At 40.3% G+C, this 72,089-nt stretch overlaps 2 protein-coding genes across 2 annotated transcripts; both read left to right on the top strand.

Moving 5' to 3' along the window:
• Positions 1-27,272: 27,272 nt before the first annotated feature.
• Positions 27,273-29,034, top strand: LOC147903327 (hydroxycinnamoyltransferase-like). The gene is made up of 2 exons (XM_087373084.1): positions 27,273-27,841; positions 27,989-29,034. The coding sequence occupies exons 1-2, from the start codon at positions 27,416-27,418 to the stop codon at positions 28,898-28,900; spliced, it is 1,338 nt and encodes a 445-aa protein (XP_087229210.1). The 5' UTR covers positions 27,273-27,415; the 3' UTR covers positions 28,901-29,034.
• A 19,012-nt stretch (positions 29,035-48,046) lies between these two features.
• Positions 48,047-51,167, top strand: LOC147903326 (uncharacterized). The gene is made up of 2 exons (XM_087371378.1): positions 48,047-48,182; positions 50,821-51,167. The coding sequence occupies exons 1-2, from the start codon at positions 48,047-48,049 to the stop codon at positions 51,165-51,167; spliced, it is 483 nt and encodes a 160-aa protein (XP_087227504.1).
• The last annotated feature ends 20,922 nt before the right edge of the window (positions 51,168-72,089 follow it).

Here is a 72,089-nt window from a genome sequence, read left to right as displayed (position 1 = left end):
AAGCCATTAAATGTCTTTTGATTATTTATGGTATGAGAATAGAGCACTCCTTAATACTTTCACTTATGACTCATTTAGCCTTATCAACTCGTCATCTACATTGAATCCCTCTCACACCTTGCCCAAACCACATTGAATCTAGATATGTTTACATGCAAATGAATTTGATAGCCATTATCAAAATTTAAATCAGAGTTCATGCCATGATAATGAGAATGAAGGAGCTTGCATGCAGAGAGGGGAACGGGAAGAGAAAAGTACTAGAAGAAGAAGGAAGACGTAATAGAATAGTGGGAAGGGAGACAAGGAGTATAAAATGGGATGGGAGGTCCAATTTAGGAGGGAGAGGGATGAAGAGGATAGAGGCACACGAGAAAGAATTTAAATGGATAAGCGGGGAAGAATTCATCAACCAAGAAAGGCCAAGGGGAATAAAAGACCAAAGGGGAAAATAAGGGTGAAAAAACTCGTGAACCTTGAAAAGAAACAGGGGAGGGACTGCAGGAGTGCTAGAGAGAGGAGAGCTTCCAGAATGAGGTGGATGGATGGGGATGTCTTCCATGACATGCAATGGGTGTCTTTCCCATCATCAAGAGTGGGGAAATGTGAATGTTGAGTTATTTAAGAGAGGAGGGGGATGTTGGGTGGGGAATTAATACATGAGAGAAGGTTCAAAAGAGATGTCAAGATAAAGTAATTGGGAAGAAAGACATGAGGAGGTTCTGAAGAAATGAGGTAAAGGTGAAATGAAGAGAGGAGGTGAGAGGAGATTCTCAAGACATGACAAAAGAGAATAAATAGGTGGAGGTGAAAATGACGATTGGAAAAGGAGTGAAGTACATGGAGGGTAAGTGAATTCATAGAGCAAATAAGGGTACTTGAATGGAGAAGAAAGTGGGAGGATGGGAATAAGAAGGAGAGGAAGAAATAGTGATCAATAAGTGGGGATAGTAGAGACCAATTAGGGGAGGTTGTAATGTAGTGAGTGAAGCATGGAATGGGAGGAGTGTGGTTTAAAAAGGATGAATAAGAGTGGGAGAGGAGGAAAATGAGGAAGAAAATGGGAGAAGAAATTAATCAAGGGAAGTAGGAGTGAAATAAACAATTTGAGGATTAAAACTGAGGGGATTATGAATATCCTAGGCAAGAGGTAAGAGGATTAGTTACCGCCTAGACAAAAAGTTAAAGAAGGAATCAATTTTTAACTTTTCTCCTCCTCTCTCTCAAATATGTCCATTGGGGGAAAGGTTGAAAAATAAGTAATGAGAAACCTAATAGAATTTATCCTTTCATAGAGGGCTTGTGGAGTATTTATTAATATGGTTTTATCAACCTCCAATCAGCCACACCACAAATGCAATGCATTCATGAGACACACCAAAACATAATCAATAATCCCTCTATGCATATCAGTTAGACATAAATCATGGGTGGTAAGGAGAGAGAAACTCAATTGGTTGGGAACCTTATTTCCTTTCTCATAAACTCTCTTTATTTCACAAATATTTACAAGAAATAGATTACAACATGTTCTTTCAAGGACCTTGCAAACACTTACAATTAAACTTACAAAAAAAAGATTGAATCTCGAAATGCTCCCCATCATGGAATACTTCTCTCTATTGATCAAGAACAAAAATAATTGACACATACTTCTGCTAGTAGTAGTAGGAGTTGGTTATGGCATTGTAATTTCCTTATTGTGTTTGCATTAGTGGGAATTTTGGTTTCCAACCCCTTCTCGGTTTATCGGGGTTTGTTAGATTTGTGTGTATGTGTGGTATGCATGGTAAACATCCAAGGGGTAGTGAGAAACATTAAGATTAATGGAGGGGTAGAAAGGCAAGTGCCATGTAGCATTATTCTATACCACACACTACATGGTGGCCTCTACCACCTTTTAGAGACACTATGGCATTTCTCAACTCAACTCTCCCATGAGAGTCAGAGCTCTTAGGCTTTTTATATGAGGCAATGTTGATGCATGGAAGGAGTACCACAACTTAGGATTGGCCATGGTTGCTGGCTATTTGTTTCACCTCTCCATGACCTCGAATCATTCTCGATCCATCTTTTTATAATCAGATCTGTTGACAGCATATCAAAGTGTGTGTGAGTTTTGTATGCTCCATGTGTTTGGAGCTTGTTGTGTCATCCTTGTTTCAAAATTTGTGGCTTGAGTGATAGGACATATTGTAAGTAGATGCAACAAGCCCCATAGGGATGCACATCTACTAGTGTGCAAGGTGAGAACTTGTGTAAGATATTTTCTAATTAAAAGTTCTTTGAATTGTGTGGTCTATCATTTTGAGTATTCTTTTCCATTAGATTAGTGCTCAATTGCATGTATTTGTATCTTGGTTTGCCGACATGAGGGGGTTGCTAACAGGTGGCATGCCTCTACATGCCAGGATTTGTTAGGAGGATAATAACCATGTGGCTCTTTTTTTTGCATGGATTGCATGGTAGTTTAGATATGGGAGAGACATCCTCTTTGAATTTGGTGGCCATTTCTTGGTTTCATCTAGTTCTATGGGCATATCTCCTCAAATTGTTCCTGCTATCATAGCATGATTGAAGGACTCATGGAATATGAAGTTGGCTATGTTCTATTGTGCCTATATTTAGATAACTCATTTCCAAGTTTAAGTAGTCGATCTTTCATTCTCTGATTGTCATTGTAAGAACTAAAGCATGTCTTAGCTGTATGATCCTCCAACAAGCCCATATGGATAAGGAGGATCTTTGATGGTTGTAATACTCATTTTCTTTGCATGCAACAATAGATTGTTAGTTGGATTTCATCTATCTTGCTCTTGGATCTATTTCTCCATAAATTTATTCATGTCTAGTTTATGAATTAATCACAAGACCCCCCATCAAGAAGATTCAAGTCCTCCCTCCATTTTTCTAGATTATAGTAATGATTCCACATGCTCAATTATGTTCTACAATTCTCCTTGATCCCACAAAAAGATGGGTGTAAGTGTAGTATATGGGGAGGATATGCAAATGGAGAACCCTCCAATTGCTTCATATTATGTTTGGTCTCAATGTGGGTGTACTAGAAGGCATGACATGTAGCATTAAAAAATAGTCCAGTACAAAAATTTGTTATCTAGTTTGGCTCAAAAATATGCCCTGTTCCTTTTTCTCAATCTAAACTCCCATAACATAATTCAAGAAACCAATATCATGCATTTCAAATCAACTACAAATATTAACCTTGACATTGACCTCCTGGATCATTATACATTTCAAATTTCCTATAGTGTTGGCCTTCTTTATCATCTTTACCTTTATATTGACCCTTGATCAGTATACATTTCTCATTTCCTATAATATTGACCTCCTTTATCATCTTATTGTTGTTGTTGTTAGTAGCTATAATGATATCATCTGTTACAAGCTATAATGAGATCATCTAGATAGAGTCCTATGATAGTGGGAGCATCTACATTCCTCTTCACATACACTTTGTAATCACTCATATTAACCATGAGTTGGATGAAGAGGTTTCTGACAATGCTGTAAATTGAACACATTGATATAAGGTTCATGGGACAAATGATAACCCTACCCTTAAGGGGTGAACATGTATAAATTTTAGTTTCATTGGAATAAGACTCATATTTCTTTGTCCCATGAACCCTAGCCTAAGGGGTGAGCAAATATGTATTTTAATTTCTTTGGAATAAGACTCATATTAACCATGAGTTGATGAGTGTAGAATGATGTGAATTCCACCATTGATATAGGGTTCATTGGACCATCATACCCTACCCTAAGGGTTGAATATATATGTATTTCAATTTCTTTGGAATATAGCTTAGTGTATAATTATGCATCTCCTATGCACTCCTCTCTCTCTCTCTCTTTCTCTCTTCCCCCCCCTAATTTTCCAACATGTATCAAATCTCATCATGCTCTATTCTTTGTAGTGAGAATGTAAGCCCTTACTCCATGAAGGCACATTCCCTCCTTCTAAGGCATCTTCATTATTTGCTAAGTTTATCTTGTATAGATCTATTTCTTCTTTAAAAAACTCTGAATTATGATGCATGGGTGAGAGTGATTGATAGTTTTGGGTCCATATAGACAGGGAAGGAATCTTCAGAGTGTGAGTAGGGTGTCAGTGAGGACTTGAGATCATAGAATGTGATCTAGGCTAAAGTGCACATGCACTTGTAGTTGACGGTTGGCACTTGTGAATATTGCAAGTAGCCAGTGAATGTCAATGAAAGTGGATGATTACTATGAATGATGAGTTTGGATGCAACAGATTGTTGGATTCTTGCACCCAAAATGTGTGAGAGACCTTGTCGATGGAAAGTCCATTAGGATCCCATATGTATGGCTTGTGGCCTAATAGATGTTGCTAGGTGTTCGTGGTTGGAGATGTGGCACGTATTGGGTGTAGGTATGGCAGAGTACAATTAGATCCCAACTTATTTGTAGTGGTTGAATTGGTGTCGGATGTGCCATTGGGCTCCCAATAGTGTTTGTATGAGTCAAGAACCGGCATCAAAAAGCCTTTTTCTTTTAGTGCCTTGTGGAGTTGGATCTTGGTTAGACCAGATTTGGGAGGAGTTCTATCGGATGCCATGTTTTTGATAGTACCTATTGCCAAAAGCTGCTTCCGAGGACTCTGTGGGCGGTCGGACTCCCTGTTATCATTAGATGCTATATTGTGATCAGATTGTGAGTTGTCTGGCTTGTAGGTCTTTTGTCGTGTGGATGGGGTGGTACATTTTACATATGAATGTGCATGGTCATGGATATCTTTTTGCATTGCTTCTGGAGTGTGCCTGTTAATTTGACTTTGTGAATGGACCGATCATTGCAGACCGGTTGTCAAAGCATTGCTACCCCATGTTAAGTGCATGGGGCTATGTTCCCATTTGTCTTGGTTGGGTTTTGGAGGTGTCAAGGTCGTTGGCAAAGTTCAGTTGCCTTTACGGGTGATTTGGGTATTGGTCAGAACATCTTTGATCTTCCTACTTGTTGGGTCAGATCGAGATTTGGAGAGTTGTCACCTGGTTGTCTACGAGAGGCAATTGGCATTGTCTTTTCCAAAATTTCACTATTCTCACTTGTGTTTCCATGTTGTCATCAGCCTCCGTTGCTAGAGTTGCTTCTCTGAATTCAGTCATCATCATTTGAAAAATAATATAAACTATTTTAAAAGGAAGCCCTAATGGGTCAACGTTTGCTTGGGTGTAGCCAATCGTAGAACTATTTTCGAGGTCATTTTGGGGCCGTGACACAATGTGCTTCTAGGTGAATATTTGAATTTTGTATAGACCCATGCTCTCATCGAAAATTATCCCGGTGTCATGAAGGCACACTAGCATAATAATGAGACGCATCTTATTATTTTTCTCCCATTCTATGCTGTTTTTGGAATTCTACACAAGAAACCTCTTTTTGAATCTTTATTTTGCTTGATGAGGTTGGCTTCCACAGTTTATAGTCCTCATTTAACTTTTCCCACACTCTTTATGTTGTGTATAAGGTTATGCATGCACCAAAGTCACAATTACACCAAAAGAGTGTGGTGCACTACGAGTTTAAGAGCATAAACCATAATGCAATAACAGTAAGGACTTGCTTTGCAAGAAAGTATAATCCTATAAAGATGCTTTGTCTAAGTGTCAAACTGTCATCAATTATGGTAAACTACTAGCCTACATGTAGCTTCCTAACATTTGTCCTTCCAACCAAATTTACATGGATTCTTCAAATTCATTAGAGGTCTTACTACCCTTAAAAATCTAGGAATGAATATTTTATAATAGCTACTCGTTCCAATAGACAAAATAAACTCACTACATGATAGGGAATGTTCTATTAACCATTAATGCAGCATACACATGTTGGTTCTTATGTTATCTTTTTATTCTTTTTCTTTTTTGATGTCTTTTGAAATTTCAAATTTGAACAAGAAACAAAATTTTAATGATTGACAACCTGTCTTTAGTTTATGTCTATTCACAAAATCAACTTCTCATATGAAATTTTAGAACCCTTGCAAAAATGGAATTGGCTTTTATGCTCGACACAAATCCAAATCAAACACAACAATAAAGAGCATCAAATCCTAAGTGTCTTCCCTTCTCAAACGAAAACATTTCTACTTATGCATCAAAATGTAGGATCCTTTATAGTTTAAATTAACCAAGTATATGTAAATGTCATAATCAAAGGACCCTAAGGTTCATCAACAAGCCAAATTGTTGAAGAGCCGAGGCCTTGTAGGGACGGTTTTGCATCCAATTTCTATGAAAACAATTAGTAGTTTGCTTTTAAAATTGCACATATAAGTACTAAATAATTTCTCATAGCCACTTGAAGTCAACTCAACAATTAAAATAGAAATTCTAATGCGCATGCCAAAATCAACATTATACACAGACTCTCGTGTCTAGTACATGATGGCCCTCAATCCACTACCCTTTTAACAGACTTTGGATCAATACACATAATAGTGTGTGACACCCACCTTATACAAAGAGGATAATAGAACATTGTAGTGTCTTGAGTCCTCAACCATCAATCACATAGCCTTGTGTCAAAGAGTGAACGTGTAAGAAAGAGAGCTAATCATTGGATAGGTCCTCTTTTTATAGGTATATTTGAATCATCTCATTGATCCCCATCATGACCATCTCCCATTCGTGTCCCTATCCCCTTCTATCTATGATAAGAACACAAGGTATTGAAGTTTCATGAAAGATAACTCTTTCCACCATCCAAGAGATTGAGTCATATGACTGAGTTGCTCCATCTGTGTCCTATGCATTCTAACTATGGTAAGAACACAAGGTATTGAAGTTTGGCAAAAGATAACTCTTTCCACCATCCAAGAGATCTCCAACATAGCCAATTTAGTGTAACAACCAACAATCATGTGCCATTCCCACATAATCTAAAGGACAACCAATAGGCAACCCTAGTGGTGATTGAAGTGACCAATCATGACAATAACAATATCATACCTGAGGTAAGATGAATCTACCTTGTGCCTCAGGGTGAAACCAAAGGTAATTTGATCCTTTGTAGGAACCCAACCAACCCAGGATAATTTGACCTTGCAAATTATAGAAACAAAAAATAGCCCTAACTTTTCACAAGTAACTCAGTTTTGAGTTATTTGCAACCCAAGAAATGATCAGCATAGCATCCTTCACAATATGTAATATTAAAACCAAAAGTGGATATTGGGACCTCCCAATACAAACCTTGAAGTCCCAAACTATGAATGGCAACACTAATCCATCTAATGATGATGAACATGAAAAATTGACTCATTTAGGTGAGCCAAGACCCTTGCAACACATGAGCATAGGATTGCCCAAAGCTCATGATTAATGCCACATAATCTTAATAGGAAAAACAAATAACAATACAAAATTTAAAATAATAGGATCATAACCTCTAAAAAAAATGCATGGGTGTAAGTGAAGAACCTTCATGGCTTATTACAAGTGAATGAAACAAAAAAATTAACCCATTTAGGCATGTTGGGACCGTCACAAGGAAATACCCATGGAAACAACCCAAATCATAACAAGCATTCACTAAAACATCCTAACTCCACTTCACATTAATCACAAACATGATCTCCACATTATTTCCCTTAGGTCCACTATGACAAAAAAAAAAACCATTTATTGAGATTAGTGACAACCTTAGCATAAGAACCAAAACATATAACTCAAGGAAACATGTGCCATAGTGCCCAATCTTAAACAAAAATTTGCATAACACCTATATTGGCACCAGTGAAAAGGATAATGGAGTTTGCGAAGTTCATGTCACAAGTGATAGGATAAAGTAAGTATATGTGGACATTATTCCCCCGTCATAAAAGTCACCATCCCCAATGAATGCATATCACACAACCGGATAACCACAAAAGAAAACCATTTTGAGTATTTTTCTTAAGAGCATCTAATAGGAGTTCAACAATTGCTAGCTTGTAAAACTAGCTAACTCATTTCAAACTGTCTTCTACTAAAGCACAACCATAAAGGAAAGAGTACAAAACAAATCAAAGTCTCAACACTTCAATGAGTGTTTAGACTAGTTAGACAATTTGGTTGAGACTAGTTGGACCATTGGTCAAAACTAGCTGAACCATTTGGTCGAGACTAGTTGGAACATTCCAACCAAGTTGAACCAAATGCATTGGGTTTGACAATATTAACATCCCATGCATCATTGACATTAAAGATATCATCATGGTTGGAAACTATAGAAGCCAAGCCACAAACAAGAAGTACAACAATACCATTATTGAGGCCTTGGATAGGTTTTTGAATAGTCAAAATTTTCATATGCATAGAATGATACTATCGAAGGAAATTTAAACTCTTCATCCAATTATACCAAATAGGATCCAAAAGAGACACCACCAATTCCATCTAAGAAAAACACACAAGAAAATTGCATGCTTGAGACAATTCCATGGCCAAGTCATCACATTACTACTAAGGTGTTGTCTTTATGTCCCAATACTTGTACTCAAGTCTAGAATTTTATGTTTGAGGGTCCACAAACTAAGACTTTAGGGTTGCCAAATTTGAAGTCTTCTACGAAAGTTTCATCTATGCACTCTAGTGGTTCTCCCCCTGACCCTTGCTTTGATTATCTAAATCACCCTCTATAGCTTTAAATGTTTGGATACTTTTCCTCCTTGATGTCCAACCAACATCCTAGATTCAAGTGAGTCAATCCAAGACACATGAGCTGTGCACCTCCTTCTTTTATTCATCTTGGTACTCTTTCAAAGCCATCCTCATGTCCGTTAGTACATCATTGTCCCACTCCAAACTCTGATGTAGTGGTGGTAAGGAGTTCTCTTTTCACATATGAAATTCCAATCCTCTATAGAATATCCTATCATAATATTAGACATTTGCATAAGCACCTAGGCTATAGTTGGGCTCCCTAAAGGTGGAGACATCACTACTTGGTGACTTATTAGCCTTCATTTTTTTTTGAAGCGTATTTTAAGTCAATCAAGTTTGTTTTATTCTTTGCCTTCTTCAAAACAATGTCATGTCCCAACATGCCTCCCCAAGTCTCCCTTGCCTTCTCTTCATTTAATCCCTTAATACACCTAAACATAGATGAAATAATTTTTATAATGCATGGAGATTGTGGAAAATTTCCATAGTTCTCATGCTCTGACATTATCTCCTTCATTTTTTGATCACCCACATAGAGGTGTTGGGGGTAAAGGGTAGTGTGCCCACCCACTTGTACATGGCCCATGTATACTCATATATATACCAGAGAGAAATAAGCTGGAGTAGCTTTTGCTCCACCATATACAGTGTCTCTTATCCCTTCCAGAGTGCTCCCTCTTCCCCCACAACTAGTATCAAAGCCAAGGAGAGCTTGGTGAGAGCATGGTGAGAGCTCGCTAAGTGTGGCTAGCAAGGTCAGAGAGGAGCAACCCAGTGGGAGCTTTATGAAAAACCAAGAGAACCGATAGGCATTTGGCTTGTCGAGTCACTATTTGCTCATTGCTATGCTCATGGTTGAAGTTCATGGTGTTGAAGTCATTGAAGGCATTTGGACATGCCTTAGAGTTGGTCACCATTGAGCTGGACATTGCTAGCCAGCATTGTGTCAATGGAGTGGTGCTTTGGCATGTGCAGCTTGCTATGTATGACATCGGCTAACTGAGTCTTTCTCGAAGTGGAAGTTGAATCGCAGGGATTGTCGGTCATTGCGGAGCCTCTTTGCCTTCTGTGTCAATGGAGGAGCCAAGAGCTACTGCATATATGTTGGAGCAGGAGTTCATCTTGCATGTAGCTTTGGTTAAGAGTTCGATTGCTAGAGGCACTTGCAGGCGGTGAGATATCATTGTTAGAGTGCTGTGTTATAGCGTGTGGGAAACTATCCGTGCATATGAAGTGCCTATGGACCATTGCTGCAGTCTGATGGACTCTGTGAAGTAGTATAGAAGAGGTAACATAATCCCATTAAATGCGAAGGTATCAAGCCCAATAGCATTAAACAGAGTGATTGGGATGACATGGATGAGTAGGCACATTCTATCATTCAGTTATCACTCTCAAAGTCAGTCTACTTGTAGGTACAAGATCGTGTATAGGGTGTAGACTACCATGCATATGAGTCCTATACTCATATATGTCGGATGTATGACCATGATAGTGTTATGTTACAGCATGATGAGCTGAACTTACAAGTTGTTGATGGGCTGAAATATAGCCATGATATGCACTCCAGAGGCAGATCAACTGGTAGAAATAGGTCATGTTCCACCAGGGGGAATTTCAAGAGCAAGTCTAGCTCGACAGACTTGTGTTAAATGTTTCTACTGTGGAAAGGATGGCCACATGATATAGTATTGCTGGAAATGGCTGAGAAAATGCAAGAAGAAGAGCACGGTAAGAATGACAGGAAGGAGAAGAAGTAGGTTGAGCTTCAGGGTGCGAATGCCAGGGTTTCCACTGACAGTAGCAGTGATGAAGGCACCTTTGACACCTCCTTCTTGGCCCCACTGATGTACCCATTCTTGGTGATTGGATATTAGATCCATGTGCTTCATGTCATATGACCCCTCATAGGTCATGGTTCAATGCATATCAAGAATGCATTGTGGGGAGTAGTTTAATGGGTAGCGATCATTCTATGGATGTCTATGGTTATGGTTATCTCCACCTTGTTATGCCTAGTGGCTTTATTCTTGTTGTGCAAAGAGTTAGAGATATACTAGTACTTGCTATGAGCAAGATCAGTATTGGACAGTTTGTTGAGGCAGGTTATCATGTCTCTCTGGGTGATCATGCATGGAAGATTTCTAGAGGCAATTTGGTTATGGCTAGGGGATCACGGGTTGGATTCTCCTATGCATTGCAAGTATCAGGTGTTCAGGATCAGATACTAATGATTAGAGGGCAGCCATCAATTAGTTTATGGCATGCCAAACTTGGACACATGTTTGTTGTAGGTATGGAAGTCCTTATAGCATTGAGATACATTCTTGTTATGGATGTATCTCAGATTTTATGTCATGATTGTCATGATGGTCAGTAGTCAAAATCCTATTTTGAGAGGAAGACAATCAGTGAGAGGTATGTTGAGCCATTGCAATTGGTTCATGTGGAAGTTTATGGGCCTATGCCTACAGTTTCATTGGGTGGTAACTCTTACTTTATGACATTTATTGATGCTGCTACACACTACATATGGGTATATCTAATTCATCAGAAGCATGATGTATATGGTACATTTTAGTGCTTCTTGGGTAATGCTGAAAATCAGTCAAGAAAGAAGCTATTGAGCTTGATGACTGATGGTGATAGAGAGTTTAACTCTCCTAGATTTTAGCATCTATGTGATACACATGGTATCAGGAGGGATTTGACCACCCCTCATCATTCTGCTCATGATGACTTGGCAGAAGCCATACATTGGATTTTATTGGATAGGATTGGTAGCATGCTATGATATGCAAGTCTTATCGAATGCTCTTGGGCTGAGGCATCTAAGGCAGCTGCATACTTTCTTAATAGGTCACTCAGGAGATCTCTGGATGGTAGAGTGCTATTTGAGTTCTTGATAGGCAGGGCACCATGTTATGAGCATTTACATGTGCTTGGCTACGAGGCTTATGCTCATGGTTCCAGAGATATGCACACACAGTTTGGATCCAAATTGAGGAGGTGTATCTTCCTTGGATACAGTGAGTCCAGTAGGGACTACAGGTTATGGGATCCTTCAGCTAGAGAGCTGATATGTAGCCATGATATCTATTTCAGAGAGGATGCTATGCTTAGATAGCCCAGGACTATGGATAGAAGGAGAGTGGTGTTCTAGGAGGGTGTAAGTGCAAAGTTACCTCCAAATTCTTTGCAGGGGTAGTCCATATCCCTTGGAGTGGGAGGGTTTTCCCATGGTGAGCAGGTTATAAAGTTGGGAAACCCACAATTACTTCCTAATTTTAGTCAGAGATGGTCAGATTTCTCAAGTATTCCACATGTTTATACTCCTATGGAGATTACTGATGCATCTTCCATGGACAGTTATAGTTTGCTCCCAGGATGCGGAGTACCTCTTTTGCAGATGATGATGAGGCTATGCATGGTGAGCATGATACCTTGGCTAATGATGGTCGGTATGATCCATTGGTTGGTTTTGCCAGGACAGATGTGGTTTCTGTAGTTATTGACTCAGGCCATATTGCACATGGGAAGGAATCATTAATATGTTTGCTTCGTAAGTGCCTCCATGGCCAGAAGCGATCCCCTCGAGATTGGCTTCATAGGTTTGATATCGTTATGAGAGCTCAAGATGTGATGCGCAGTGAGACATGTTATGGTAACATTATTCAGAAGGTTGCTATTCTTCTGAGGTTACTTGTCATATGGTCCTTTATGGACAGGGATGCTTTGCAGTGGGACTTGATGATTTTTGTCTTCAGATACTTGGTTGTTTTAGTATGGAGAGGGGGAAGTTACTAAGTACTCCATTGCCTGCATTGGCTCCATACTTGAAACACAGTAAGTTTGACGATCACATATTAGTTGAGCAGTAGGTTATGGCTGATATGGCAGCCATAGTACTTCATGCATCCATGATTGGGTTGAGACTTGGTTCTCACATGTTTGTCATTGGGGTTACACTTTTGGTTCTTGCTTCCGTTGCAGTTGGAGTTGGTAGCACGATTATAGTAGATTTTGGTAGTAGGGAAGCGGTTGTGGACATCAAGTCCTTATGCTTCCAGGAGCTACATGCAGGTGATGCAGATTGGGTAGACCAGCAGAGGTCTACTATAGGACATGTGCTTATGGTCACAGGTGGTACAGAGACATCTTCTTGACACAAGCAATAGTTTGGGTGCTATGGACTTAGCACAGGAGCACATGGTGGTGAGAGTTCACTCTCCCAAGGAGATCTGGTATGAGATCTTGGTTGACAAGCATCTACAGCTTGTCATTTTCTATCCTACAGTCGTAATGTCTGCTAGCAGCTTATCCTCTATGCATTTTACACATTGTAGAGTGCCAATGGGCATAGGATGATGTTTTGGTCATCTTGTTTTTTAGCCTATGCCTGATTGTATTGTATGTGTATTATAGTCCCTTAAAGGCACACTGCTTATAAGTGGGAGGTTGTTAGGGGTAAAGGAGAGTGTGCCTGCCCACTTGTATGGGGCGCATGTATACTCATATATATACTAGAGAGGAATAAGCTGGAGTAGCTTTTGCTCCACCATATATGGTGTCTCTTATCCCTTCTTGAGTGCTCCCTCTTCCCCCACAAGAGGCTCTAATTTTCCCAACAAATTTGGGAGTCTTCCTTTGATGTATATATTCCCATGATAAAGTGGGGAGTGAGTGAGAGAGAGAGAGAGAGAGAGAGAGAGAGAGAGAGAGAGAGATTGCACTGGGTAAGTAGAGGGTGCATGTCCAAGATTTTTTTGGATTTTTTTTGGTGCATATGATAGCATCCGAAACTAAAAAAAGAAATTCAAAGAAATCAGAGTAGTATGTGCATGTGTGAGCACAATGACTACATAGAAAAGAATCAGAGTAGTATGTGCATGTGTGAGCATAGTGACTACATAGCAAAAGCCTAAAAAATGAGTAAAGCTTATGATCCTATACATAGATGTGCATTTCCCCCTCTTAAGTTGTGGTTCATCCTTTGCCTTTGGGAACAAAACCCAAAAGATAGGCCAGAGGGAAGGGAAAGGAAATGTTCATAAAGTAAAGTCCACCTAGATCAAAGACTAGTCTTGATCAAAAGATGATTATGTACATGACTACATGTATGGTTGCATGCTGAACATGTCATAAGTCACCACTGTGGACTATCCAAAATGCTCTATAGAAGAGGCATTTGCAAGTGAAGCTAGTTGATGTAGCAATGGAGAAAGAATATAGTGGGTTGTGACAAACAAGGGTGTCACCAACCCAAAAGAGCTGTGACATCAATGTTGGCTGCAAGAAAGCTAAGGCCAAGGTGCAGGTATAATACACTACTCTGTTGATGAGGAACCCCATAAAATTAACAAGGTACAAAAACCTGTCAAACTTGTATGCTCAACTATCATGAGCTAAAAGTCGTCTAGTGTGTGCATGTCTAAAATCCATTGACATGGGATGTAGCATATGTCATAGGCTCATCAAGCAGGAGTTGATAGTATAAAGGCCTAGAAATCTGAAATACAACTAAGAAATCATACGATATCTCTTAGGCATATGCGGTGCTGAATGTTGATGTGGGAATAGATCTATAGTCCTAGATCCACCAGTCACTAATTTGCATCAAGTATGGACTATATACGACAAATACATTAGGGGAGAAATGGGGTCTCAAAAGGGCCTCCAATTAGTGTTTCCTAATTTCAAGGGGTTAGAGAGAGATTTGAAGTGTACTAATGAGAGTGCTCCTTTGTGTGGGGAAATGGTATGTTGATGTGTACAAAAGGCTATGTTGAGCATTTATGGGTGGGTAGACATCTCACCCATGGTTTAGACCTTGATCTTCACTCCTAAGCATTGATCTCATCTACAATCTAAGGGATACATTCAAATTTGGGGTAGAACACTTCTAGCCCATTAAATCAAGGTCTAGATCCAAGGGATACCATCAACAGATAAAGAGATTAAATCTAGACGCTTGAAAAAGGGAAGGATCTAATGGGGGTGAGATCAAAATACAAGTCTGGTCATTTTTAGCCACCCATCAAGAAATAGATCCATGGAGATGCAATAAAAAGGTGCTAGAATCTAGGTGCTTGATTCCATCAAGATCTAGTGGAGGAGGTGGATGCAAAAGGAACTGAAATCCAGACTGTCCAATATGCTCTTCAATCTCATCCCTTGATCTCATCTCCATCAATCGCTTCATCTCCACCTCCAAAATAATGCACCTAGATCTCAGCCCTTGATTTGATCTCTACATCTCCACATTTGATTTATCCAAGATCCAATGGTCGATAGCATATGGCAACTTCTCCCTCTTTATTAGACCCCCCTTTTGTCAACTCTTACTAGTTTGGAGCCCACCAATAATGCATCCCACCATTTTGAGCATCCTAGGCCTTTGATCCATCCACCATCCACCTCCATCCAAAGGCCAAGGTTGATCAATTTCAAAATAAAGGTAACCATGTCAGTTGAGTAAATGTTAGGGGACCGTTAGCTCATGGATTACCATAGTGGGCTCACTTGGTATTAAATTAATCCTTTTCTTGATCCATTCCTTATGAGGCCCTTTTGAGACCCCAATTTTCCCCTAATGTAAGTGCATGCTGAAACACTGAGGTTTCCTAAGTTACACCATGGCTGAACCTAATGATGTCCATTACACTGGGGCAAGACTACAATGGATTCACTTGGTCTTAACTTAATCCATTTCTTAATCCATTCCTTAAGAGGCCCTTTTGAGACCCCAATTCTCCCCTAATGTAAGTGCTGTGAAGATAGTGGGAGAGAGGTAAGGAGTCTCACTTGCAGCTTTCTCACATACACAATGGGGGAATACACACAAAGGTGGAGGCTGAAAACACTTTTCCTCTTCTTAGTTGTGAAAGCCAAAAAACTCTCTCTTTTACAAAAAGGAATAGATGAACCCTATATGTGGGTCTCAATCCAAACTCAACTAACCTAGGTGGCATACTAACTGAGCCACTAACTAGAATACATAAAGATAGCTATCATCAAGCTATTATTCATGGGCGGTGTACCAACCGCATCTGCAGTTAACAAGTCAGTGACATAAATGCACAACGATCACCCTGGCATATCACGAGTAGAGCTCGATATCTCAACTCTCCCCCTCGAGCTCAATCCCAATTCCTACACACCAAGCAGGTCTCTAAACTCTCATAAAATATTCCATACTGCAATGTGGACTTCACATACCTCAGTATGCATCTAGCTGCATCCAAATGCGGTTTCCTTGGAGCCTGCATAAGCTGACTTACCAACCCAATAGCATAGCTCAAATCTGGCCTGGTAATAGTCATATAAATCAATAAATCATACTTCCTACTATGCATTTGTACATAGTAGGATCTTCCAAAAACTCACCTGCATTTGCACTTAGCTTCACATTTTGCTCCAAAGGAGCTGAAATAGGCTTACAAACTGTCATCCCATATTTGGACAACATGTCCAATCCATATTGCCTCTGCAAGAGCCATATCCCACTTGTGGATCTAATCACCTCAATGCCCAAGAAGTAACGCAGCTCTCCCAAATCCGTTCATCTCAAATTTCTGCTTCAATAGCATTTTCACATAAAGGATATCTTCATCACTATCACCTGTGATGATTAAATCATCAACATAAATGACAAGCAACATAATACCTTTCTCTGTTTTTCTCACATAAAGTGAGAAATCTGCCGTGGAAATCTAAAAGCCAACAGTGACAAGATACTGTCCTATCTTGTCAGACCATGCTCTGGGTGCTTGCTTCAAGCCGTACAAGGCTTTCTTCAACCTGCAAACAAACTCAAGATGAACAACATGCACATAACCTGGTGGCTGCTCCATATAGACCTCTTCTTGCAAATCACCATGCAAGAAGGCATTCTTTACATCCATTTGATGTAAAGACCATCCCTTCGATGCAGCCATAGCAATGACTGCTCTCACAGTTGCCATCCTTGCAACCAGACTGAATGTTTCTTCATAATCAATGCCATATGTCTGTGCATACCCCTTGACAACTAATCTTGCCTTGTATCTGCTCACAGAACCATCTGCATTGTGCTTCACCTTATAGACCCACTTGCAACCAATTGCATTCTTGTCTTTAGGCAAAGGCACCAATTCCCATGTAGCATTTGCTTCCAAGGCATCCATTTCTTCATCCATGGCTTTCTCCAATTTTTATTTTCCCATGGCTTGCTCAAAAGAAGTGGGTTCTGGTTCTTGTATCACTTTGACCATATAGGCATAGTGAATGGCTATAAATCCATCATATTTCAGCCTATCCATAGGATACTAGACTCTGGTAGACCTGCGTAAAATAGGCTCACTACCAGGTGCTCTCAAAACATCCCTGGTCTTCCTTACTCCAGGTGTAACAATAGAAGGAATACCCAACTCATCATCAATGCTATGTTCTAAGCCAGTGGATTCACCATCCACATAAGAGTGACCTGCATTCACATCAACCATGGGCTGATCTACTTTCTCTTTTCCTTTTCGTGATACCTGCATACCACTATCTACATTGCTTTGAGGAGATATTCCTGATCTCAATCTGCCTGTCCATGGCAACGTATGTGAACCACTGCTAGAGGACACTACAGGTCCACTAATTTTTGTGATTGCTGTTGTGAATTTTGTGTAGCATTACCATTTTGTGCATCTACATCATCAACCACATTTACTGGTTTATGCTAGCTGCTCATCTCATCAAAAACAACATCTCTACTCACTATAAACTTATGAGTAGAAGGATTATAGCATCTATACCCTTTCTGTTGCAAAGAACAACCAATAAAGATGCACTTCTCAGCTTTTGGATCCAACTTGGGTCTCAACTCATCTGGCACATGAACATAGGCAATGCAACCAAAAACTTTCAAATGAGAAATATCTGGTTTCCTACCAGTATACCTCTCCACTGGCATCATGCCATGTGTTGCTGTAGTGGGAGTCCTGTTCATTATGTAGACTATTGTAGCAACTGCTTCAGCCCAATAAAAATCTGGTAGGTCTTTTTCATTGAGCATGGCGCGAGATACATCTCCAATATGCCTGTTTTTCCTTTTTGCAAGTCCATTTTACTGAGGGGTATGACTGCATGAATATTGTTGCTTTATGCCATGCTCATGCAGGAACCTTGCAAACTCATTTGAGAGGTACTCTCCCCCTCCATTTGACCTTAGGCATTTTATTTGCAAGCCTGTTTCTTTTTCAACCATAGCTTTTAAAGCTTTGAAATGCCCAAGCACTTCACTTTTCTTTTTCATAAAATACACCCAAAATTTTCTACTGTAGTCATCAATAAAAGTGACAAAATAATGATAGCCTCCAATAGATGCAGCTTTAGTAGTCCACACATTAGAGTGGGTTAATTCCAATGGCCTCTTACTCTCTTGAACATGTCTAGGAAATGGTTTCCTTGCCTATTTTCCAAATTGACAGGCTTCACATATCTTATGCATTTCTGCAACCTTGAACTTGGGCAATCCTGCAACAATATTTTGGGCCTGCATTAATTTAAGTCACTGTACATTAGCATGCCCAATGCATTTATGCCAAATATCAATATTTACAATTACGCTGGTCCCATGTGCAAACATTGCTGCACTCAATTCAGGCATGTCTGCATCCAACGTAAACATCCTACCCTTCTTCTTCCCTTTTGCTATCAAGCGACCTTTATTTTTCATATCCTCAACAAAGCATCCATGAGGATTAAATCTGACCTGCAAGCCCTGCTCAACCATTTGACCAATAGAAACTAGGTTCTTGGTGATGTTCAGAACATGAAATACATCAGATAGGTATTTCTTTTTCCCATCCTGCATAGACAAAGGAATTTTACCAATCTGCACAATAGGATGTGCAGTATCATCACCAGTCTCCACAAATCCTGGTTTTTCCATTTTCCTTGCGTCTTGCATCCATTTTGCATGACCTGTCATGTGGTTTGATGCACCTAAGTCAACATACCACACATCATTGCTTTCTTTTGCACTTGTCACAGAATTGGTCATGTGCTGCACCATAAACAAATGCTCATTTCTATCATCACCCTGTCTACTAGAGGATGCATAATTGCTTTGCTGCAATTTTCCATTCATAATGTCATTCTGCTTTTTGTAGCATAAACAAATGCTCATTTCTGTCATCACCCTGTCTACTAGAGGATGCATAATTGCTTTGCTGCAATTTTCCATTCATAATGTCATTCTACTTTTGTAGCAGTCTTTAGCCATATGACCCATTTTACCACAATAGTAGCATTCAACATTGCTATTTGCATTTTTTGATTTTCACAAAAGCCCCAAAACGTAATTTTGACCAATCAACATTTTGATCACAAAACTATAAAAAATAGAGTCCAGTAATAGGCAAGGAATGGAGGGTGCAATTGAAGCTGAAGAGAAAAGCTTTGAGAGGGTTTTCAAAGGCAAATGGAATACTGAATACCACAAAGAATCCTCAACCAAGGAGAGGCACAATGTTGCATCAGGTTGCCTAGAACAATAGCACCAAACTCAACTGGTTTTTTCATGTTTTCTCCTCACTCCAGCAAGTATTGGTGCTCAAACTTCATCAGCAACTTGCTTTAATGTCGCCCAACTTGTGCTAAGAGAAATTGAAGTATGGTTGAGGAAATGGATAGAATTACATGAAAGATCAGCACATTGTATTCATGTTAGCATGCACAACAGAGATGAAATGTTGGGAAATGCTTTGAGCCAGAGGTGCGCCCCAAGGGGAGGAAACTTCAGCTTAGATGGCTCTGGAAATTGTCACGTGAGGGCGGAGAACAAAGCTAAGCCAATTTTGATGAGAAAGGGGAAAGAAATATGGAAGAAGGTGGAGGATGGAGAAGATGATGATGTGGCATCCTAGGAGTCTAAAAGACCAAGGAGAGTCATAGCTCTGATACCACATGTTGGAATGTGGGGAAGAATAGATGCATTGTGGCAAGAGGAGTGAGAACACAAAAGGTATTGCAATGGGTGTTCTATTGTTTTGAGAGGGAAGTCCCTCTTTTATAGAAATGGAGAGATGGTATCCTAAATTAGTGGCACCTCTCCTACATCAATGGAGGTAACTTCTAAATCATAGGAACTCCACAATCATAAGCACCACCCCATGTGGGGACCTTTGCATTACATCATCACCTATGTCATGGTCTATGGCACTAAGTGTGCCTCTTTTACACACACACACACAACCATATGACTGCTAGTGTATGCACACATACACCTAGCAAGCCCTTGATCATAGATATCCCAATAAATTGTGTGTTGGGAGTAGCCAGAGAGGCTATACAAGGCTAAGGGGTATGTGTAGGAACCAATGCCAAAAGTAAGTTAACAATGTGTGACTTTACATGGGTGGCATATGTGTGCAAGATGTGTGCAACAATATTGAGTCCGAGGAAGAGAACTCTTCCAAGTTTCACAGTGTGTGATGAACTGCCAAATGTCAGGAGACTGAGCTAGTGTTAGATGTGTGAATGTGTATACTAATGATAGATTCAATGCGATTGATGCCGTTGGGAAGTAATTGGGTAATATGGAAATGGATTACCTGGCTTAGTGGAGTTGAATCTCCTCTAAGTATGTGCTAGTCTCCAACTAGACTACATGTCGAAGCATCAAATGCAAAAAAAGGAATTTTAGTTCATTGATTTTATGTGTTGGATGGCTACAATGGATCCGGAGGTGGTTCTAATGATGCGGATTGGATTATGCTAACTTGTGAATAAGTCAAATCATAGATTTTGGATTTTCATCATGTAGAGCACAATCTACCGATCATTTTTGCTTTTTGGAGCACTAGGGAATTACCTCTGGATCAAAAGCTATGGCCATTTGAAAAATGTGCCAAAATTTATCTAAGGGAGTGCCAAAATGATGAGGTGACACATGTGATGATGTGGTAGTGTGAGGTCACATGCCAAATGCAATGTGGGCCAAGGGACTATGCCATGTTGCACTGATGAGGTGGTAGGATATTGCGGCTACCGACTAGGTAGCTAATTAGGCATAATGACATGGGAGATCAGATGGTGTGGCAGCTAAGAAGTAGCTATGATGACATGGTAGATAGTGTTTTGGGGTTCATATGGAATCTGCAAAAGTATTCTAGACTAACAGAAAAGGTGCAATGCACAACTCATATATGGAATGCAAAATATCATTATAGATAGTATAGAGAATACATCATCAGAACATCAATATGAAAATCACAACACTATTCATATTTGTAAAAAGAACATATCAATGAAAACGGAAGAAATACCATCCATTCCCAAAATGTAAAATGCTTACAACAATAGATTAAATCTCTTTCCAGACTCATAATATCAGAGCATCATGTTCTAGCTCTCATACATTTCCAAGCATGGATTGAAGAGGTACACTCGATAGGTGGCGATCCTTTCTCTAGGAATTTTGAAAAAAACCCTAGACATGAACCCACTCAAATTCTTCCATTAAAAAATATTAATTCTTTCCATATAAGCCCTCTTCATGATGTAAACATCACATCAATCCACGACTATGCTGGACATAGAGTGAAGAGCCTGGTGCAGTAGCAAGATTCAAACTATTCCTACACATAGGTGCTTACATGGTTTACAAGAAACTATTTTGAACCCCATATTATAGTATTCCATATTTACAAAATATTAACAAATCTTGTTTGTATGTATTTGTGTTTGAAAACACAACTAGTGGATGTTTGGTAAAACATAGTTGTGGTGACTGTTTTGAAAGAAGAAAATATATGTTAATCTTAAAAGATTGGTTTGGGTGAGTTCTTTGGTGCTCAACATGTGTCTGTAGCTTTCAACTATTTTTGCAAAGGAACTGTCCTAGCATCTTCCTTTCTTTCAAGCCTTCCAAGTGATTCCACTTGACCTATTGGATTCCTTTGTTCTGACATGTCACAAACTTTGTCCACTAGCTTTGAGAGCGTTTGTGCTACAAATGATTGCAAATCCAAACCATCCTGCTCATCATTAAACTGTGTATGCACTGTGATCTCATTCTGTGCATCCCCTTCCTCATCTTTTCCCTTTGCATTCTCTGTTTTTGCTCCCCTTTAACAGTTGGTGCACTAACTACCTCCTGTTCTTTAGACTCTTGTTTTGTAAACTTGTACTCTTAGAGGACTCTCCTTGCTTAGACATAGATGCTGCCAATATGATCTATTTGGATTTTTTCTCTTCATATAATTCCTTCTGCAAGACCTCCAACTTCTCTTGCAATATAGTTGCCCAAATTGACTCTACCATCTTGATGTGTTCTCCAAATGGTTGTTCAAGTGTAACCAATAGTTTCTCCTTGATGGTTAACCACATCTTGGTCATATAGTCATAGAGTCTTCTTTGCAAATCCTCCACACTCTTACTTCTCATAAACATACCCTCTATTTCAAGTGTATCCTCATCATTCATCACCTTAATCTGAGTTTGTACTTTCGTAAGTGCATCCACCCTTGCCTACAAGATTGTGTTCTCAATAGATAGCTTTTAATTTCCCTCCATCAAAACATTCAACTATTGAGTCAAGGTTCTTTTGGCATCTGCTAGCCACTTCTAGACATCCTCTACCATACTGGTCTTTGCCAATTAACAAGCTCTGCAAATTTTTTGTCTTCTCCATGATCTGTGCATTTTGTTGTTGTAGTTCTCCCCCAATTATCATACTAGCTACTTCCCTCCCCTGAGCCTCCTTTTGTTGTTGTAGCAATTGATTCTTCTCCTGATCCCACACTATTTTTTCATTTGTAAGCTATTTTATATGAGTCTATAATCTTGTTACCTTAATGTGCATATGCTTTGTAAACTTCTCATGACCTTCCCTATAGGTCTTATGCATCCATCATTCAGTTTCTAAGTCTTCCAGCAACACATGCTCATGCCAAGATTTCAACCTTTGCTGTTGTTGTTATGTATTCAAAATATTAAAAGAAGAAGCCATTTTCCTGACTGCCAAATCCACTTGCTCTTTAGAAATTTCTCCTATTACTTCTGACCTTGAAGGTATGTGTTGAAAATTTATATTGGGAAGATTCAAAATTTGTATTTGCTACTATTGCACTTCCTCTTTATTTGGTGAATGGAATAAAGTGAACTCTTGATACTTCACTGCCTGATCTTTTCCCACTATTCCCACAAGCTTTGCTTCAACTAGATTAGCATTCTCCTTCTCATTCTCTTGCTCTAAAAATAAGGCCTACTTCTGTTTAGGTGTGGTGATTCTAGTATTTCCAAATTCCCCTTATCTTCCTTGGTCATTGATTTGACAATTCCTTGCTTTGAACCTCAGCTTCATCAGCTTTCTGGTGGGGTTAGTAGTGTGGGGTGGAGATGGCAAGACAACTTCAATAATTTTCAATATCTTATATGATTGCTCTATGTCTTGGTTTGTATACCCAATTTCTTTCATGGCTACCATTTCTTCGTCTATCGGTGGCACTCTATTTTGTCTACTTGCATCATCCCTTCCTTTCAAAGATCTTTTTGGATGTGTGACTATATCTGCACATTCAAAAATCCCTCCTAGCATCTATTTGAACTTAAACTATCACACTTCTTCTCTTTTCCTTACCAAGGACTTCCCCCATTATTCTTGCATGCAAAATCCTACCCAATTATACTTGCATCCACTCTCTGCTGAAAGAATAAGTGAGTAATTCCATTCTAACATGTAGTCATTCTTAGTAAGAAACATTATTCACTCTAGACACCATAAGAATTATTTCTATCTTACTATGCTTTAGCAATTTTTAATCATGTAATAAAATCTCGTTGTCTGAGGCATTTTGAACTCTGCAAACCATTTGTTATCAAGTGCATTTCATTTCCCACCTCATAGGTGCATCCGGATACCATTGTAAAATGAACACTTGAGAAACAAATCGCTCTGTCACCCAAACACCTAGTGCTGCATACCCCCTAGACTCTTGTGAATGAGAAAACTGTTTGTCATCCTGCATATTGAGCTACCACTTGCCCTCTCTCTCTCTCTCTCTCCCTCTCCCTAATTTTCCAACATGTATCAAATCTCATCATGCTCTATCCTTTGTAGTGAGAATGTAAAACCTTATTCCATGAAGGCGCAATCCCTCCTTCTAAGTCATCTTCATTATTTGTTAAAGTACCTTGTATAGATCTATTTCTTCTTAAAAAATCTCTGAATTTGGAGCTATGGAGCTATATTTTGCTGTCCTAAATGTCCCTCCTTTTGAATTCTTTGATAGATTCAACTCCTTCACAAAAACAAGAGAAGAAATTGTCTCTAAAAGTCACTACCAAAGATGAAGGAAAGACATGCAATAGCCATGCTGCAAAGTCCTACAAACTTCTCAGTGTGACTGTGTGAGCCAACTCTTGACTCTTCCTAGCCTCCTTCTTCTTCTTCTCAATGTCCCCACTATCTTTTTGTAGCAAAATTCCTCGTGATGGGCAAGTGTACCATAGTATCCACACTTTGGTTCGGAATGATTCTCCTTCTTTATTGATTTTCCTTTGCTAACTAAAACCTTTGAAATGTAAGCACACTCCGCATAATACCCTTTTTCCATTTGTTAATGTTCTTCTTCATTGAGCAAAGGTGCGATTAAGCCAACCAAGATTGAATCTCCATTCACACACAGTATCTTCACTATTTTGTCAAACACAAATGTCAAGCCTGCTTATAGAATTGATTTAATGTCATCGTCCTCAATGGGCACTCCCATGTCAAGAAATTTCCTTAGAGTAGCTCTCATCTTATTCAAGAGTTCTCTTAGAGTAATATCATTAGACATCTTGAGATTAATTAAATCTTGCTTTAACATCACCTTCGAGTTCTTTAGGCAAGACCCAAACAAAGTCTCTATTATGATACAGTTCTCAGTTGCAGATTTTGTAAAGTGATTAAACCTTGTGCCTGAGGCTCTTCCCAACAGTCTAAGATCTTTTTCATTTTTATTCTACCACTTTGTGACTTTAGCAAATGCTTCTTGTGCCTTTCCTTGATGGATTTTTCCAATTGTTGCAACAATTGCCCACACACCTTTCTCCATGAGTACAGGTATGACACTGACCTTCCTGATGGGGAAGTTTTCACTAGTGAATACCAACAGCTTTATCAAATATACTTTAGTCTCCATCTCCACATCAATCACTCTAATGCCAAGCAACTGGTGTGATTGTTTCATAAACTACATATGCATAAAATTATTGAGAAATGTATCCAAGAGCAAGATAGATGAAATCCAATTGACAATCTATTGCATGCAAAGAAAAGGAGGATTACACACATCAATGATCCTTTTCATGATAGTGGCTTAAGAACATATAGCTGAAAGGTGCATTTGCCTCTAAATACTCACATTTTAGAGTTATTTAGAAAGAGTAGAAGTAGCATTGCCACGATGGTATATGAAATCAAGCTTCCTAATTTGGACCTATGTTAGGGGTGGGCATAGACCAATTACTTACCGCCCATTAGCAAAGCCTATTGCTCCTATGTTAAGGGTGGGCATAGAGCAATTACTTATTGTTAGCAAAGCCTATTGCTCCAATGATTAAATTTTGTTGGACTTTATCAGAAGTTGACCGTAAAGCCTCCAATAATTTTTTCTAAATTATGTTCCTAATGGATTTCAAGGTTCAAAATCTCTCCTTGTTTAGGATCATAAACTACAAAGATTTGTGTGCATAACTCACGTGATGTGGTTTCTACATTTTTGAATGACAACACAAATTGAATAGTGAGGAATGTTGGTTATAATCGTTGTTGTTATTAAAATGTCATGAAGACTCTAACTCAAGCATAAACACAACCTAGGTTGTATATATAAAATATTTTTATCGCACCAGAGGCTCATGGATTAAGTATTCAATTTTAATGTTTTTCTAAATCATGTAGAGGAAGGAAATCTTTCCCTTCACAAGGTGGGTCACCATATAGAAGTATCCCATAGCATGTCTATACTTAGATATGGTTTTCAAAAATATTGCTACTAAAGTTTTTGAATTTAACATGTTAAAGTGAACAAATAAATTACTTGTATATAGCCTTTTTATTAAACATTGAATTATTAAAAACCCCTCTTATTGGTTGTGTATTTTAGGGTTACATAATTTTGGTTCTTGTGTCACTCGGTACTATATTGGATAGTTTTCATCAAAGTGCAAGTATGTGACTCATCTAATTTTAAACCTTTTTTAAATTACATGACCATTCTTATCATTGAATACTTATTTCATTGTTTGGAACAAACCCCAACATTGGACATGAGTTAAATTTAGACCTAAACATGATGCAAATGTTATGAGACAAAGGAAAGGTATGGTTGCAATTTTTGTAGAGAGAAAGCATGCCACTTCATCACCTCCTGTCTATGCTTGTATTTTTAATATATGTCAACATGATTTGGTTACCATTGATATGAGCTACTCGAATTCGAACCTATTTGAATTTGATTTATGTCCACTTTTTAGACGAAGTTGGATACCTCATTCCAATGCATATAGATGGAGATTGAAAGCATAAACTAGGGAAATGGAACACCAAGTTTTTATTATTACTTATCCCACTCAAATACCTTATATGTAACAAGAACATAGATGGAGATTTTATGTCCACTTTTTAGACGAAGTTGGATACCTCATTCCAATGCACTTATATGTAACACGGACATAGATGGAGATTGAAAGAATAAACTAGGGAAAGGGAACACTAAGTTTTAATTATCACTTGTCCCACTCAAATAAAAGAAGAGTAATAGAATAGACTAGATAGAGGGAACACCAAGTTTTAATCACCACTCATCCCATTCAATTCTCATATTAATGTGTCCCTAAGGATTTCATTGTCACACTTGTTAACATTTGGTATTAATTTAATATATAAGGGAGATTTCTTATTTTATATCTTAGATTTGCGTAGGCAGTGCCATTCAAATTTACACAAAAATAGAAAAAAAACGTTTACTAAGAATAAATTTAGTGCCTTGGAAATTGAGATCTCAAAATCATCCAATGTGTTCACTGGTTTGATTTTAAATTGTTGGTTGAATTAGCATCCGATATTATTCATTGGTGAGTTACCCTTGATGTAACATGCACTATTCACTACAATGGTGGGATTTATTTAAGTATTGACCCAGGATCGTCCATGTTGTAATCTATGTGGTCTTGAGGAGAAATCTATGGAAAGAAATAAAAAATGATAAGGACTTGAGGAGAAAAGGAAAAAATCTACGTGCATTCTTAAGAAAAAACTTGGGAAAAACAAAAAAGATGTGACACGTGATGATATCACGAATAATCAATGGAAAGAAATGTGTGTGGGTCTTGAAGAAAAAGCTTGAAATAATACAAAAGGACGTAACTTTTTGGGATATTTTGTTCATGCAATTGGCATTTATTTGGCATTATTATTCAGGAGGAGTCAGGACCCATGTGAAAGTATGCAAGGCCTTCTTTTGTGGAGGGCCCATGTGGGAAGGACCCATGTGAAATATGAAAGGTCTTATGGAGGGCCCATGTGGAAAACTGCACAAAATGTGATGGTTTTGTGAGGAGAAAGGAGAGCCACTCAAGGCGTCCTAATCCTATGAATAGTTCTCTCAGAGATGAGACTTGAGCAATCCTCAACTTCTTGAATCTTTTAGCAACCCCTTTGAGCTTCTATACCCACTTCTTAGTTTCTATTCCCCTTCAATATGACGAATCCCATGGTTACGCTCCTTGAGCCCTCCATGGTCGTCCCCTCTACGCCTACGCAAAGGCAAGATCTATACCTTTCCAGCCTCGACCTATTCTGGCGAGACATTCATTACAACTTAAGGCTCGTGTTCTACCGAATCGGACCCAAAGATTACCCGAACTTTGTCCGGACGTTGAAGGAAAGCTTGTCGGCCGTCCTGGTCCATTTCTTCCCGTTAGCAGGGAGATTGGGGAAAGGAGATGATGGGAGGATTGTGATCGACTGCAACGACGCAGGGGTGGAGTTCCTGGAGGCATCGATCGATGCTTCTTTCGAGGACATGGGCGAGAACTTCGATTTCCAGCCGTTCTTCGCTGAGCTGGCTCAGTGGGGGCATTTGCGCAGGTCGGATAGCTCCGAGGTGCCGCTATTATCGGTGCAGGTATGTGCAAATCTGATTGCTGTAAAAGTCTACTCTACTAACTGATATGTAAGTAGTTGACAGAGAAAGTTGATTACAGGTATGTTGCAAATCTGATTGTACTCCACGAAGTGAAAATACGTTATTGACAGAGAAATTTGTTCACAGGTGACTCGATTTGTGGACGGGGGGGTTGCGGTAGGGGTGAGCCACAGTCACGTAGCGATAGATGGGTATTCGCTATGGCATTTTATGGTGTCGTGGGGGGAATGCGCGAGGGGGGTGCCCATCTCCAAGCCACCCAACCACGATAGGACTGCCTTCAAGCCAGATGAGATCTCCGAGGAGACAGCCCAGTTCCTCCCTTACAAGCTAGTGCCTTTCTTCCCAAGAATAGAACCAAAACTGCTCGTCAACAAGGTGTTTCATGTCAGCTCGCACACCCTCCACAAGCTCAAGAAGATGGCCGTTCCTGTTCTTGTTCCCGGACACCGGGTCCGTGAACCTTCCACTTTCGTGGCTCTTGCGGCCCACTTCTGGCGCCACGTGACCTTGGCCAGACAGCTCCCCCCCGATGCCGATCTCAGCTTCGTTGTGCTTGCCAATCGGCGGTGGCCTCGGCCCTCCTTGCCATCACCTCCGCCTGTCTCAGATGCCTACTTTGGGAATGCCATCACCTGGACCAATGCTCAGGCTACCGTTGCGGAACTTCTCTCCGAGGACTTCCCTGCCACTGTATCTCGCATCATGGATGCTATTGATTCTTGTACCAGCATCGACTGTCTTTATGGTACCATCCATTGGCTCGAGCTCCATGACACTCGTTTAAGGCTTGACACCCATTGGTTTCCAGGCATCAGTATGAATGTTGCTAGCTCCAACCGCTTCCCTGTCTATGATGTTGACTTTGGGTGGGGCAGACCTAGTGCTGTGCGGCCTGTGCGTGCAGGTGCTGACGGTGAGATATGTCTTTATCCTGCCCACATGAAAGGAGATGGAGGCATTGACGTGTGCATCAAGCTCGATCCCCTATCGTTGGCCCATCTTCAAGAGGACCCTCATTTCTTGCCCTCTTCATAACAATTGGCTAAGGTAATTTTGGACATTGAGTGTATTAGTCAGCTAATGCATCTGCAAGTATTTTCAACTCGTGAACCACTTAGAGCTCATTTTAATATAAAATAAATATCAATGCTTTTAGAGAAAGAAACTCTCTCTTTAGGCCAAATGAGTAGTGTGTGCTTATTTGCCAATAATCGATAAACATGCAAATGGAATCCATTGTTCTTAAATAACATGGTGCACTGAGATGATACACAATTTCTAGTCAAATAATGCATAATTGTACTAAATCTAAATTTCAATCAACAAATTTGGAAGGATAATGAATTATTAGTTGTTCTCAAGATAATGAAGTAAGTATCTTCATAAAATTGCAAAGATTATGCTTGGCACAACCTAACATGTTATTTAATGCTAATAAATTTCCATCCATGATTAGTGAAATGTCCCTAGAATTAGAAAAGCTTTAGCATAAGCATGGTTTGCAATCTTATATTTGTCTTCTTATGAACTAGAAAAACTTACCATAGTGAAACTAAATCCAAATGTCTTCATTAAAAGCTCTTAACTTTCGAGTTACATGGAATGTTATAGGATGTGTGGTAGAGGCCCTTGATTGAAACGATACTCAAACTACCTTGGTACCTAGAAAGATATGATTTAAACCTTTAAATGATGTCCCTTTAAATGTTGACATGGAAAGACATGATTTAAAGCTTTAAATGATGACGTGGAAGACATGATTTAAAGCTTTAAATGATGTCATTGTCAATGTAGTCCCTTTCAAGGTATTCTCAATTTGGCAAAGTTTACCTTGGAGTGCCTCATCTACACCTACTCTTTGTAGTTAGCACCATTTGTATGATGTTGAAGAATGATTTCCTTTGGGAAAAGTTTTAAAAGGATCTAGAATGGTTCATTTGGGATCCTCCAAGGGTGTAGATTTGCTTCATTGTTTCAAAGTTGCAACAAGGATACAATGTAATTGAGATTACACAAGACATCTTGATTGATATGTCACAAAAGATGTGAATCAGTGGCCCCCTTCAACACTAGAAAAAGCATGGCAATTATTGATTTTTAATCCAATGTGCTACTCTCATTATAGAATCCCGTGGGATAGAATAGATGCATCTTCGAAGAGGAGTAAGAGCATAGGATGAAACCAAAATGTTGTTCACTCTATAGATTGTGAGAGAGGTGACTCTCTCTTATAGAAAGGGGGAGAAGGTAAAACCTTCCCTACATAAGTGGCAATCAGTCCCTACATCAGTGGGAATCAGTCCCTACATCAGTGGGATTGGCCTAAATCAAAGAAATCTCCCATGTGGGGGCCTTTGGCTTACATCATCACTTAGGTCACACACTAGACACATCATAGCACTTGATGTGCCTATACTACACACACAAACACACATGTGACTCCCCTAGATGCACACATGCACCATAGAGCAAGCCCTTGATCACACTTATCCCAACATACCCCCCTCAAGGGGTTGCCTCTTGCAATGTCAAGGATACATCTAGTCTCATAGTTTCTCATGCCATCTAATGGTGGTCAAGGGTAAATCTATGGCTAGGATCTCATGCTAGCAAGGGTTCCCAAGGGTGAGAGGTTTACAAAAATGGGATAGAGCCCCCCAAATGGTTCTCTCTCTTGCATGTACAAGGATTAATCATAGGCCTTTGTGTGGACCTAGTTTCTCATGTCTGCAAGAGGTACCATGGGATCAAACACACATCACATGGCCTACATCATATGGTGACTAGAGGTGATAAACATATAACATTCTTTTTGGAGTACTACTCCAGGCAGAGAACCTCAAAATTTGACGAAGTGATGATAAACAAAAAGACAAAGTGCTTAAAAAGCATAGTCTTTATTTTCAAAGTTTGATTCTTCATTTGTTGATGGAGTTCTTTCTTCAGCCAGATTTGCTTTGTTGTTGAAGTAGCCCTTCTTCACAAGAAATGCTTCATTCTCTTTGGAGTTCTTCTTCTTCATGGAATAACACATTCCCTTTTCCAATTGTAGGTAAAGGAACTTAATAAGCAAGATATATTTGAAGCATTTCCCTTGTGCACCAAATACTGTGAGAAGATGATCCCAAGCTTCATGTGAAGTTTCAAAGCCATCAATGTGGTGAATGTATTAATCCCAAAGCAATGATAGCAAGAGCGTTCTTGTCTTTGATCAACCAATTAGCTTCTTCTTTTGTAGACTTCTTTTCCTTTCCATTCACAACATTCCATATCCCCTTTTTCATAAGCATAAACTTAGCTTTTGTTTGCCAAATATGGACACTAGTTCCATCAAACTTCTCTATTTGCTTGGGCTTAGTCATCTTTACAATTCAAGTACTCATCAAAAGAGAATCACATAGTCATCATTCTAAATGCAAAGTATAGGGACACTTATGAGCTCCATGACTGAGTTCTACTACTCAAGTGCAATCAAAGCAATGAAAGTTTGCAGTAAATAATGGAAGCCCCTAACTTATAGTGATTACTCAACACCCTTTGTCCAAAATATGCAGAATTCTTTCAACAGAGACCAGGGTAGATTGGAGGGTGCAATTTGCATAGCTTGTAGCTCTATTCAAGGGGATTTTTATGTAGAAAGAAAGGCCTTATACCAGGGAAGGTCCTCAACCAAGGAAACACGCAATGTTGCGCCAGGTCGCCATAGCCGAGCTTGGTAAAGTCGACTGGTCTTTTGTCTATTGCACCTCCAAAACTTGACCAAATGGGCTCAGACTTCATTAGCAGCTTGCCTGGCCCAAATATGGCTACAAGCAATTGAAGATATTTCTTCTCTATCGATAGAATTGATCGATTGTTCATCAAGTGAAGTTTGTGTCGACATTGCACGTACAAGAAATATCTCTCTAATTGCTTGCAACTGGAAGGTTGCCCATACACGAGGAGTCTATAGCTCAGGGGATTTGAACAATGGTCGTGTGTAATGGGAGAACTGAGCTCTTCACAAATTTGGGGAAGAAAGACGAAAATGGAGATGATGAGGAAGCTTTGAAAAACTAGTAGTTCATGCTAGAGAGAGCATCTAATGCTAGGCTAGGTTAGATCTAGAACCTAAAGCTCTTTTACCAAGTGTAGAATCCCATGGGATAGAATAGATGCATCTTGGAAGAGGAGTGAGAGCACAAGATGAAACCAAAATGTTGTTCACTCTATAGATTGTGAGAGAGGTGACTCTATCTTATAGAAAGGGGGAGAAGGTAGCACCTTCCCTACATAAGTAGCAATCAGTCCCTACATCAGTGGGAATCAGCCCCTACATCAGTGGGATTGGCCTAAATCAAAGGAACCTCCCATGTGGGGGCCTTTGGCTTACATCATCACTTAGGTCACACACTAGACACATCATAGCACTTGATGTGCCTCTACAACACACACAAACACACATATGACTCCCCTAGATGCACACATGTGCCATAGAGCAAGCCCTTGATCACACTGATCCCAACACTCATAACATTAATATGTATCTTTTGGATTTATCGACTCCCCATTACAACAATAATGGGCCACTTGATGGGACAATCTTATGTTTTGTTTTGTTTTGAGAGCTGGCTTTGCTGTGTGAGGCACTTACATCCACCAGACATCTTATGGAGAACTCTTTCCCCCTGCCTTATTTATTCTGCACCACCTCAAGTGTGGACCCTTTGTTCAACATGGAAACTAAGAAAGAAAAGAAGATACCAGGGCCCTGAAGGACCTAGGCATGCGAGAAGAAGATACCAGGCCACTGAAGGACCCAGGCATGTGGGACTTATGATAAACAAATCACTTTGATCCAAGTCTTTTCAATGCATCAATTAAGTTTTGAAATAAAAGCTCTTAACAACAATCTTGTTCCTTTCCCACATTAGCAAAAAAAAGCCCTTTATTTGGTGTAAAAATGTCCAATTTTATTAAAAAGGATTAAAAGCTATTGAACTCCTTGATCTAAAGGTGCTACAAATTTTTAATACTCTCGAGAAAGTACTTCAATTGGAACCTTTGGGTACAAGCTTTTGTGGCACAAAAAGAATTTGTCCTAGGCCAATGCATAAGACAATATGAAGGCAAGGTCAATAGTAATGCAAGGAATGAAATGGTGCATGCACTAAAGATGCGAAAAGAAGCGAAGAAAGATCTTACAATGCCGTACCAATCCTCTACCAATCATAACTAGTGAGAAACGATTGTCAATGAAAAAGAGGAAAATATGTTGGTTCATACAAAACATCTAAGAGATTGTGATGACAATTGCATTAAGTAGAGAATATGTGACAATAATGAACTCATTTTAAGCACTTATAAACATTGTCGTTGATTTAAAAGAGTAGGAAGAGAAAAACCCTCTTCTACTCTAGGATATTAAATAGAGTTTTGATTGGCAACTCTCAAGAATAACATCAATTTCATTGCCTTGAAAAAAGAGTCTTTGACAAAAAACAAGATCAATTGATATAGATAATGATCAATAAGAAGAGAACGTCCCTCTATGAAATAGACACTTTCTTAAAACATGCCATATTTGAAACATTCTTACTAAAAACATGCATGGAAATATAACTTCAAAATTTTAAGGTGATTTAAGTTTACATAGATACTCAAATAAAGTTGGTTTACATTAAATGGGTGGTCAACCCCCAGAAAAGACCTTGTACAACTTGCACCATGCCCATGGTGCAACATAACCTACAAAAATTTCCTAAACTTCTTCTCCCTTGCTTTGAAGTTTTGGGGACCTCAGTTCTGGCCTCTTTGGTGGCCTCCTTTTCCCTATTGCGCTCCTCTTTGACAGCAGGATGCTCCTTCAGAGTTGATACTCTGTGGGGTGGGAGGATTTGCAGCAGTGTCCCTTCTTCAACTACTACTATCATCTCCAACATGTCTTCAATGGAGTCCTCCAAAATCTTCATCTCACTCTTGTCTTTTTATTTTGGATTTATGTAGAGTTATCCTTTGTTCATTGGAATAAGAGCTGCCCCAAGGAGGTCATAGAGGTTGTGCAAGTTCTCAAGATGCCCGGCCAGCTTCCAGTTAGTATGGCAGTCGTTCGAGCTAAACAATGAATTCATGCAAATCATTATCCTTGTTGGCCATTGAAAAATTGAGGTGTAGAGAAATCTCTTGAATATTCAAGCTCTTTCTTGTGTAAACAATCGGTAGAAGTAGTGGCAGTGCGAGGAGATGGCTAACTGAGAAGAATGTTGTCTCCTATAAGTAGAAAACCTACCCTAAGCCACTCAAACAAGTGGCTATGCTTATGTGGGTGCATGCTTAGTCTTGTCTTTTTGTTTTGGATTTAGGTAGAGTTGTCCTTTGTTCATTGGAATAAGAACTACCCAGGGAGATCATAGTGGTCCACATCCAAACCATTCTTGAGATCAAAATACTATTAGCACAGGTTATCAAGATGCCCAACCAGCTTCGAGTCAGTATGGCAGTCAAGGTAATCAGGGAATTCATGTGAATCACTATCTTCTGAGGAGGTATAGAGAGTTTTCTTGAAAATTCAAGCTCTTTCCTATGTAGACAATGGGCAGCTGTAGCAGTGCGGTGTGAGGAGATGGCTAACTCGAAAGAATGTTGTTTCCTATAAGTAGAAAACCTACCCTAAACCACTCAAACAAGTGGAAATAGATAGCTTTAGAAAGACATTAGATCCAAAGGGAAGAAAGTATATACAGGCAAAGATGGTCATGTTTGCATGTTCATTTGCAAAATGATTGTGACTAGAATGTCCACCACGATGATTTCCTCTTCCTCGAGAATTCCCTCGATTACTACTGGATTGACCGCCTTGGTCGTATTGCTTCTTGCAACAATCTCTTTCATAGTATCCAAACTTGTGACAGTAGTTGCACTGAATGTTTGACACATTGGTGGATGCATTCCCTTGTCCTTGAAATCTTCCTCGATTGGAATGATTTCCTCTTTGTTGATTCTAATGTTGCTGAGGATGATGCTGCTACTGATGTTGATTCTGACTTTGATTTTGTTGATGATGACCACTTTTCTGATATGATCTACTTCTGTTTCTTCCTTTACCTCTGCTTCTATCTAAAGTTGTGAATGCCTGATCTTATGAATGACCTTTACGTGCTTAAATGGCATGAGTCCTGAGTTCTTCACCAAGTAGGACTAACTGAAGTTCTTCCAGTGTCAGAATTTACCATTGGATGTCAATACTCTGGACTAGATCCTCGTATCCCTCTCCTAGTCCATTCAGAATGACTTGAACCATTTCTACGGGGTTCATAGTCTCTCCTGCTGTTGCAAGTTAATTGTTGTAGTCTTTAATGCAGAGTACATAAGCATGACCGGTTTCATTGCTGTTGCGGAAACTCTGGTTGACCTGGTTTCTCAAGGTGAGAATCCTTGATGTGTTCTTGGACTCGTAGAGAGCTGCGAACATATCCCATGCTTCTTTTGATGTCTTGACTGTGTTGAGTTGTCTTAGCATGACATCTTGCACATTCTACTTGATCAAGTGATATGCATACTTGTCTTTCTTATCCCATTTTGCTTGAGCTCGGGCAATGGTAGGATCTGCTACTAGTGCAGAAACCAAGGATGTTTTTATCGAAGGTATAGAAATATATTATTATAATATACTGGCGAAATTTTTCATAAATTATTTTTAAAAGTTTCAAAGAATTGGCGAATTATATCTTTTGTTATAATTTTTGTTTCAAAACTTGGCTAAATATTCTAGGACATTTAAAAAACTTTCAATTTTCACAAATATATTAAAAACTCTGTCTTTTCCGTTTTACATAATTTCAAAATACATGAAAAAGCTAGCATTTAGGATACTGTAGAGTATGCAAAACATAAAATTGTTTAAGGATAATGAATATCCTTCAAATCCAATGGGGAAAGAAAATTCTCAAAGTCTAGTTTAAATAGTCCAAAAAAGCTAATTATAGCCTTTTCTTTTACAGCTTGACTTCCAGAGTGCTAATGCTCTATCATACGGAAAGCTACTAACATCATAAGAACAAGAATATAATCTCAAGCTAAGATCTAAGTTATCATCTAGCTTATTACAAAGCTTATTCTTCAAGTAACCGAGAGTACTAAAACACCTTTCATCCTCAACTGAGCCAAGAATAAAGGTTTGACATAAATTTGCAAGCTTAAAGTACTCAGAAATGTTATCTTGTAGGAATGTACTATGAGAGAGCTCATTCCAAAGCCGAACCATCGAACCTTGCATTTGAACATTTTTTATTAAATTACTTTGTTGGTGCATGACTTCTCCAAAAAGGGAAGACTGTGAATAAAGCTTTCCAAAATCCAACAAACCATTGTACTTTATATTGTCCATGTCAATGTCCCATCCAAAGTGTTTTTTGAGAGCATCCAAATGATTCTTTAGACCTGCTTTGATATTTTCATAAGATCCATTGACCCAAAAATGTGGAAATATGATGGTAAATGCTTCCATTAGGTCATTTCGTGGAAACCTACTTCTAATCTCATCTACCACTGCACTTGCAACTTCACTAAGGGCATTTTTCACCATTTGTACTTTCTTTAAAAAAGCCTCTTTTTTAATGTATTGTAGTCTTTTATGTCGTTTGTTTTCTCTTGTCATCCTAAAAATCTGATTGTTTGCACGAAGGCAAACATATCCTTCTTGGTCACATGTTAAAAGTGAGGAATCCCCATCTAGGTCTATTAAACTTTTCCAATCTTTGAACAATTTCTCGTCTTGAAAACTGGAGCTTGACTTCTTATCGTATGCTGTTGTTATACTCAAATTAGTGAGTTTTATTACCTTGACATATTCATTGATATAAATATCCTTTGATTGCGACATTTTACTCAACATATTCATTTTGTCTAAAAGAGGAATAATTCCACACAATCCCAATATCGAATCTATGTTGGTCAGTTTATGATACAAAATATCTGCCTTTTCAACCTCTTCTTCTACCTCCATGTGCATTAAATAGACCAAAGTCTTGTATTCATCCCATAATCTTTTCACTGGCTGAACCAAAGATATCCATCTAGTATCCACATTCTTTAAAATCTTCCTCCCTTTTGTACCCACTGCTTCTGCAATAACTCTAAATTGATTGTATCTTTTTGGACTCTTGCAAAAGTAAGAGTAGCTTTTTTTAACCAACGTCTCGATTCGTTGTACTGATGGAAATGTGGACACAACTTTATAAGCTAGATTTGTGCGATGAGCCATACAATGTATCCCAACACAGTAAGGAGCATATTTTGTTTCTATTTGTACAGAGACACCATTCCGACAACCTTGCAAGACTGAAGCACCATCACATGCAAAACAAACAAGTTTCTTGACCATCTCAGACTCTGTCACACCTCCATACTCTTTTAAAGCTTGGATCAAAACTTGCACTAAGTTATTAGCATTGGATTCTGAATCAAGTTTGTGTACATGTAAAAAATATGGTTTTCTCTTATTGTTTTCTACCACGTACAAATGCATTCCCAACCACGATGTAGTATCCAAAGCTGTGTACTCATCCAATGACAGAAAAAAAGTCTGCAAGTTTTAAAGTCTCCTTTAAATCATCAATTATGACTTGGTTCATGTGGTTAGCCATATCTGTTGCACTACTCCTTGACCAATGCATGCTTGCCAAATTAGGAACATCAAAAAATTGAAGATATGATTGGTAACCCGAGAAGTCTATCAGTGAGTGGCCTTGCTTCAATATTTGCATGATAGTTGAGAATTACACTATCTTTTCTCTATCAACCTGATCATCGATACATTCCCAACGCTTTTTCAATGATCCTTCACTTTTATTTCTGCTAGACTCTTGTGCAAGTAAGAACCTATTGTACTCAATCTCATTTTTTAAGTGGCGGTTATTTTCCTTGTCCCATTCTTTGATCACTTTCTTTTCATTACTTGTATCTTCTACAGTCTTGTAAACCTTCCCACAATGCTTCTCAATTGTATCAATCTTCAATTGTAACCGTGCCTCCTTTTTCCTTGCCTATGTGCATATTTTACAAATGGCCCACTTTGGTGCATCCCCAGTGTCCACTTGTTCTACGTCTAACCAAGGATATTTGGCTACCCAATCTTCTTGAAAATTCCTTCGAATATCCCAAGCTCTCTTTCTCTTCTGCTTACTTGAAGAGTTGCAACCTTGTGATGCATTCTCAATGGCTTCTTCACTTGGTGTTGACATTGATGATACTGTTTTCGACATTTTTCCACTTTCCAATCCAGTTAAATCCACTACCTCATTATTTGTCAATGATGTGCCAGCTGATGAATTTTCAATTCCAATTGCATTCCCTTGATTACAGTTTTGTGATCCTATCTTCCCTGCTTCCAAGACTTGAAAACTCAAATCCCTGTTAAAACTATCATCGTTAAGTAGTGATCTAGAACATTGATTTCTAGCATGATGCATTGTGCCCGGAGCATGTTCAGGAGTCCCATAAATTGCTTCATGATTCATGGATGATGAACTTGAGAGTAAATTCTCTGGTGTACTTGATGTTGTAAACATGTTTATATTAGTGCCCAATGATGTAGAAGGTAATAAGAAAGATGTCATTTTTGTATTTTTCTCTAGAGCTTGAACTTTCTTCTTTCTTCCCATGATAAGTACCTGTTCAAAAAATTATGTCTTTATTAGTTGAGCATAAAATAGAACATAATCTCTTTTCTCTAAACACATGCTGAAAAAATAACATAATAATTCTTATCCTTATAAAATTATGTGCACTTCAAGTGTGTTGCAAATCAAGTATAACACACCTTCCAAGAGAAGAAATACTTTAATTTATTTTCATACAAATCTACTATATGAATACAAAATGAATATAAGTCCACCACATGAATACAACAACAAGATATTGCTAGCTTCAAAGCAACATTCATCTCATCAAGGGGCTGCATTGCTAGACTTGCATTACATCCAAAGCAACATTTAAAGGTAGACTGAGTATATTTTCTATGTTGCTAGCTTCAAAGCAACATTCATCTCATCAAGGGGTCGCATTGCTAGACTTGCATTACATCCAAATGTTGATAGGATTCTATAGGTATCCATAAGTGCTATTCTCTCTAAAGAATTCTCAGTCATCATCTTTTCAAAGGCATGTTTTTTAATACACTTTAATAGTGCACTATCAGGCATGTGGCGAGACTGTTCAAAATACCCAATTGCATCTTCCCAAAACTGTATAATCTCTGTAATTATCCATCCTAATGCATATATGTTTGACTGAGGGCTATACACACCTCTCCTAGAAAAACATTGAAGCTCAGGTGCAAACCACTTCTTTCGTGCATGCTCTTGCTCTTTCTTATGCTTCCTTTGTGTAAATTGTTGGTCAGTCTCTAGAGGTGTCTTCTTCATATCCTTAAAAGCTTTTCTAGTCTCTGAAGAAACTAGTGCCATCCCCCAATCATTATGCCAACTCTACATGCACCATTTGCTGTGAAATCTAACAGAATGTTACTAGGATGTAAGTTTGTATGAATCCATTGACCCTTATGTAACCTTGCTAGTCCAGCAATGAGTGCATGTATAATGTGGTGCACATTTGAACTAAAGTAGTTAATTTGCTCTATTTGCTCCCTTGTGCATACATCTTCCAATGTTCCTTGTGCCCTTGCCTTCGTTTCTTTGCCTCTTTTTAGGACTATGTCAACATAGCGCCTAAACCTGCCTTGCTCATATGGTAAAGTTCTCATGAAGTCCATCAAGCTACCACCATTAAAACATGGTATGATAGTCCATAAGGGCTCTTCTGGAGTTGCTGCAATAACACGAACAAGCACAGGATGCCGAATTTGCATTTGTGCCTCCTTCCTTGCCTCTCGTGTACGATCCCCTATGTCACCCTTATATTGCTTTCCAGCATAGCATATATGCTATAATAATCCTGGAGCACCTATGAGTTGTACTTTGTAGACAAATCCATATGTGCCAGAACCTATATTTTCACCAACTTGGATCTCATTTTCAGTTATGTACATCATGAAGGACACATTGCTTATATGACTTGCCCTAATCTGTAGCTTTTGAGAATCACTACCTTGTACTTCTCGTGTTTTTCCATTCAAAATCCTTGCACTTTCTTCTCCTTTTGCTACTTCCTCCGCCCTTCCGAAAGCAATTGCTGACTTTTTCTCCCAACTTACAGCTAGTATGGTTTTTACATCCGACTTTATAACCTTTGTCTTATTTTTAGCCCAAAAGGAATTCCATAAATGCATCTTTTCCTCATTAATATCATTTGCAAATGTTGGGTTCCTTGCACATGCTTCATTAAACCGGGCCAAGACATTCCCAATGTTGCTCTCTACCCATAGCATAACATCAGTGTCCCATTTTGTGATCCCTACAAGGTGTTTCCTGTTAGGATCTAGTTCTACTTGATGCCTTGTATTCAAAACAACTTTACTCTTTAGAGTATGCAATCTAGAAGTGCTTTCTATGGTCATCTCCATCTTCTTTGCACTCATGTTATTTATCTCTGCAAGAAGCTCATCTCGAAGGACCTGATTGACATACTTCCGCTGTCCTTTAGATAACTCAAAATCAATCGCCTTATGCTTAGATCCTTCCATCCCTAAACCATATGTAGGATCAAAACAAAAGAGCATTCAAAAATAGTTCTAAATCTAAGAAATGGAACAACTTTATCATAGCCCACCATACATGAAATTGATATCAACTTATTAAAAAAAGAATAATCACATCACATCATGCATACCAAACAATAATGCTAGCTACATATTCACAACAGAAACTTTTAAAAAATAAATAAGCATATATTTCTACTAGTTTTCAGCTACAACTAAGGAACTTGGTCCTAGGTCATGGTGCCTCTTAGCCCCCTGCCTTGTGAGTGCAGGAACCAGACACCACTTCCTGAACCAAGCCCTTATTTCATGTTTAAAATCATAATACTACACTACATAAAGCATGCCAAACCAATTTCAACTTACTCTATACAATGCACCAATAAATACATTAAAAAAGAAAGAGCACATCACAGGCAATGATGCATATGCATATTCACAACAAAAACTTTTAAAAAATATATAAGCATACATTTCTTCAGCTTGTCAACTAGATCTAAGAAACTTGGTCCTAGGTCGTGGTGCCTCTTAGACCCTTGCCTTGTGAGTGCAGGAACCAGACACCACTTCCTGAACCAAGCCCTTATTTCATGTTTGAAATCATAATACTACACTACATAAAGCATACATTTCTTCAGCTTGTCAACTAGATCTAAGAAACTTGGTCCTAGGTCATGGTGCCTCTTAGCCCCCTGCCTTGTGAGCGCAGGAACTAGACACCACTTCCTGAACCAAGCCCTTATTTCATGTTTGAAATCATAATACTACACTACATAAGCATACATTTCTTCAGCTTGTCAACTAGATCTAAGGAACTTGGTCCTAGGTCGTGGTGCCTCTTAGCCCCCTGCCTTGTGAGCGCAGGAACCAGACACCACTTCCTGAACCAAGCCCTTATTTCATGTTTGAAATCATAATACTACATTACATAAAGCATACATTTCTTCAGCTTGTCAACTATATCTAAGAAACTTGGTCCTAGGTCGTGGTGCCTCTTAGCCCCCTGCCTTGTGAGCGCAGGAACTAGACACCACTTCCTGAACCAAGCCCTTATTTCTTGTTTGAAATTATAATACTACACTACATAAGCATACATTTCTTCAGCTTGTCAACTAGATCTAAGGAACTTGGTCCTAGGTCGTGGTGCCTCTTAGCCCCCTGCCTTGTGAGCGCAGGAACCAGACACCACTTCCTGAACCAAGCCCTTATTTCATGTTTGAAATCATAATACTACACTACATAAAGCATGCCAAACCAATTTCAACTTACTCTATACAATGCACCAATAAATACATTAAAAAAGAAAGAGCACATCACAGGCAATGATGCATATGCATATTCACAACAGAAACTTTTAAAAAATATATAAGCATACATTTCTTCAGCTTGTTAACTAGATCTAAGAAACTTGGTCCTAGGTCGTGGTGCCTCTTAGCCCCCTGCCTTGTGAGCGTAGGAACCAGACATCACTTCCTGAACCAAGCCCTTATTTCATGTTTGAAATCATAATACTACACTACATAAAGCATGCCAAACCAATTTCAACTTACTCTATACAATGCACCAATAAATACATTAAAAAAGAAAGAGCACATCACAGACAATGATGCATATGCATATTCACAATAGAAACTTTTAAAAAATATATAAGCATACATTTCTTCAGCTTGTCAACTAGATCTAAGAAACTTGGTCCTAGGTCGTGGTGCCTCTTAGCCCCCTACCTTGTGAGCACAAGAACCAGACACCACTTCCTGAACCAAGCCCTTATTTCATGTTTAAAATCATAATACTACACTACATAAAGCATGCCAAACTAATTTTAACTTACTCTATACAATGCACCAATAAATACATTAAAAAAGACTTGCTACCCATGTGGCAGCAGATCTGCTGCCTATATGTCAGCCTTAATTCTTTTCCTACTGTAGTCAATCCTCTACAGCTACTGGCTATGGTGTATGAAAGACCAAAATTCAAAAAGACATAGATCAGGGTCTATTGGGAAAGGTTCCTCTTCATCAAAGACTGTAGATTGAATTCCATTTTATGTCTTTAGAGGATGCTGCACGATGCTAGCTTATGTAGATGTATGCTTTTATTCCTATGTACTTTAAGAGTGGCTACTTTTTGCAAGTAGTTTTTCTCGTTTCTTTTTTCTAGACTTCTGAGCATGTTGAGCAATGAAGGTGCTTCCTTCTACTCCAGATTTTAAGAATCACATCGGTAAGCTTCCTGCTTGATCGTTAAGCTTTGCCATGGCTCACACACCTATTTCTTAAGGAAGGATAATGCCCATTCTTTCCAGGGAATCACATGAATGTTATTGTGTATTACCCCCTTCCGTAGTATGTACGAAAGAGTTTGTATTTCTTTTATGCATAATGAGTTTGTATTTCTACAAGCAGCCTACAACTATGTAGATGAAGAGAGAACGTCACCAAGCTACAACGTAGATTAAGAGAGAATTTTGTCAACGTGTCTCTACAAATATGCAAATTAATAGAGAACGTCATCATTGGAGGGTAGAGAAAAAACTTCAATCGCTAAGGGCATCCGTGAGCTTGTAGAACGAACCAAGAAAGAGGCAATGATCTGAGTTCTCACCAGATTTTGCCTGGCACAACCAACAACCAACAGTAGCTGATTTCAACACGTCAACAGCCCCTAATCTCCCTCAAAGCTCGACCTGTTGGTAGCCACAAATTCAGATTTATGTATCTGAATACATCTTCAATGCACTGATCAGTACTTTGGAGACTACCAAGCAACTTTACATACACTGCCACATAGAAACATAGCAACCCCAACACTTGGATTATATAGTGAATTAACGACTCAAAGAATCAAAGAACTAGCTCAAAAAAAAACATGAATCGGACGAGAAAACTACACGTCTAAAATTAGAGGGAGAGATGCCTGAGTGGGACACTCATATACGAGAAATTGTGACGCTGCCAATCGAAAGATGCAGAAAAGATCGTCACTGCTTGATCACGAGAGAGAGAGAGAAGAAGGGTACCGGCCCTTCTACTGAGAGCAAGATTCGGGCTGCATCGATCAACGGGGCTGTGATCAGTAGTGGATGATCGATGGAGGGAGTCGATTGTCTGGATATATTATTATATAAAAAAGAAAAGCTCTGCGCAGTGCGGATTGTGCTCTCAATCAAAGGTGGTGTCAATGAAAGGTGGTGCACGATCAAGTTAATGTCATAGGGAAACCTCGATGTACTACTATTGACATAAAACATAATCCACAAAAGGAGATGCCAACAATGACTAAGTTTCGGTCTCGACACATAGTAATGCAGGGAGCAGTGCACCCAATGAAGGCAGTCTGAGAAATCCCTCAGTGCTTACTACAGGAAATAATTGCAGAGGGGAAGGACAACAGTTGTTTTGGTCGATAGTTTTCAAGCCGACGTCTAGACTGTGTTGAGCAGCTTCAACGCCCTTAGTGTCAGTATCGATGCTGTTTCTTCCAAGCTCATCATGACGCTGGGCTTGAGGATCCATCAACCCCTCGTACTCAGATGTTTTGGGTTTACTGGTGCAACCACCCATGGTGCCCGCAGCCCGGTCCTTGGAGATGAACAAAACAACGGTCACACGGTGTATGGTGTGATTCCCTAAGAGGGAATGCTATTGAGCAAAAGCAAGTAGACGTGCGGAGAAGCTGAGGAAGCAAGCGCTGCAATGCAGAGTACGGAGAAGCTGAGGAAGCAAGCGCTGCAATGCAGATGAGTGAACTTCTGCCATCTGCGAACTTCCGGCACACAACGTAACTACTAACTACTAACGTGAATTGTGATTCGTGATCACGCCCATATTTTATGACACAGAAAACTACGAGTAACGAGACCATAAAACCACCTCCAGGCTCCAACTTACACAAAATGGCAAAGCGTCACGATAGAAAGGCGAAGCGTCACGACTCACGATAGCTGTTTGTCCCAACTCAAGGATCCAAGAACAAGGTGTCGAGCATGGGAGACGAGAGGAAGGCAATCTACGAGAGCAAAGGCCAAGCTGCACTCTGTCACAACCTAATATCTCATAACAGCCTACATTATGACCACCTAAGTGGTAGCGCCGTCGGCTTTAACCCATTCCTTTAAAAATAATCAAATTAAAATAATCAAATTAATTAATACACCTTAGAAAAAGGAATGCCCTCCTCCCCACCTCTAGAATTTGATACCATAAGATCTAGTGGGTAGCTCGTGGCAAGCCACCATGGTCTCATATTATATATATAATTCCACAACTTTGCAACTACTTGTTTTTCAGAATTGTCAAGTATAAATCGTTATGTAGTTCGAATTTATGAGCTTCTATAATACAATTGAATGGACCCGAATCAGTTTCACTGGCAATGGATTCCGGGTGCCGTTACTACTCTATCCATGAAGATCCATGTACTTCTTCAAATCTGTGTCCATGTATTCAAATACCAGGTTCAGAAGCCAGCTCACTCTTCTTCTGAACATGCTCTACGCATAGCAGGCTGCAAACAATGGAAGGGTTGCTTAATGTGCAAATGGAAGTAACAGGACACCACAGTTAGCGAGGAATTAGTGAGCAAAAGGAGACAGAAGAGAAGCTAAAAGTAAAAGAGGAGTTGTTACGACAAAAATCTCCAACAGAAAGCTGTAGCTACTATATCAACACACTGAAAAGGGACAGCAGCACCAAGGTACTAGTGGATAGCCTAGCTGCCTATGAGAGCCATAGTGCTAGCAGTTGCAAGAGAGGGAAGAACGAGACCTTGCGAGTTGAGTAACGACCTTGAATGTGGAGTAAGTAGTAGAATTGCAGAGGAGATAAGGCTGCAACATAGAAAATAAAGCCCACAGGAAGTTGGCGCGCTGATAGCCGAGCTACAAGTGGACACAAATAGAGGCTTGAATGAAGGGATGGGTTGTTTGTAGAAGGAGAGAACCTGTTTGAAGGAGGCATGGTAGGGAAGGCACTTGAGATGGTAAGAAGGAGGAGGAGGAGAGCAAGTCGCGGTTGATGAAGTTGGGATGAAGTGAAGCATAACCAAAGGAGTCGGGAGCTTAATAGAGATGGAGGAATTTCAAAAAAGGAGGCAAAGAGTAGGATGGAGTGCTCAGTGCACCAAAAAATAGGGGTTACAGAGGTGAGGCGCAAGTGCGAGGATGTAAGGATAAGAGCTAGAAGGTGGCAGTGCATAACGGTGCATAATGGCTCCAAGATGGCGGTGTATAACGGTTAGGGGGTGTGGTTTGGTGGGTGTTGTGTGTAACTGAAGGTTCATGTGGAGATAGATAGCACCTTTCATTTACACTGAGTCCAAATGAGTAAGAAGGTACAATGATAAATTAAAAAGTTACATGGTAAACAACCATAGGAAATTAAGAAGGAAGCAAGTAAAGGAAAATAATCACTATATAAGTATATATATAGGGAAAGTATCTAAAGACTCAAATGCAAGTTTAAAATCACATATACCATAGGAGCTCATTAATCATGTATTTTAGATTACGGATTGCATTTACATTTTATGCAATATCAAACGGCTTCATGTTCAAATAGATAAAACCTCTACATTATTATCATTCTAGCAAACATTAACAGTTAACACTAGATTATACTTGATTGCACAAGTCTTCTTTTGGTGCTTAATTCTATAGATCTACCCAAATTTTTAAATTGCGTATATAATATGTTGGCGAAAGTTTCCAAATAAATTTATCTATTATATAAAACTTTGGCGAATTTTCATGGACTTTATTTATAATTTTATAATCTTAAAGGCTAAACCTAGCTCTTTTTTTAATTTTAGTTTCAAATTCTGGCGAATATACTAAGCTCTTATTTTTATAAAAGCATATAAACTTTCACAAGCCATATAAAACTTTCGATTATTAACGAAACTAATGCGAAAAAATCATCCATGGCAGAAACTGTTTGTGTAGATGTAGATCCCGATGTAGATTCCATTCCTAGTGTTGTGACAACAGATGGAGTAGAGCTACTGGTGGCTGGATTGTCCAGTGGTCTAGGTGTAGACCCATCGACATACTCCCATTTGTCCTGAAGCACAAGAATGGTCTCCATTCGGTATTTCCATGTACCATAATTGGAGTTGTCTAACTTAGCAGATGCCTTCAGATTGAGGTTGCTAGTCGACATGGTGCAAGAAATGTACTCAAAAAGTGTCCTGAAAATCTCTGTATGAATCAACTGCAAATACACTGAATATGCCAAGTGAAATCTCTGAACCATCGGTGAAGATAGAACTATAGTACATAAAATCTGATATGTATTACAAGGCTTGTGGCAATGATGTCGAGAATAGCCAAGAGGCTTTACAAGGCTGAAAATGATGTGCACGATGCCGTGAGATAGCCGAATAGGCTTTACAATGGTGGTGTGTGTGTGTGAAATCAAATGCTATCTGCCCACTGAATCAATCTGCAATGCCTCTGAACTCTGAAGTCTGCTTAGTAAACTGATGAACGTAAGGTTTTAGGTAATGTAATGATGTGAAACCAGATGTGAGCATATGGACTGACTCCGAGTTGGTACTAGTCGGGAATTTCAGGCATGGCTTAGATTGGCAACTTGGGGAAATTCAAAGTGTCCCCTCTATGGCAATCTAGTCTACTCTGACAAATAATTCCTTTTCTTTTGTTCTTTTTAAGTGCTAGGTCAGATGCATCGATGTAGAGGCAAATGTGCATGAAGGAAGTGGTTTTGTCGACGAGGCTCAAATGTGAGTGTAACTTGCACCGAAATGTGCAGTGATGTGACGAGCGCGTAGATCATAAAAAAACGAGCGACTTTCCTTTTTGGAGTGCCCTCAAATTCTTCTTGGATCAAGAGATACAACTTGATCTAGGTGGAGGGGCAAAAGGAGTGCAAATGGTGCTCAATGATGATGTGTCACTGCGAGTCACATGCAGTGATGATGTGGCACTGTGCCTAGCAAGAGGTGTGCTAGTAAAGCAATGATGAGGTGGTAGAAGTGGTCACATGAAGTGCCTATGGAGCACTGTGTGTGCCTTGCAGGGGTCAATGCTGACTGGATAGCTAAGGACTATTGAGGTGGCACTGCTGATGTGGCACTACTAAGGTGCCATTACTGAGGTGGCAGAGGTGACGTGGCTGTCAGTGATGATGTAGTAGTCATTGATGATGTGGCAGTTGAGCTGGCAAGGGTGATGTGGTAGTGATGATGTGGCTACCACCGTGGCAGATGATGACACTGTGGATAAGGGTGCCATGTGGCACAGTCTTCACGAGACTTCCTAACTCCTGGTTATTGAACCTGACTAGGCTTCAAGCTTATCTACCACGTGGTGCATATGATGATGTGGCACCTTGAAAGAGAGTCTGTTGATGTGCCCATGTGCCACATGTTAGCTTCTTGTGGAGATGATAACTGTGCCATGTGTTGGCTTTTCGGCCACACCTAGGTGTGTGGTTACATTAAGGAGTGACGAAATCATAATAGATTCCAAGGGAATCACAAAGCTTCTATCACCTCTGTTGATTGCTAAAGGCTTTGTGAGCGGAATGGCTATTGTTGAGGAGCTGAGCATGGAGAGTGCCTGTGTGCTTGCTTGGAATGCTTTGGAGGCAGAGCTAGGTGACTTTGCTAGAGATGGAGCCGTCGGTGGATTGGCAGGAGCCGGGAGCCTATTTGGAGAAGGTTACTGGTGCATTGGAGAGGCAGCCGGGCATTTTGTGTAGGCGGTCGTTGAATTGCGGACAGGAGTTTCGCGTCTCGTTCAGCAACTCATGCTACAGAGGTGTCCCAGAAGTTGAGTTGCGCCTGCTTTCCAGCTTCTTGCTATACCCTTTACCTTTGAGATGAAGTCTCTTATGCTTGCATACCCTCCTCTAGAAATGCCACGGTTGCCTTTTGAGCTTTGTGAAGGCCTTGGATTTGACCTTGGCAAATGGGAGGACGATGTCAAGAAGTATGGATCTCTAGCGATGTATGCCTCTGCCGAAGGTGGATACGAGGGTCGCTATGCTACACATCTCAAGGCGAGGGGATACTGATTCCTCAACATGATAGCAAGGGGTTTGGGCAATGGCGAGGGGCTCATTGGTGAAGCCGAACATGGTGTCGCAGGGGTCGGATGTGCCCAAGGTGATGTAGTCGTGGGCTGGAGGAGACTTGCAGGGCTCGTTGTTGATGAAGAGCTGCTTTGGCAGATCGATGAAGAGCGAGGGAGCTACGCAGAGCCATTGTTGTAGAAGCTTGTAGGAGGCTGCCGCAAAAGATGTGGCCTTAGATGTCATGGAGTAGATGCACTTGTAGTAGCCTTTGAAGAAGCCCGAGAGCTGGGAGTGCACGTTTGAAGTAGCTTCTTTTGGATCCTCCCACCTATCTCTATCTCAGAGATCTCTATTTAATCTACCTCTCTCTCAATGAATACTAAGCTTTTAATGTCACTCTCTTTCAAAGTAGAATTCACAGCAAGGATCTCTCTCTCTCTTTCACAAGAAACTATCATAAGCACTCAAGCAATGAATAGAAATATGGATGGAAATTTCTCTCAAATGGTAGATGAAGATCTCTCATTGGAAGTGGACTCTCACGGAGAACACTCAAGAGAGCACTCAATCTCACAATCTCTCTCACACTCTCAAGAATGACAATGCCTCAGTGGAAGGCAAGGGAGCTCTGATACCATGACAAGATATGAAGAGGGGAGGAGAAGAGTGGAGATGAGGAGAGAGGGCACAGCTAGAGAGCACACCACAAATGACTAACTGTACACTAGATTTAGTTGAAAAAATAGAATACATACAAACCCTTTTAGGGTTAGGGTTAGGGGATCTAACCCTTTCCTTTATAGCATTCTATAAGGTTAGTGCTATGCACATATGATCACGTGATGGTGCTATGCACACATGATCGCATGAACTCTCAACAGAGGCTCCACCACACCACACCCTGCGTTATTGCTACAAGGTATGCTACCTCCAAAGTGGTGGGCAAAGTAGCTTTTGATGATAAGAACTAGTTCTAACGATGGGGAGGTCATCCCCATATGGACTTTATCAGATGTGACAAAATAATTATTGTTGGGCATTTGACCATTAGACAGTAAGGAGGTTCATCATGGCTTTTATAGTACAAACCACTAACATATCAAGATCTTATCTTGCACTCTCCTCCCCATTTGTCTTTCACTTTATGTGTGGTGATTTGCCATATCTGAGTGCATTTGAAAATGCATAAGTCTAAGCTCTACATGAACTTAAAAGTTGTCACCTTCAATCAATAAATGACTAAGAAAGTGTTCAAAAAATGGTCCATCTACTATGACTTCAGTGTTGGATGCATCATCCTCGACTAGATTCAATAGTTTTTTATTCCATTTCATCACATAGTTCTTATTGATACACCTTCAACATGCATTGTGCATACAAGCATCATAAAAGAAATTTTATTTTCTTATTTTGATGTGGGTTGGATCATTCTTAGTGTAGCTACATGTACTATGAGATCCAAGAAACCATTCTTAATGTATTGTTTGGACCTATCAACATTGCTAATGTGTATCTCCCAATAGGTAATGCTTTGCTGCATTAGTGATTCTATTCCTAAGAAAAGAAACAAAATAAAAGTCCTTCTTTAACACAACACTATCCTCCTTATGCTACTTTTGAGTGAGTGCTCTTTTTATGACTGCACCTTCACCATCATGATCAAACCTTTTCCATGTCGAGAAAGAACATGAGGACTGCTTTGAACAACAATAGACAGCACAAAAAACCGCATAAAAGCACATGAGAAATTCTGAAAACACATGAGAGATGTTTGAAAGAACAATAGAGAGCACGTCAAGGTGCATGAGGATAGCTTCAAAGCACATAGTAAGAATATAAAAACACAAGCAAAAGCACACAAAACCACATGATAACTACTGCTTCATGGCTATTGAGAAAGATTGTAAATGATAGAGATGCCAAGTTCACTTCTAGATTTTGGACATACTGCCAATGGGAGTAGAGGATGAGTTTCCTAATGTAGAGTTGGTGGCAATTTTCTGGGCAGATCTGATCATGGCAGAGGCCGAAGTCATTCCGGAAGGACCATGGTCATGGTATGATGACATGCTCTCGTTCCTATCTAGTGGCATCATGCCCAAGTACATGAATAGAGACCAGAGGAAACGCTTGGCATTGTGGAGCCAATCCCTTTGAAGTAGTCCTGGGCCAATTGTACTGATGACATCTAACAAAGGCACTACTGTAGTGTGTTCCACCTCATGAGGAGGAGGCAATGCTGATGGAAGCCCATTGCAGGGTTTCGGGTGGTCATTTTGCAGGTGAAGTAACCGCAAAGAAAATTTTGCAAGCGAGATTATGGTGGCCAACCCTGCAGAAGGATGCCGAATGGTTTGCAAAAAGTTGTGACCTTTGCCAGCGCTTGGGCCAACCCATTGATCGGGATCGTATGCCACTTAACCCCATATTGCCTCTAAAGCCATTGCATAAGTGGGGTCTGGATTTCATGGGTCCATTCAAGCCTGCAAATGCCCGCACAAGGAGCTATTACACTCTGGTAGCCACGGATTATTGTACCAAATGGGTGGAAGCTTGGGCTTTGCGGGACAATATCACAAATTTGGTTGCAAAATGCCTATACTGCGATGTGTTCACTCGGTTCGGTTGACTAATTGAGATTTTCAATGATAGGGGGACTCACTTCATCAATAAGGTCATCAAGCGGATGAATTATTTCTATGTGGTGATTCACAAGAAGTCTTCCCCCTACTATCCATAGGCTAATGGATTCGTAGAGTCTACAAATCATACTTTCAAGTGAATTATGTCGCTGTTGGTGAATGAGTACCACACGGATTGGGACAAGAAGTTGTTGGCAGTACTATGGGCTTACTGCACACCATTCAAGGTGGCCAAGGGTTGACTCCTTTCCAATTGCTGTTTGGGCTGGAAGCAATTACACTGATCAAGCATATTGTTCCAAGTCTAAGGATTGTGGTAGAGGATAGGATTCTTCCGTAGGACTCTATGGTGTTCTGGTTGGATGTTCTAGATCAGTTGGATGATATGCAACTGGAGAGCTATTATCTCACCTTGGAGGTTCAAGCACGGGTGCAAGCAGAGGGTGGATTTGGCCTCAAAGAAAAAATCTTTTGAGCACGGGCAGCTGGTTCTTCTATTCAACACTTGCCTTGGAAGGATGCCAGGGAAGTTGAAATTGCGATGGTCTAGTCCATTCTGGATTTTTCATGATTGTGGATCGGCATCATTTTATCTTGTGGATTTACAAGGGCACATACTTCCACATCTAGTTAATGGTTTTCGGCTTCATCCATACCATCACGATGGGAGTCTTCAATGCCCATTTTCGATCTCTAATGAGGCGAGATTTCTTAGGTTGAGGTGGAGGTGGAAGATCTATCGCATGAGGACACATGGTAGAAGGGTTCGTGGCATGATGACAATAGTCTTCTGTGAGGTCCTATCCCAGCCGCCATGCAACTACCTATTGTAAAGGTAGGATATTGGCAATCTAGATTGCAGTTCTTGAGCATTTCTTTGCATGTACTAGTTGCTTGTTACTGCTTTTTCTTCATCGCACTTACAATTCTCTTAAGTTTTTTCGCCCTCCAACTTTCATATGCATTCAGTGCGCTCTCTTTCCTTCTCCTTTGCATAGCTATAGGGATGGCTCATGCTCTATTTCTTCCACTACTTCCACTGGTTTACATTGATTCCCAGTCGATTGATGCTTGCCTTCAACTATTACACATTCGAAGTTTCAACATCATTGATTGGCAAAGGGTGCCTGTTCATCCAGCAGTGTCAGTGCTTTGCTAGTAGTTGGTGGTGGGTTCTGCTATGGAATTCTTGGAGCAGCATCGGGAGCTGACAGTTCAATTGATATATAAACAACTATTCTTACCCATGGATGGAGGAGTGATCTTGCAGCCGACATGTTCAGCAGAGGGGATGGCAGCAAAGTTTGGGGCGCATGCTAGAAGAGAATACAAGCTGAGTGGGTGTCAAAATGTGCAGATGCGGGATCTCTATCGGTGGATACTTGAGTCTGTGTTTTTGCAACCCAAAACTTATAACATCACTCCTTGGACTCGAGGGATTATCGTAATTACTGAGCAGCGGGTGGTGCCATGGGCTTGGATTCTGAAGGAGCGTATTCATGCAGAAGCTCAAAGGGTGGCGATAGTAGTGGAGAAGAAGTAGGCAATGAATTCCAAGATTGGGTGAATTCTAGAGATATTGTTTCCCTTACATTTGGAGTCTATGACACCTCGATAGGCTATGGCATTTGTACCAACTCTTGAGCCTGAGGGACTTGCATAGGGAGAAGCTGAGGGGTCTGCTGGAAGAGTGGTCAAGAAGTAGACAAGACAAGGGCCTTGTCTGGATGGTCTCTACCCTTGCACCCTTGACTGCTTCTCATGTAGGTGGAATGGGGAGCGTGTTTACTAGTGGGGTGACATCAAGACAGATCAGTGTCTTGCCTCCACTAGCACCATCGGTCATGGCAAAAAGGATGATAATGATGGTGACTCTAGCAACCACTACGATAGGTATTTCTAGAAGTAATCCACTGGTAGGAGGGTCGCTTACTCGGAATTGGCTGGAGCAGCTTCAACACTCAGCAACAACTACTACGATGACTCCTCCAATAGTGGTGGCGGTGTCTGAGGCAATGTAGGTGTCTGTACTAATGGCATTAACAGTGATCTTCAAGTCTGTGGTTGCTTCTTTGGTGTCCTCGGTTGGGTTTTCTTTTCGAACATAGTAGGTGCTCACTCAACTTGCCACACAAGATGGTGTGAGGGGTGATTCTGCGAGGGTGGTTGGTCTGGAAGTGGAAGTCACTCAGTTGCAGATGGAGAATGAATCCTTGCGGAGTCAATAGGCAAGGGTTCAGCAACTAGAGGACAGGGTGGCAATTCTTGAAGCACAGGTGTAAGTGGCGGAAGTGCACTTGGAGGCCACTCAGCAATTGCATTCAAAGTATTTTTTGGGCTTTTAGCATGAATTGTTACGCCAACATACTACCGATGCACTAGCTAAATACTTAATGGCTTTTTCAGGGAATGTAAGCATCAACATGGAGTAGATGGGCTTGCTCTTAGAGGTTCTTCAAGGGGATGTGTGAGTGGAGTCAGTTTGCACGCTGGTGGACTATGACTGTTATTCTGCAAACATGTCAGGAGCTGGCTCCACAACAACAGCACCGACCCAATTTGGACGGAGATGCAGGGGCGTTCTAGTCTACAAAGTGGTCCACAAGTGCAGATGGGTTCTAGACCAATGGGTTCCAATACTTCTTTCAGTGGTGGTGGTGGTGCAGATGAGGGGATTGGAGTCATTGCAAAGTCTATGTAGATTGTTGAGATATCAAGCTCTATCCCCGACATATCTCCTGGATGACTATCATTTATGTCACCGTCTATGTTAGTTGTACTCGTGGTGTAGTTAGACTACCACGTATGTTTTTGGTTTGGGTTCACATATGAACCACGTATTCTAGGTTTTGACATATAGGGTATTTCCCTCTTCTATTGTATTGTTGTTGTGTGCAAAAGTGAAGAAAGGCTTCACCCTCCAACCTTGTGTCCTCTCTCTTTTGTGTGTTGTGAAGAAAGCTGAACTTGAGTCTCCTATCTCTCTCCCTTATTCTTTACATGGTATCAGAGCCTTGTTCGTGGTAAGGAGCTCAAGAAAGCTAGCCAAGTTTGTGGTGTCCTGGTAAGAGGACCAGTGTAGCTTTCCTATTTCGAGTTTGGGAGCAAATCTCTGCAGGTAGCACAGCCAGAAGTGCAGGAGTGCACTGCTTCAGATTGAGAGGCCCTTCGCAGTGCGGCGAGAGCGCAGTATATGCTGCGGGAGAGGGCAAAGCCCCTGGCGACTTTATTTTTCTGATTTGAGGCCGTTTCGGGGCCCGTTTTGAAGGCGGAAGTTCTTCGCAGGCACTCAGAAAAAGGCCTTGTTTTTGCTGTGCGACCACCGCGTGGCTAGTCGGTGGAAAGGTGCCACAGAAAATGCATCGCATGCCTATGTGCAGAGATATTAGGAGTTGCAGATTCATGCCTGTTGCCTGTTGATGCAAAATCGTCACGAGGAAGTGACTGTGTGGTGAAATACCACTTTCGTCAGTGTTGCAGATCTGCCCCTGTGAGGCTCTTTGCAGAAGTTTTGCTATTTGCCCTTCTGAGGCATTTGCTGTGTTTACAGGTTGCTGTTGCAATTCGTGATTTGTAAAATGTCTGAGAATCTGTCTACCATTGTCAGTGAGAAGCTTGACAAGAACAACTTCCAAGCATGGAAGTTCAGGATGACAAACTTCTTTATGGGAAAGGGAGTTTGGGATTACATCAGTGGTGAAACTGCAGAACCAGTTTTGGGTGCTGCTCCCACTCCTGCTGAATTGAAGGCCTTTAAAGAATGGCATGAAAAAGCCAGAAAATGCCTGTATTGGCTGTCCGTTAGCATTTCAGATTCTATGATTGTGCATATACAGGATCTAGAGACGCCTAAGGAGGCATGGGATACATTGGTGAAGCTGTATAGCACAAATACCAAAGCACGGAAGATGCAGCTAAAGCAGGAGTTGCACAATGTGCAAAGGAAAAATCTGAATATAAATGAGTATTCCTTGAAGGTGAAAGGCCTTGCAGATTCTCTTGCCTCCATTGGAGCACCTGTTGATGATGAGGACTTAGTGTCCGTGACCTTGAATGGTCTTGGGAAAGATTATGCACAATTTCGGACATCCATTGGAGTCCGTGAAACATTTCCTGATTTTCAGGAACTTATTGCTCTCTTGCTGAGTGAAGAGCAAAGGAATGGTGGTTCAGCCACCTCAACTTCTCAAGAGACTGCTTTCTACTCAAATACAGGTAGAGGCAGGGGTAGAGGAAGAGGCCGTTCTGGTGGCCGTGCAGGAAATCAGAACCAACAGCAACAACAGGAAAACCAGTCCTATGGAGGAGGACGTGGTAGTTCTAGAGGCAGGGGGAGCCAAAGAGGCCGTGGTTCATGGCAAAGGAACCAGCAAGTAAATAGCAGCACAGAATGCTATTATTGTGGAAAGCCTGGACACAAGGAGAATACATGCTATAAAAAACAGAATGACATCAAAAGTGGGAAGTTGCAGCAAAGCAACTATGCATCATCAAGTGGGCATGGTGACGACAGAAATGAGCACCTTTTTGTGATGCAGCATATGGTTAACTCCATGTTAGGAGATGCTGTAGCTTGCAATGATGTTTGGTATGTTGATTCAGGTGCCTCTAACCACATGACCAGTCATGGTGAGTGGTTTCATGATGTTAGAAATTTGGATAAGCCAGGTTATGTTGAAACAGGTGATGATACTGCGCACCCAATTACGCAGGTTGGTAAAGTGCCATTGGCTATGCAGGATGGCAAAACGAAGTACTTGGCAGATGTACTTCATGTTCCAAAAATCACTTGGTTTCAGTTGGCCAGATGGTTGAGCAAGGTCTGCAGGTTAGATTTAATCCTGATGGATGCTTTGTTGAGGACTTGAAAAATAAATGCCGCTTGGTTGCGAAAGGCAACAAAAATGGAAGAATGTTCACCTTGGATGTTGATATGCCTGAGGTGAAAGCTGCTATGTTTGCGCATGGGAGAGGTGTCATTGCAGATATTGAGATATGGCACAAGCGCATTGGGCACGTGAATATACAAAGGCTGAAATCTATGCAAACAAAAAACATTGTTGCAGGTTTGCCTAAATTCAGAGTTGAGGGAATGCAAAAGTTATGTGAAGCATGCCAAATGGGTAAGCAGGCCAGACATGCATTTCCTAAAAATGCTAAGGTGAGCAGAAGACCTTTGGAAGTGATCCATTCAGATGTTTGGACAACCAAAGCTGCTTCTATTGGTGGATGCCATTATTATGTGACGTTTATTGATGACTACACAAGGAAGGTGTGGATTTATTTTATGAAGCACAAAAGTGAAGTGTTCAGCCATTTCAAGGCTTTTAAGGCCATGGTTGAAAAAGAGAAAGGTGTGCATATTAAAGTGCTAAGATCTGATAGAGGGGGAGAGTACTTTTCAGAAGAATTTTGTGAATATCTGAAAGAACAGGGAATTCAAAGGAAGTACTCATGCAGGTCTACCCCTCAGCAGAATGGGGTTGCAGAAAGGAAGAACAGGCATATTGCAGAAGTAGGACGGGCGATCCTAAATGAGAAAAACATGCCTGATTATTTTTGGGCTGAAGCAGTAGCAACTGCTGTTTATATTATGAACAGAACCCCCACTGCAGCTGTCCATGGCATGACGCCTGAAGAAATGTATACAGGCCAAAAACCAGATATTTCTCACTTGAAGGTATTTGGTTGCATAGCTTATGTTCATGTTCCTGATGAGAAGAGAACAAAGCTGGATCCAAAGGCAGAAAAATGCATCTTTATTGGATATGCTCAGCACCAGAAAGGGTATCGCTGTTATAACCCTTCCACCCGCAAAATGCAAGTGAGCAGAGATGTTGTTTTTGATGAAATGAGCAGCTGGTATGCACCAACTGTTATGGTAGGAGATGCAGATGCAGGAAATGGGAATGCTGCAATAAATGCAGAGCAGCAATCTCAAGCCTTGAGTGGACCCAAAGAGTCCTCTACTAGTGGATCTAATGCATGGACAGGGAGATTGAGATCTAGTGAATCGTCACATGGCAGTCCTGATAGTGTTGTGCAGGTATCACATAAGGGAAAAGAAAAAGTGGACCATGCTCCAGTATTTGATGTGTCTGCTGGTAGCTCTCATGTTGATGGAGAGTCAAGCGGCTCTAAAATGAGCCTTGATGAGGAACTTGGGATTCCTTCTGTTGTTACACCTGGTGCAAGGAAAAGCAGGCATGATTTAAAGACGCCTGCAACTGATCCAGTTGTACGGAGGTCCACTCGTATTAAGTATCCAGTTGACAGGCTGAGATATGATGGGTATACAGCACATCACTATGCTTATATGGTCAAGGTTCTAGAGGAGCCAGAGCCCACATGTTTTGAGGATGCAGCAGGGCATAAAAATTGGGAAGCAGCTATGGATGAAGAGATGGCTGCCTTGGATGCAAACCACACTTGGGATTTGATGCCTTTGCCTCATGATAAGAAGGCTATTGGCTGCAAGTGGGTTTACAAAGTAAAGCACAATGCTGATGGGTCTGTTAGCAGGTACAAGGCAAGATTGGTTGCCAAAGGTTTTGCACAGACATATGGAATTGACTATGAGGAAACTTTCAGCCCAGTTGCAAGGATGGCAACCGTGAGAGCAGTAATTGCTATGGCTGCTGCAAAGGGATGGTCTTTGCATCAGATGGATGTGAAAAATGCCTTCTTGCATGGTGACTTGCAGGAAGAGGTTTATATGATGCAGCCAGAAGGTTATGAGGATAAAGCACACCCCGATTTTGTATGCAGGTTGCGCAAAGCCTTGTATGGCTTAAAACAGGCGCCGAGGGCATGGTCAGACAAGATAGGGCAATATCTTGTCACTATTGGATTTCAGATTTCCAATTCAGATTTTTCACTTTATGTGAAAAGGACAAACAGAGGGATTGTGCTTATAGTCATCTATGTTGATGACTTGATTATTACAGGTGATAGTGATGCAGACATTAATGAAGTGAAGCTGCTGTTGAAGCAGAAATTTGAGATGAAGGATTTGGGAGAGCTGCGTTACTTCTTGGGCATTGAGGTTATTAGATCCCCGAGTGGGATATGGCTGTTGCAAAGGCAATACGGTTTGGACATGCTGTCCAAATATGGGATGACAGGCTGTAAGCCTATCTCTGTTCCATTGGAGCAGAATGTGAAGCTCAATGCAAAGTCAGGTGAGCTTCTTGAAGATATTACTATGTACAGGTGCATAGTAGGTAGCTTGATTTACATGACTATAACCAGACCAGATTTGAGCTATGCTGTGGGGCTGGTGAGTCAGTTTATGCAGGCACCAAGGAAGCCACATTTGGATGCGGCTAGGCGCATACTGTGGTATGTGAAGTCCACATTGCATTATGGACTGTTTTATGAAGCTGGGTGTGCATTACAGGTACATGGATACACAGATGCTGACTGGGCTGGTAGTGTCTCAGACAGGAGATCTACTAGTGGTTTTATGTTTTCCCTTGGGAGTGGTGCCATTAGTTGGAGCAGCAAGAAGCAGCCAACAGTTGCCTTGTCGAGCACAGAGGCTGAGTACAGGGGTGCAGCAATGGCTGCATGTGAGGTAGCTTGGTTACGGAAGCTACTTGCAGATATGGGACAGTCAGTTCATGCAGCAGTTGTCATTCATTGTGACAACATTAGCAGCATCATGCTTGCTAATAACCCAGTTTATCATGCTAGAACGAAGCACATTGAGGTGCATTATCACTTTGTGAGAGAGAAGGTTCTAGCTGGTGAGATTGATCTTGTCTATGTCAGCACTGAGGAGCAGGTGGCTGATATCTTTACGAAGGCATTGGGTACCGAGAAGCTTCGCAGATTTAGGAGCTTGCTTGGTGTACGTGAGATGGATTTGAGCTTGAGGGGGAGTGTTGAGATATCAAGCTCTATCCCCGACATATCTCCTGGATGACTATCATTTATGTCACCGTCTATGTTAGTTGTACTCGTGGTGTAGTTAGACTACCACGTATGTTTTTGGTTTGGGTTCACATATGAACCACGTATTCTAGGTTTTGACATATAGGGTATTTCCCTCTTCTATTGTATTGTTGTTGTGTGCAAAAGTGAAGAAAGGCTTCACCCTCCAACCTTGTGTCCTCTCTCTTTTGTGTGTTGTGAAGAAAGCTGAACTTGAGTCTCCTATCTCTCTCCCTTATTCTTTACATAGATTAGGGAGGATTGGCATGCAAAGTGCGAAGAGTTGGCAGATGGCATTGTGGAAGCAGTTTCTCGCATAGCAAAAGAGTGGATGTGCTGAAGCGGCAAAGACATTCCCTATGTTTGTGGTTAGAATTATGTGCTCACTCCTTCAGTCTGTCATTACCTCCTTGTCCTCCTTGGTGAAAAGAAGCGGATAAGTTTTTGGAGAAGTTCTATAATAAGCACACTGCTTTCCCTGGATTGCTAGATCCTCCTTCCTATGAACCAATGGTAATTCAGCGAGTAGAGATGGCATAGGAGCACTAGCGGTAGCAATTGCCACCAGATGCTTGGATAGAGGAGGTGCTGCCCATGGAGAAGTGGCCTAAATAGCAAGTGGTGGATAGGTCCCAGCCACATTCTTTGCAGTGGCTGATGAATTTGGAGCAGGATCATAGGCTGAAGATGTGGTTGCGGAAGCAGCATCTAGAGACTACTGCTGTCGGTTCAAGTGGAGCAAAACCGACGATGCAGTTGTAGACAAAGTGCCTTGAAAGCGGTGTTGTGGGACTGAGCAAGGTGGGTGTCATTGATGCACTTGTTCAGTATATTTCTAGTTTGGATGAAGATTAGAGATGTGGCGATGGTTCTTGGATAGCCTCCTTGAATAAAGATTGAAGATGTCCGAAATGTGGGGATGCTTTTGGATAGGTAGGAGAAACAACAAAGGACATTTAGACAAGCATTTCAATTAATGACAGTGGATGTCTTTTCTAAGTGTTTTTGGAAATGAGATGCTTTGTAATTCATGTATACTGAGTGGAGGGTGCGAATTAACTTACTACACCTGGTTCTCTTTTGAGGCTATGCCTAAAATGATTGTTGCACATACACTATGTAGGCATCTGACTTCAGTTCTAGGGATGTGCATGTGTGGTTCGCACAATCCACCGTGAGTGCCACGTGTTATTGCATAACCATGTGGGTTAGTAGTAGTGACTCTGAGGGGTATGTGAGGGTAGGTTAGCCGCAAGGATTGGAACTTCATATCTCCAAGCAGTTGAGTCTTTAATGGCGCTTCCCTAACTGTCAAATGGTTCTTGTACACATGCTATTACTAGCATTCTGATCTGTGATAGCCATCATGCTGGTTCTTGGAGTTATATATTTATGTACCAAGAAAAATGTATTCCGTTGTGCAACCAAGCAAAATGCAATTGATGATATGGCCCTTGAAATGTAATAAAAACTTAGCAATTGCTGAGCCTTATAGACCAAAACATTATATCCAGTGAGCCAAAAGATCATTGAGAGCCAAAGAGGCCAAAATATTACATCTAGCCATTGCTGAGAGCCTCGTTTGAGCAAGAGGTAATTCATACAACTCAATTTTCCACCATTCTAGCTTCTTGCTTTAAAATTTTTAGGGAGTCAAAGGAGGATACGATGGAGAGGCCGAAGATGATGCACATTGCCAAGACTCAGATTATGGCCCCCCCAATAGGTCGAGAGTACTATGCTCTGAAAATACTGAGGCCTTCGTTGACATCTAGTGGGAACCCATACAACACAGCTATAAGGAGGCCCTCTGTGAGCATGTCATCTAAGGTGGTGACATGTAGATGTGGGGGGAGTGGACTATGGGAACGAAGGGTCTCCACTAGTGCTAGCATTTCTACTCTAGGTGAGTGTAATGCAATCACCTTATATGAGAAGGCAGATAACATTGGGATCACAAAGCATCGAGGGCAGGTGGTAGTAGGCATGGTGAAGATGAGTGGGTGAGTAGTAGATGAGAAGGAGTGATGAGAGTTGGAGGAGAGAGCATGGAGCAAAGTAGAGAAGGGGCAGAAAAGAGCTAGAGGAGGGGTGTGGAGCAAAGTAGCAAAGTAGGGGTAGATGAGAGAAATGTAGTAAAATGCCAAATGCCACGGATCTTATATATTATGAAGTTTGAGCCACCGTGGTGGCTGGAGCCCGGGTTCCATCCATATTAATTTCAAGCCACCGTGGTGGAATATTAGGCACCACCCCAGACAAAGGCTCGTAATCATGAAGCAGATGCCATGTGCAGATGCCATGTGCATGCCACTCTAGTGGCTAGTAATTAACTGCCAGCCCAGTGGAGTCTTAGTCACGATAGATGTGGCTGATGAGGGCACCACCACCGAGAAGTAATTCCCACAAGGTAAATCATTAAGCTTTAATCACCCATTACCATGCACTCTAGTTCTCTACTGATCATGCAAGCCTAGTGACTGGTAATTTTTATTGCACTCATAAAGATCATGCATGCTTAAGCCCAGTGGTGGGTGAGTGATGGTTGGCTTTGTTAATTTTAACTCTGCTAGCCCAATCAAATCATAGCCATGATAGATGTGGCTGTAATCACTCATTACCATGCACTCTACTAGTTTACTAAGCATGCGAGCTTGGTGATTGGCAATTTTTACTACACTCTTAGTGATCATGCATGCTTAAGCCTGATGGTGGGTGAGCAGTGGCTGGTAATTTTAACTATGAGCCCAATGTAATCGTAGCCACCATGACAGACGTGGCTGATGAGAGCCACCACCACCGGGCAGTAATTCCCACAAAAGTAAATCATGAAGCCTAATCACCTCTAATCGCTCATTATCGTGCACTCTAGTACTCTCCTGAGCATGCAATCCTGATGAATGGTAATTTACTACACTCTTAGTAATCGTGCATGCAAGCCCAGTGGTGGTAATTGGAAGGTGAGTAATTGCAGGCCAATATGGTGGCTGGTAATTATTGTCCGCCCAATGGGTCTTAGTTGCCACCAAAGACATGGCTAGAAAACTTAGATGCCACAACCTCTAATCAATCATTACCATGAAAGTTAGTACTGTCGCCTTGAATTAGTCAAAATTCAGGCCAACCACCATGGTGGATCTCACCTTGACAGTGTAGTCGGGCTACAGCCACAGTGATGGCACTCACCTTAATAGTGTAGTTGGGCTTCAAACTGCTATTCCATTCCCTTGACCATTTTCTCTTCTATCCCTCTCGATTGTTTCATTCTCCCTTGCAATTCGAACTACAAAGTCAAGCCTCCACTATTCCATTTCCTTCAGTGTTTCATCTTCTATCCCTCTGGACCATTTATTTCTCCCCTTGCAATCAGACTGCAATCAGACACACTACTACTGCAATCAGACACTGCAAAGTCTATTGGGATAAGTGTGATCAAGGGCTTGCTCTATGGTGCATGTGTGTATCTACGGGAGTCACATGTGTGTGTGTGTGTGTGTTGTAGAGGCACATCTAGTGCTATGATGTGTCTAGTGTGTGACCTAAGTGATGATGTAAGCCAAAGGCCCCCACATGGGAGGTTCCTTTGATTTAGGCCAGTCCCACTTATGTAGGGGCTGATTGCCATTAATGTAGGGAAGGTGCCTATGATCTAGGCCACACTCTTCCCATTTCTATAAGAGAGAGTCACCTCTCTCACAATCAACGGAACACTCATTTCTATATCTCATGTGTCCTCACTCCTTGCCATGATGCACCTCTTTTATCCCACTCACCTCTTCATTTGGTATTAGAGCAAGGTTGATCCTACCTAGCTCCTAGAGTCACCTAGAGCCCAAGATTTCATCTTCTTCATCACCTTCATTTTGCTTGAGCTCTCTTATGGCCTGACCACTAGAGGTGCCATATCTCAACATCCGACTGTTAACTTTTAGAACGCGCAATTAGATTGATGCTGCCCATGTCGACACTTATACTGCTCAATAAAATTTCATGGAATTCATCCTGCTGGAGCCATATCTCATCAATTCCTTTAAAGACGTGCTGGGCAACACTCTTGGGAACGTGCTGATGAATTTTGGTGGACATTGGTCCATAGAATGTTGAGAACAGAGCAAAAAACCAGTCGGAATAGGTGCATCTTTCCATGATGACACAATGCGCAATTTCGCCATTCCTCTCTTCCAAAAGTATTCCTCAATAAGAGCTTCCATTTTCCTTTGAAAGCCCTCTCAAAGCTTTTCTCTTCAGCTTCAATTGCACCCTCCAATTTTAGACTACTCAATTTGGGGGTAACAGTGATATCTACTTCTAAGATGAACCATTGAATATGGTTAAGCAGCACTAGAAAGTTTCATTATTATGTCAGTTATCTTTGGTCTTTTGGATGATTGACCATTGGAAGTGATCTGAGGCATTTTTCAGTCTTATCTTTGGAGCACTGTCCTGTAGTTTGATAGTTTTGGTAAATGCTCATAATGCATTTATGTTTTGAATATGCTTGAATGCTATTTTTTGAAGCGATAGACATTGTATTTCCTTAGGTAATTTGTACACATTTATGATTGCAAAATTGCTATATTTTATGGTGTCAAAGATGTTAACAAAGCATTTCGTTCCGTTCACATGAATGTAGTCATGTTCTTGCAAGTGAATATGTGTTTTGTAGCATGTTGCAATCCTTGGGGGTGCACTATTAAGAAACCTATGTATCACGTGTGTTCAAGGGGTACTTTAAAAACCCCTCCACTAAAATTTTCCCACCAATATAAACAACCCTCTTTACTTATGAGCTAAGTGATTTTTTTCTAAAGTTAAATTAAAAAACCCTTCCTATTATTGTAATCCTGACAAATTTTTTTGAAAATTTTAATTAAAATACCCCTCCTTTTGAATGCACATGGTACACAAATTTTTTAAGGTGAACCCCCTGAGTTGCAATCCCAAAACCTTTGGTCTTTTGTAGGATAGTAAACCCTGGTAACGAATTTTGTGTCAATGTGTTGTTATGAAATTCTCGAAGGCAGAGGATTGTGGCACTAAGGAGGCTTTTGTCATTGAGGATGTCCACAAAATGTGAATTTATACTTCTTGTGTTTAGGGATTGTAGTGTGTTGTGCTGGTGTTATTATTTTGATAAGCCTTGCTATATTGGTATCCATTTACATTCGTAGCAAAGACGTTAAATTTCTTTAAGAACTTTGTTATCTACTTTGATATGATGTGGTTGTAGTGCATTGATGAGGAAAAGGCTTTTTGGGTTGCGTATATGGGACAGGGCTATGTACATCAAACCATGTGCTTTGATGAGGGAGGGGTTGAACGTCAAGCACATAAATAGTCCTTGTGATCGATGGATTGTTCTTGCAATTGTGGGTTGTATGGGAAACTGATGTTAAGAGATTTTGTTCAAGTTGTTCTTCCCCACCCAGAATTCTCTAGTGATTGGGTATATTGGAGTCCAAGTTCATGGAATGCCTTTGATGTGGAGAAATGTATTATTGAGGCGAGCTTGTGCTCCTTTGTTTCTGCAACTAAATTCCATGTAAACGACATGTGGTTCTGTGGATGTGTTGGAGTATTTGAATATTCCATTAGCGCCATTTACTAGGCCATCCAAAATGTCCAAATTGTCTGAGAAAATTTCCACTATCATTCTAGGTTTTAAATGTAGTTTTTGTGCAAGCCTACTATGTTTCTTGGATGAGGTGATGATATGGATTTGTTGCATGTCTTGTACATTTTGTCAATCGCTTGAAGAATGTGAGGAGGACTTTCGAGCAAGTCAAACATCTCCTTGTTGTGAGTGTCCTTTGTAGTGTGTGTGTAGAACATGTGGGGAACTCTTTCTTTTTTTTGGGGTTTTCTTAGGAAGTTGTTGTTCATGTAGGAGATGTCGTTCAATGTGTGTTAGCCATTTCTTATTCTGATAAGAACTTTTAGGAATTTGATATTTATTTGACGCATTGATTTGTTGACTTCATACACTGACATTGTCTTCCCAAAATTTTGACATCATGGACATGTTGTATGATTGCCCCTTTAAAACCCACGAATCCTTGGTTGGAGTAGCTTGGCAAAGATCTCCACATAAGAGAACATCAAGTCCTCCAAATGGTTGTAGGTGATTGTTTTGTCTTTATAGAGTAGTGATAGCTCTTGCAACTTCTCCCTTGAGAGGCTTGTGTAGTGAGATGCCATTAGCATGGTAGATGCAAGGCTGAATGTATCGTTATTCCTCCAATGTTATATGTTGCTTTTCCATTCTATGCAAGCAAGAGGACTTTTGGGGATTGAATGTTCTCTGTTTTCCTGTGTGAGTAATGCCTTGGTAGAGCTTGGACTAAGGCCATTAAGGTGAATGTTTTGCCTGCACCTACATTACATGTCAAGAAAAGGTGGAACATCTTGGTTGAATCGACTCATTTTTTTAGCATGACATCATCTAGAATGAGCCATTGGTCCATGTTTGGTTTTCTTAAAGTCATGTAATACTCATTGTTAGGTATGAGTTTGTAGGTTAATAATGAAGACATTGTTAGTTGGTTTGCTTTTATTGGTTTGGTCATGTCTATTCCAATGTTGTAACGATCATTGTATTTGCATGTAGACTTATTTGATGAGGATGTGGTGGAAGTAGTGGTACTACTCGAATTCTTTGGAAGTTTATTGAATTTATTCTTTTTTGGGTCTATGATGTGTTTCTTGTTTTGGTAAATATCATGCCACATAGACTCACCATGATCAAGTGATGGCTTAATAGTGTGGTATGGTAGGAATAAAGTATGTAGCTCTTTGTAGTAGTTCTCTAGATCTTTGAATTCACTATAGTTGTTGAAAAGGATCACTTTTGCATTCCTTCTTTTTTGAAATTTTGTTGTAGTGATCATGTACTCATTTGCAAAAGTTGCTAAACAAATCTTGTGTAGAATGCTTGAACGTTTTAAGTATTTGGAAGTCACATCGTCAAAGAAGATGTTTGTATTGTTTGGATCTAGTTGTCGCAGTTGCTCTCAATGTTTCAAGAGTAGCATACTTTTGTCTAAGGGACTTGTATTAATATATTGGAACCGTCTTATGGAAGTGGAAAGTGGAAAAGATAGTGGTAAGTAGAGTATTTATTGTGAGATGATGTGCTGGGTGTTCAAAATTGTGTTTCCAACACATTGGACCTATTTGCTAGTGCATTTGAGGCTAGTTTGTGTCTGAGCTTCTTTCACTACTAATAATGTATCCTTGTCAATTTTAGTTATGTATGATGTATAATAATAAGTAGTCCCATGAGGATTTAGAATGAAATGAACATTTGTGTTGGCACCCCATAGCCTTGACAAAGTTGGATTGTAGTTGTTTGTGTATATATCCTTTGGGTGACTTTTCAAGAATAGTGTTGGCTATGAAATAGAACCTCGCAAGGTTAAAATGTACTTATCCTCACTCAAACTAAGAGTTGTTAGAAACAAAGAAGAGTACATTGATGTAGTCGTATCTTCCATCAAAATGAAGTGAATGAGGCTCATGTTTTTTTTTTGGGGTCGTTCAAATGAAGTTCTAGGCGGCAGTAGGACTTGTGTCTTTTGCATAGGTGGACGTGGAAAACCAAACCTACATTTTTTCTTTCTTTTGAAACATGTTTTTCGATGTTTGTGTGTTTGTATCTCTATTTACTGGAATGGGAGTTTTGAAATGTCTATTGAAATATATTTTTCGATAAAGGCTTTGATCTCAATGTTCATGGTGATACCAAAAGTAGGGGCATTTCAACCCATAGGAGTGCATGATCGTGTTGGCTTCCCCTATTTTAAAATTATGTGACAAAGAAGTCACTAATCTTCTCTATAATGTTGTGATATTTTTGGAGCAATTTCCTTAGGGCTTGAGATCTGTGGGCGTAATATTGGGCTGTGGTGATAGGATCCAACTAGTTCAGGTGTTGAGTTTGAACATTTGGGTTTGGATGACGTTCTACTTGTATGGATTTGTTGAGTTTTGCCAACCATTCTACTAGTGGTTTCCAAAGTCTCTCGGCTCTACTGACAATGTCACAAAGAAAGTCGAAGGGCCTATTTGTCTTAGCATTCCAAAAATATTTTTCTTTAAGTAGTACTTGTAGTCAGCAGATATTCAATGATGCGAGAAGTCTTGATAGCCTATGTTGGATTGAAGAAGTTTCTCAATGTTTATATCTAATAGTGCATCCTTCACTTGTAGTGTTCTTCCTTTTGTTTGGGCTTAATGCATGCACACCCAAGATGAATACAACACCTATCACACCAGCATTTTCATTGTTTTGAAGAAAGAACGAATCCATGATCCGTATTGGTTAGCTCCCAAGTTGCAATGTCTTGGTACGAAGTACATTCTAGAATGTTGTAGTTTCTCTTAGAACCATAGAATAGCTTTGGGAATGCTAGCTCCTCATAGTTCTTGTCTTTAAAGAAGCTCAATGAGAAAATCCTTATGAAGTAGCAATATCAATAGTTTGATCCTTGAATTCAACTACTTGCCAGTGTGCATATATCCTATGAACCAAAATGTCCATCTCAAGTTCTTCCTCCAGTGCTTCCTTTGTAGCATCCTTGTTGTCAAAATGTGTTTTTTCTTGTAGTTGCATTGCTTCTATATGGTTTGCCCACATATGGTCTATAGTGATGTTGTTTTCTTGGTAAAGAAGAGTTTCCAACAACTTAGTCAATGTGAGCATTGTAGAAGTTGGCCGAACCACACCGCTCATGTAGTTATGCTTATATGAAAGTTTTCATTTGAGTGCCATTGCACAATAGTGTCATTTTCACTTAAAAACCTTGGCAGCACATGTTGAGCTCTGTCAACGTCAGCCAACACATTGACAACACTACCATGTAGTCCATATTGACCTTAACTCTTGAACCTCAGCAAATGGTATTCTAATGGAGATTAAGCATGCTTCAATGTCATTAAGTTAACTTGTAAGTGGTTTACTCTTCTTCATTTGCATGTTCTTTGAAGAAAATAATGGCACTTTTGGAATTTTGGCATCTCTATAGCAAATGGAACATAAGAACTTACTGGATGAGTGGTTGCCTACTATATTTATTCCATTTGTTTGGAGAAATATACCCATCATTGTATTCATTTTCTTTAGCTTTGACAAGAACTTTAAAGAATTGCAACAAATGCATGGAGAACTTGGAGTATCCAAAATATTTTGGAAAAATTGTTCTTCGTATGAACGATGTTTCCGTTTTCTTTTGCGTGTGCAAAATTCTTTGTCAATTGCTAGTGCTTTCTTGGGAGACTTTGATATCTTCAAAATATGAAAAAGGCACTGCCAAAGCCTCCTTATTTTATATATTTTGTTCAAAGTAGCTTGCAATGTATGTTCACTCTGCGAAGAATAGTTTTTAAACATAGATGCAATCTCATTTGTAGTTGATTTTGGATTTTCTGATACAAGGCACTGTAGTTATGCTTCATCCACTTTAATCCATACTTTGTAGGCTCGCTTGACATCTAGTTCATTTAATAGAGTGATAGTGCAAATATTACTTGACTCGTCCAACAATAAATTGTATGTAATGGATATGTAATGCTTTGTTTATGTTTGCCTATTATATTTCTTCTCAAAATATTAATACCATCATAGCACAACAAAGCAAATGATGCACCAAAGATTTAATGAAAGCATTCAAGGATATTGACCATCAATGTACGAGATGTTGAAGAACTTTCAACTAACTTTTGTACATTCTCAATTGTGAGCAAGGCATCTTTTGGCATTGTAGTCATCAACATGTGCCATGGAGTAGCAAATGTCTTTGAAGTAGACATAGTGTTCGCAAAAATGGTACTTAGAAATTTTTTATATGGTAGATTTGGAAAGAACTCTACAAGACACATGAGAGTGTTTGTGTTCATTAGATTGTTGAGCATGAAACTACAATTTTGTCTTCACTGATTCTTTCCAAGAAGTGTTGTATGTCCATGGTGTCTTACTAATTCTTCTCAAAGTTTATGCCATTAGTTGATTGTAAGTTGAAAGTGTTTGTCACAACGTTGAAACCATTTCAATATTCAATAGTGGAAGAAGTGAAGAAGCATGTTATGAACATAGGAAAGTACATCATGCATTTGACTCAAATGCAATCACAAACCCGGAGCTATAAATAGGGAAGCTTCCACTAGGTTTACAAATCTTAAGTTTGCTTCATGCCATCATGAGGTCCTCTTCATACAATTGGAGGAAAGGGATGCCTAAAGAGAGTACAACATCAACATGTGAGCCTCAAATGTGAATGGGCACTTGATCCCCTCCTTGTTGGACAATGTCACTAATCAACTTAGGGGGGTCATTGTGTATGAACCCTCTATGTCACGTGCGTTCAAGGACTATTTGTAAAATCCCTTATATGTAAATTTTTCATTAAGAAGATGTACCCTTTTTCTATAGAAATTTTTAAATCTTTTTAGAAATAATTTTAAATACTCCCTTATGTATATTAATTTTTGTAAATTTTAGATATTAAAAATATCCTTCTATTGAACTCATGTGATAGGGTTACATATGAGGACTGAAACCCTTGATCCAGTCAGGCAAGGAAGTTGGATAATACTTTGGGGGATTTTGCACGAGAAGCAATAAGGGCGAAGGGGACCTTGACTAACACGAACTCCTCACAAGCCTCACATACATGCTCCAGTAGATCTGCATTGACATTGGTGAAGTGCAAAATCCCAAACACCTTCAAGTGCAAGCAATGTAAAAGTCAATATATACTTTCAAAGGAAGGGAGAAAATTTCACTACAAGACACGGGCCTCTTTTTGACGCTTTCTTTGAACACTTTGCAGGCACGGGCATAGGTGTAAAGATCGCTGATATAGTTGGTTAGCACGGAAGGTGACAGTCTAGATGTGAAAATAGCCATTATATGGTCGTCGGGTATATCTATCAGTATAGGGGTCGGTGTATAATGACCCCTATACTGACATATATTTGACTACCACAGTACCAACCCTTGCACCAACGGTTTTACGATGCTTTCACCAACTTCTGGGTACAATTTTCCATACTGATGTCTTTACAAAACGTCATTTCCAAGGGTCCCAAAACAATTTTTGCAAACATCTAAAAGTCATGGAGTGAGGTCTAGGGAAAGAGCCGCAAGCATCCAGTATCTAGCTTGGGATCTAGAAGGGTGAGACCCAAAGATGCGTGTGATCACCGTGGTAGAGCATTCAATCTCTACATCCTCCTTGAGCTACTACAACTCGTCTTCAGAAAATGTAATAGTTTTCGTGGCCAGTGGTGGTGGAATAGGATTGGCTGACAGAATATCCATTGCCAATCGAGGTGAGGAGGCCGATTCGAACACTTTTGAGGGTCTGTCCATTCCAAAAGGGCTGTGGGAGAATGAAAGAGGGGGGAGAGACAAGAAGGCAAAGAAGGGGATCGGTAGAGTAGGGGGGTAGAGGAGAGGGCTGAGGCAGGGGGATGGGAGCAGGGGAGAGGAGAGGGGGGTAGAAGAGAGGGCTGAGGCAGAGGGTAGGGAGCAAGGGTGAGGAGAAGGCTGAGGTGGGGGTAGGGAGCGAGGTAGAGGAGGGGGGGTAAAGGAGAGCGGGGAAGAGGAGAGGGGGGTAGGGATAGGGAGTGGGGTAGAGGAGAGGGGGGCAAAGGTGGGGGGTAGGGAGGGGGGTAGAGGAGAGGGGGCTAGGTAGACGTGGGAATGGGAGCAGGTTGAGAGTGCTCTCAACAAAAGAAAGAACGGAAGAGGGAGAGAGAGAAATAGAGAGCCACACAAGTTTTGGTGGGTGCAGAACACCCTAATCTTCTTTCTCATTCATTTATATATGTGTTTGAGTATTGTACATAATTGGGGTAAAGGCACAGTGACCTTTAACCCCCACAACCTTCCACTTAAAGGACAATGCGCCTTTAAGGGAGAACAACCAGTGAGCATACTATCCAATGCCCATCAATACATGACAATACTCGAACCACTGACAAGGTAGACTCTTCATCAGCATATCTGCAGGGTTATCATCTGTATGAACCTTGACAAGCTCTATGCGCTTGTCCTCAAGTACCTCCCTGATGAAATGGTACCTGACCTCAATGTGTTTGGTCTTTGCATGAAAGACCGGATTTTCTGCTAGCTGAATAGCACTCATGGAATCACTATGCAATGTTGGTACATCTATATGAATCCCCAAATCTCCCACTAGCCGATCAAGCCATATAGCCTCCTTGCAACCCTACAACATACTTAGCCTCTGTGGTAGACAAAGGAATGCACTTGTGTGCATGAGACATCCACGACACTGCACCACCTGCAAAGGTGAACACATAACCAGAAGTGGATCTCCTACTATCCACATGCCTTGCATAGTGTGAATCTTTGTACACAAGTACACGCATGTCTCCTCTACCAAAGCAGATGCACATCTCCTTGGTACCCTTCATGTACCTCATGATGCACTTAACTGCCTCCCAATGCCTCTTTCCTGGATTAGCCATATACCGGCTAACAACTCCCACTACAAATGCAATGTCTGGTCTAGTAGCTATCATTGCATACATAAGACTCCCAACTGCTGATGCATAAGGAACTTTGGCCATCATGGCCCTTTCCTCATCTGATTTGAGACTATCTGTATGACTCAGTTTCACATATGGAGGCAATGGAGTACTCACTGCCTTCCCCCCCTCCATATTGAAACGCTGCAATACTTTTGTAACATACTCTTTTTGTGAAAGCCAAAGGAGTTTCCTACTCTGATCACGTGTGATGCACATACCAAGAATATGACCTGCAAGTCCCAAATCCTTCATATCAAAGGCCTCATGCAACATGGCCTTTAATGCATCTAGCTCATAAGTATTCTTGCTAGCCAAGAGCATATCATCCACATATAGTGTCAGGAGTATCAGGCTATTATCCTTAGCCCTTTTAGTGTAGAGGCAGTGATCAATTTCACTCCTTCTAAAACCCTGGGACT

This window comes from Dipteris shenzhenensis, chromosome 3 (assembly GCF_047967505.1).
Source record: "Dipteris shenzhenensis isolate YYH24624 ecotype China chromosome 3, Dip_SZ_1.0, whole genome shotgun sequence".
NCBI lineage: Eukaryota > Viridiplantae > Streptophyta > Polypodiopsida > Gleicheniales > Dipteridaceae > Dipteris > Dipteris shenzhenensis.
The sequence above is the reverse complement of the archived record's forward strand: the minus strand, read 5'-3'. Positions and strand labels throughout refer to the sequence as shown.

Excerpts from the sequence above, each read along its gene's own strand:
- LOC147903327 (XM_087373084.1), top strand. The coding sequence starts at position 27,416 with ATGACGAATCCCATGGTTACGCTCCTTGAGCCCTCCATGGTCGTCCCC. Across the intron at positions 27,842-27,988 it reads TGCCGCTATTATCGGTGCAG|GTGACTCGATTTGTGGACGG; the intron begins GTATGTGCAAAT and ends ATTTGTTCACAG.
- LOC147903326 (XM_087371378.1), top strand. The coding sequence starts at position 48,047 with ATGGCTATTGTTGAGGAGCTGAGCATGGAGAGTGCCTGTGTGCTTGCT. Across the intron at positions 48,183-50,820 it reads CGGGAGCCTATTTGGAGAAG|GTGAAGTAACCGCAAAGAAA; the intron begins GTTACTGGTGCA and ends GTCATTTTGCAG.